This window comes from Triticum aestivum, chromosome 3D, assembly GCF_018294505.1.
Source record: "Triticum aestivum cultivar Chinese Spring chromosome 3D, IWGSC CS RefSeq v2.1, whole genome shotgun sequence".
NCBI classification, from domain to species: domain Eukaryota; kingdom Viridiplantae; phylum Streptophyta; class Magnoliopsida; order Poales; family Poaceae; genus Triticum; species Triticum aestivum.
This window is the reverse complement of record NC_057802.1, coordinates 603668320-603721063: the sequence shown is the minus strand read 5'-3', so window position 1 is coordinate 603721063 and position 52744 is coordinate 603668320. Positions and strand designations below refer to the sequence as shown.

At 46.0% G+C, this 52744-nt stretch overlaps 1 protein-coding gene, 1 long non-coding RNA gene and 2 pseudogenes across 2 annotated transcripts; 3 read left to right on the top strand and 1 right to left on the bottom strand.

The window, feature by feature from the left end:
* Positions 1–2075: 2075 nt before the first annotated feature.
* On the bottom strand, positions 2076–12597 carry LOC123080874 (disease resistance protein RGA2-like; annotated as a pseudogene).
* A 12539-nt stretch (positions 12598–25136) lies between these two features.
* Positions 25137–27891, top strand: LOC123076647 (peroxidase 1-like; annotated as a pseudogene).
* Positions 27892–32971: 5080 nt separating this feature from the next.
* Positions 32972–36299, top strand: LOC123080873 (syntaxin-61). The gene is made up of 6 exons (XM_044503817.1): positions 32972–33215; positions 34368–34481; positions 34632–34745; positions 35104–35258; positions 35738–35828; positions 35979–36299. Exons 1-6 carry the CDS (start codon positions 33162–33164, stop codon positions 36153–36155), a joined length of 705 nt encoding a protein of 234 aa, XP_044359752.1. The 5' UTR covers positions 32972–33161; the 3' UTR covers positions 36156–36299.
* A 5345-nt stretch (positions 36300–41644) lies between these two features.
* Positions 41645–44667, top strand: LOC123080872 (uncharacterized). The gene is made up of 2 exons (XR_006438561.1): positions 41645–42242; positions 42375–44667. It is a non-coding gene; the product is annotated as an uncharacterized lncRNA (long non-coding RNA).
* Positions 44668–52744: the final 8077 nt, after the last annotated feature.

The following is a 52744-nucleotide window of genomic DNA, read 5'->3' as shown; positions in this document are numbered from 1 at the left end:
TTTTTCTATTTTTCATAAATTCAAGAAAATGTTGGGGTTTTCAAATTGTTCCCATGTTCAAAACTGTTCGATAATTCAAAATAGTATTTTAAAACAAATGTTCCCAAATTTCAAAAATAATTCAAAAATGTTCCGAATTTCTAGTATGTGGTTTCAAAAAATGTATGGACTTTTTCTAAAAAAATCCATGCTTTTTTAAGCCGAATTAAAAAAATAATCACCATAGTAGCTATATGGGTCGGCTCAATCGGGGCTCTCCTTGTGCGGAAGGCCGACTGTTGTTTGCACAATGAGCCTCATATAGGAGCTCCCAATATAGAAGATCCCCTATGAGGGCACAGTTGTAAAAAAATAGTGCAAATGCATCCCCGGGTTGGCACGGGCTATACATTAGCATTGGGCTTTTTGTTCAAATTCCTTTTTTTAAGGACGAGCTACCCTGTTTAAAAATTCAAAAATGCTTTTCAATCTATTTTCTTTTAGTTCTACTATTTTCATAAATTCAAGAAAATGTTGGGGTTTTCAAAATGTTTTTGTTTTCAAGTTTTGTTCGGAGTTGCAAAAAAATGTTCCTGTTTAAAAAAATTGTTCGCAGATTCAAGAAAATAGGAATTTCAACACTCGCTTTGGAATTCCGAAAATTGTTCCCATTTTCAAAACTGTTCGATAATTCAAAAATAGTATTTTTAAAACAAATGTTCCCAAATTTAAAAAAATAATTCAAAAATGTTCCGAATTTCTAGTATGCGGTTTCAAAAAATGTATGGACTTTTTCTAAAAAATCCATGCTTTTTTAAGCCAAATTAAAAAAACTAATCGCCAAAGTAGCTATATGGGTCGGCTCAATCGGGGCTCTCCTTGTGCGGAAGGCCGACTACTGTTTGCACAATGAGCATCATATAGGAGCTCCCAATACAGATGGCCTTGCTTCGGTTGAATGCCAATATTTTGGCTAATATTTGCTTGGTTGCCAAAACAGGGACTAACTAGTCCACGGATACCCCCTTGGGGGCTTCCTAGCGGATGCGCTTCAATCGTCACGTATCGCGTGTTGGGGGCATCACGGAAACCCAGTTTTTTTTTCCTTCACGGTTTTGCCAAGGATTTTTTTTTTCACTGTTTTTTGGGGTTTCGGATTTCACTTAATTTTTCCTATGTTTTTCTAGGGAAACTGATTTTTTTAGTTTTTCTAGTTTTAATCGCATGAAGCACACCGTGTGAAAGAAACTATGCATCCCAAAATTGAAGAACACAGTTGTGTATCATGCGGAAAAAATTGTGCTTCCCACGTGAAGCAAAAAATGTGCTTCTTGAAAAATGAAAAAGCACAACCGTTCCACGTGAAGCACAAGTTGTGCTTTTCGGGAAATGAAAAGCACAGTTATGCTTCTGTGGGGTTTTATATATTCGCGAATGGACGCACTCCTGTGAGAAAACTGGGGGTTGTCGCGTGTGGTGTGGGAAACCAATATGAAACGTGATAGTAGTCATTAATTAGCGGTCTTTCTGGGGGATAAGTAGCTACGGCATTGGCATGGCGGAAGTGGCAACCGTATGAATGGAGTGCCATTGACTTGGATGTGCGCGGGAGGAACATGTTGGATTGAAACTTCCCTTTCCCGTGCTCCAAACCAACGCCCACAACCTTCAAATATGGAGGCTCGTGGGCTAGATATGGCATGAAGTCCAAAACTTATCAGATTGAGATGCATATGGCGACTTTGTTAGAGTGCCATTTTGGGCCCAGATCACCATATTGGTGGTTATTATGATGGTCGACTTGATACTGCGGCCCTTCTGAGTTCCTTGAGGGAAGACCTAACCTCCATGGCCACTGTTTCATGCAAGTTATAACCATCAACGATGCGAGCAAGCTGAAGACAAGAGAGGAAAGGGAAAGCACACCAACTACGTGGAAGTAAAAGAGCGATGAATGACCGCCATGGAGAGGTTGCCCCACCATAAGGGGGAACAAGGGGCCGGTTCGGGTCAACTGTATTTGAGGAGCAAAATTGACATTGCACGTAGACCCAACCTGTTAGAGGACAAAAATACCGGTTTGCCGAATAAGGTCATGTCCAATGAGGATCTTCAAATAAATCTCAAATGTTCGAATCAGACGGTTCAGACACTTTGAGCCGTTCAACGCGGATCACCAAATTGATCAGGACCTATCCGAACATTTGAATTTTCTAGCCTAGCCCCAATTCGGGGGGAAATCAGGGGGAGTCCATGTGTGAGCCACGTCGGACTCTGACACATTGGACCCACCCCGAAAGGCGTCTCCGGCTATAGAACCCCCCCGCATTCACACCATCTTCATCGGATAAATGCGTCGTCCGTTTGGGTCGGCCCGTTTGCCAATTTTCTGTACAGGATGGAGTGTACAAAATTGATATCTTCATGCTTACATTGAAAGCTTGGAACTATAATTGGATGCGGAGAGGATTACAAAAGGCCAGAAGAACGTACAAAATGAACAAGGGCCCTGCACTACACCAAAGATCAGGAGTGGCTTATTCATGTGAAATGGCAGCAGCTGCGACCAACTAAACAAGAAGAGAATAATCCCTTTGACTCCATACAAGGTTAGCATCACGTGCAAAACGAAGAAGAGCCCTGCACTACACAACAGATCAAAATGAGTTGCTTATTTAGGTGAAATGGTAACAACTGCAACCAACCCCCCAAAAAAAGAGAATAATCGCTCTGACTTATTATAAGGTTAGGAAAAGCAAGGGAAAATGGTGGCAAAACAAGGAAGTTTTGTTACCTTGGATTAGTCTTTCATTATTGGAAGGGTTCCTTTCAACTTGCGGCACTGCCTCATTAGCTCTTTGTTGTTGCCACCTCGGAGCTCTAATACTCGCAAGGAATTTGGGAGGCCATCATTGGGCAATGATTTCAGAGCAGGACAGCTCCAGATCGTTAATTTCTTCAGAGAACACGGGAGGCATCCTTGGGCAGCGATCTCAGGGCACCACAATCACTGACCCATAAGTCTTGCAGTGAACTTGGGAGACCGTCCTTGGGCAGCGATTCCAAGGAAGGGCAGCCCGTGATCCTTAAATCTTGCAGAGTATGCGTGAGGCTGTCATTGGGCAGTGATTTGAAGGCACGACAGTAGTAGATTACTAATTTTTGAAGAGAAGTTGGGAGGCCATCCTTGGGCAGCAATTGGAAGGCCTCACAGTGGTAAATCTGCAATGTCTTGAGGCTGGAAAGTCTGTGTAGCCCTACTGGGAGGCACTGCAGCTTGTCTAGGCCACTAAACGTGAGCACCTGGAGGGAGGTGAGGAGCTGAAGGGCATCCTTTTGCTCCATAGTGAAGCGCTCGACCTCATAATTGTTTTGAAAGTATAAGTTGGTGATGGAGGAAGAGAGGAGGCTACAGATGGGCACAACAAGGAGGCCCGTGAGGTCATCTGTTTCTAGCTTCTGAAGTTTGCAAGATGTGGGCTCTTTGTCATGCGCCCGTGGGGGCCGGAAACAGGCGAAGAATTCGGGGGTCTTAAAGATGTATAATTCTGTGAGGCAGCCATGAGCAAGGAGATGCCATATGCATGAAGAGGAAGAGAAGTTGGGGCAACCTTCTATGCGGAATGAGCGAAGGCCTTTGAGTGAACAGCCTAGAAGGCTCAACTTACAGCAATATAAGATTACCAATTTCTGTAGATGGGGAGACGAAAGCAAAAGTCCATATTCTCCTCCTGCTGTTATTTCCTCCTCTCCTCTTGTCGTCTGCGACTGCTCCACCACACTAACCATTGTTATATTTTCACAATGAGATAACCTCAACTCGCTCAGAACATGGAAATGAGAGAGCAACTGTGTCAATTCCTTCTCACCAGCACCAGAATATGCAATGTTGAGGCATTCAACTGGTAACTCGAATGTGACATCACTCTCTCTATCAGCTGGCAACAAGACATTGCTATTACTTGAATAATGTATACTGAGGGACTTCAGAGATGCTAACCTTTGGAGGTGATCCAGTGGGACAAGTGGGCAGTTCGTCATGTGCAGCTGGTTAAGATCAGCTAGATTAGAGAATGCCAACACATTCCAGAACATGCCATCTTGACCACCCCTCCCCGTAATCCACAAGCCATCTTGCCGCCCATGTTCTTTTGAGTAATGCAAGTATTCGAAACAAGATCCTACCCGGACTATCCTGGCAGAGCATGGAGCAGAAGTCCAAGGCATAGGAGGCAAAGACTCTAGTTTTGGGCAGTCCAGAATCTCGAGCTTCCATAATCTAGGAAACCAAGTCATGCTTGCAGCTTCGTGCTCTAATTGACAGCGTGTAAATGGCAATTCCATGAGTTCAGGGCAGTCTTTAACAGTGAGCTCTTCTAGCTGAGAGAACAAACCACAAGTGCTATTTTCAACCCATTTTCTCAACTTTTGTATCTTAACTAGTTCCAGCCTCTTCAGATTTTGAAAGCTTTGACTTGCGATACAACTTTGGTGCTCTTCACCAAGGAACCACAACTCTCCTAGAGGTGGAAATATTTTCCAACCTACATCATGCAGATGAAGAGATTCCAAATTTTTAACCGAGAGTTTCCCACCTAGCCATGATGGGCAAGAAGCACCTCTGTGCCCTCCAATGTGCAGATGTAAGAGATTGCTATGAGGTTTAAGATTTTCAAGAACATATTCTTGTATAGAATCCATATCGTCTCCATAAGTACCCCACTGTAATATTAGCTTCTCTAAGTGGTTTTTGTGTACCAAGTTTGCTTCGTTCGCTTCTTCCTTTTGTACGACATTCTCAATGTTATGGATTCTTAGTACCCCACCAAGATCGACTAACTTTCCTATTTGCCTTAACTCGAATCCACAGTCCTGGAAAATAAAATGGCGCAATTTTACAAGGTTGCTCATTTTTTGAACTGAAACTACAAGGTTGCTCTTTGCTCGAACATCACGGTGGTCATTGCAGTGTTGAACATCTAGGACCCTCAGGTGATATAACCTGGAGATGTTGCTGTTCAAACTCAATTTTGCTTCATATCCTGTAGTTATCCTTAGGTAGCGAAGATGGATAGAATTCGGAAGGCTATGGAACATATCCTCCAGAATGTAACTATAAGATACCTCGGACAAAAGAATAACACGAAGGGATTTTGCTTCTGCAAACAGATCACCAAAAGTCCTTGCAAAGCTTACATGGAATTTTCCAAATAGCATCACAGTTTGTAGATTTTCAACCTTCAACTTTGTTTGTAATGTACTCAATTCTCTCTTAAAATCATCAAAGGTCATTCGATCACTGACATCTCTCTCATCTACAATGATAGACAAGTGACGTACAGAGAGGGAAGATTGTACATGTCTCACATTGGAACTTGATATGCTAAGACACTCTGGTGATGAAACATTAACTGCCAAGTCATGTAGTAGGTCATGAACAACATAACAATGACTGCCGTCATCTTTTTTGTTCTTCTTGAGAAAACCGCTATTAACCAAGTCATTTAAATAGCACAACCCAACATCTTCAAGACTTTTCCTTTGATCATGTGAATCTAGAATATCGAGCCCCATCCATAAGTGAACCAACTCTTTGCTACCAAACTCATAATCTTCAGGGAACAAACCACAATAGGAAAAACACTGTTGTAGATGAAAAGGGAGATAATCATAGCTAAGTTTCAGAGCTGGCATAATGTCATAGTCGCCGGTTTGAAACTCCCATTCTCTGCTTTCCAGAACTCTTGTCCAATGGTCCAATGTAAGTTGGCTTCTTAGTGATCTACCTACAGTTTTTGCCGCAAGAGGGGAACCTTTCAATTTGACCACTATTTGTTTTCCAACATCAAGCAATTCACGATGGTCTTCCAATGACTTTTGTTGATCAAATACACATGCTTCAAATAAATGCAAGAAATCTTCATCTCGTAAGCTATTCAGGTCAATCGAATAGTCAACAGTTTTAGACATTGTAGCTGTCTCTGGAAGCCGAGTAGTGACAATAACCATATTACCTCTCGTCTCTCCTTTTTTGAAGGGAGCTAACAGTTTTTTCCACTCATACTCGTGATATGTCCACACATCATCCAAAACCAGCAAGAACCTCTTATGTTTTAATCTTTGTTCGATAAGCTCTTCTGCAGTACCATGTTTTGTTTCACCATCTACCTCAGGGATGTTTTTCACAATCTCTTGTAGCATCCTATTTGCATCAAAACTCATAGACACACAGACCCAAAGCATTACATCAAAAGAGCTCTTCACTTCTTGATATACATGTTGTGTGAAAGTCGTTTTCCCAATACCCCCTAGGCCAACAATTGGAAGCACGGTGAGTCCACCGGCACAATATTTTCCATGGGTAATGCCATCTACAATGTCCATTTTCTCAGCATCCCTTCCAAATAACTTTGTCTCTATTATTGTTGGGGTGGTTTTGAGTCTGTTCCCAACAATGCTGCCTTGGGTAGGTTTGCCGGGCTCCAGATCAAGGATGTCCTTCACCTCAGAACACAATGGATCCAACTGTTGTACAATTTCTGCCATCTTTTTAGACATTTCTACACGATTAAACTCCATTTTTTGACCATCTTCTATGGGTGCCTGGGAAGATTCTGAAATGCTAGTGAGACCATCATCTTGGATGGATGGAAAAGAGCAGCATGTGAATATTTTAGCATCAGCATGGGTAGCACCACGAGCACTACTGGAGGCTCCCTTCGGAAAGGATTCCCTGCCAACAACATGCCACCCGCCACATGTGCGGACAAATGATAGGCATCCTTGTTTTGCATCACCTTCTTGGTCGTCAAGATTGCCACCACGAGCATCATGCAAGCTTGAGGATAGCTTGAATTTATTGGCAAAAACAGCTCGAGTGGTGTGCCGCACATTGATACCTAGGCTGTGAATGCAGCCCCCGGGATGATTATCAGCGGCATCATAGGTGCTGTTGAGCTTATCCTGGATGCGGAAGTAGTCCAGCACATCAAGCACGTCATTCGCCTCATCTGCTAGCTGCCGCAGCATGTGAAGCTGATCCTTGAGCGCAGGGTTGGTGATGTCCCTGCCGTGCGCAGTGTACAGTATCCCCTGCGCATGAAGCAACTTCCTCTTGAGGGTGCTGATATTGGGGCCGAGATTGTCGCAGGCCGCCCAGTTCTCCAGTAAGCCATCCGAAACAAGGGCCAGCGCCTTGCCTACCACCCAAACTGCGGCACTGATGGCTGTGTCCATCCTCAACTCCTCACGTGCGTTGCTGATAAATGTGCTCGAGATAGATGCTGCACACAGGAAGAGGAATGTGCTTGCAGTCAGTCGATAGAAACTAATTCTCCCCCAAAAAAGGAAAAATAAGAGCCCATGGGAGATGAAAGTTCACTTACACTAGTTGTTGAAGATCTCCAACACTAGGTGTTGAGGCTTGAGATCTTGCACAAGGATGCCAGAGAGATGGGATTGCAGTCAATCAGAGATGGTGGAATTAATCCAGCAGACGAGTGCATAGACAGAGAATTCGGTGTCCAGGACCTGCAAAACCCATTGACACCTGCAGGAGGCAGAACAACCAAGTTCAGTACACTCACACTTTTCGATCCACATACTACTAGGTGATCAATACGTACCTGCCGCTATTACTCGAAGAAGATTGGTGCTTGGCGTCGGCGGAGGAGAGCAGGCGAGCTGAGCAGAATGGCCAAGGGATTCTGACCAAAGGGAAAAAGGATTCTCCTTGCAGTTAGTCACTAGCAAGTAGCAGTTCAACAACTGGAGCAATTACTGAGAGCACTTGCCATCTGATCCCAGAGGAAAAGAAAGGTTCTTCACTTAGAGTAGTTGTTGAGACTTGAGATCTTGGTGCAGAGAGGTGTTTCTAGCTAGGAGATGCAAAACCCATTGGCATCTGCAGGAGGCAGCAGAGCAACCAAGTTCAGTACACTAACACTTTTTGATCGAGATATTACTATCCACGCAGAGTGTACGTACCTGCTGCTCCTATCCGAAGTTGAGTGGCGCAGATGTGTGGCAGATGGTGGAGAGCAGCGGCAGTGAGGAAGAAGAGAATAGGCGGAGCTGACCAGGTTGTGTGAAACAAACTCTGAAAGGATGGGGGGGTGGGCAATGGCAATGGGGGTTAGGAGTATGCAGTACACTCCGTGTGAGATGTTGACACTCACATGTCATGTTGTGTGCACTGCAGGCCACCGAGGACTGGACCGCCGTAGTTATTGCGCTGAATGATTGCTTCCAATAATTCAGAAGAGGACACCGGCCTGTGATATCTCAGCAGCTGCTGTTTTATCCTCAAGGCATAGTAGTATCTCGCAAGAGGTGAATAATTCAGATGAGAGAAACCTAAAACTGTAGTCCAGAGTGTAAAAAAGATAAACATATATACTGAATAGTATCTCGCAAGTAGAAAGGAAATATATTACACTAAAATATATTGACAATTGAGTCTCAACACAAGAAGTGAATAGATCATCTCAACCCTTTACTTGTGCTTGAGTGATTAAAACTTTATGAGGTGTGTAGAAGAATTTGCTTCAAAACTAGCTTGCGACCGAACGAAACCACACCACACCACACCACAGCATTAATAAGTAGTAAAACACAGGGAGGAAGATAGTGTGGTTGTTATTAGCACACACCCTACCAAACCAAACCCAACCCAACCCAAACCTTGTCTCGATACGGTTGGGTGTGAGCGTTGGAGACCCAACTGCCCATGTCCATGTCTCTGCAGCTGAACCTGAAGCCTCAAGAGAGAGAGAGAGAGATGACAGGTTTCATTCATTCACAGTGACAGGAACCTACCTACCAAGCGTGCAAAAGTGTTAAGAGTGAGTGATGATGATTTTAAATGATTCTAGAGGCATAATGTTGGTTAGGTTAGCATCTATAGCATTTGGTACTGTCAATTTAACTCCCAGAACTAAGTGGTTAATCTTGGATTTGTTCACTACTCACAGCAAAACCCTAGCATTTAAATGCTAGCCATGCACTTTTCCTGTTTGATTAGTATATATCCCGCACCTAATTCATGCTCGAGTCTTAGCATCTATCTAGACTTCCAATTAGTGTAATTCCAACCATTTTCAACTTTTAGAAAAGTTGGGATGCCAAAAAAATCTAAGTCTACGTCATGGCTATCCTAAGGATTATAAACTACAAACATACAGAAGAACAGATCACATCCTAATTAAATGCTAGCCAGTAGAACAGAAAATTGCTGCAAATACAACAACAACAAAGGCTAGAGGTGAAACCCATAAGATCTCGCGACCAACTCATGGTTCTTCCACGCACCCCAGTCCATGGCTAGTTCTTTGGTGACCAGCTCTGAATTTTATTTCACACAAATAAAGCATTAGAAACTACTGAAAATGGTAACTATGGTTACAAAGCAGGAGCCATCTCACATATAAATATATAAAAATGACACCATGATCTAGTAAAGGTAACAGCATGGGCACAACTGCAGACGTAACAATGGCTTAATTGACAAAGCCATCTACAAAAAAAAGAAAGGCAGGAAATGGCATCCAAGAAGCCACAATGACTTACCTTGGTACATGAAGGATGACACTAGATCACAAAGTTACATCACCGAATGGCATCCAAAACTAGCCACTTCGTTCGTAAGAAAAATGAAAAGACAATCAAACATATCAGGGAAGATCAAATGTGGACTTGAGTAACCACAATGAGCCTTGCAAAGATTTAAAAAAAGAAAATAATTGTGTGCACACATAATAAGTAAAGCTATATTTGAAATCAGAATGTTAACAAGTTACTAGGCAAATTTTCTAAAGACCTCATTCGATTGCACATAGCCAGATTAGATCAATGGTCAGCTTCAGTAATAGTATGTCAGCAGAATTTTAACTTGCCTAAAATAAAATCCACTGCATGGTGAGAAAATTTAGCAAACGAAGCCTAAAGCCGATTAAACATTTACTACAGCACATGGACTTCAAATCGTAACTACATAATTACCAGGCTTCGTTAACAATTTGGCAGAACATGAGAAAATGTCAAGACAAGGATCACCATTTTCAGAAAATATAAACAGTGAGCATACTACAGAAGTCACAAGTAATGTAAAGTTGTAAACAGTGAGCATGCAGCTAGCTATGCTAGGATAATTACTAATGTTTACATTCACTTCCATGTCAATCACTTAACTGGAGATAAACTGAAAACTTCCTTACTATAACAACCACAGTATGTTAACAAAAATTGAGCGATGCAGCACTCAAATCCATCAACGCGCATACATTTATCAGATTTCGACACAATGTATATGTATCCCAAGTGAGTGAGTTACATGTGTCGATGTGCTTCCATACAGCCAGAATCAAGATATCCCCATGTTCATTAAGCAAGACTGGACTTGCACGAGAGTTGAATACGAAAGATATCCTCATGAAAATATCTCTCACGGCCTGCAGCGAGGAAATAGTTGCTTCATTTGCAAATCCTATTCCATTCTAGCCGGTGCATGTAGAGTCAAATTCTAACTAATTGTACCATATTTTAAGACCTGTAACCTCCTCTAACTGCACATAAAACAACAAGTTCAGATATATATATTAGAACACAAGGGATATGCATTGCTCACAGTTAACACTAGCATTGCTCACATACGATTATATGGACAAGAGAAAGTATTTGATAAGCATTGCTCATAGCAGAATGTAAAATTTATAAGATCTAAACAGATAGCCCCAGCATTGCACATTTAATCTTGTGTAATAACATATCACAGATAGAACGGGAAACTTGGTAAACTCAGTTAGTAGCCCTTTTCATTGCTTACTTGGCACTAGTTATTTCGAAAGCAAGCTGAAGAAATATGTGTAAACATCCACTAAATCAATTAGGAAACATGTGACTGATGGCATATAACACAAACAGGTTAATAAAATACTATTAGTTTAAAGTCCACTAGGAAACACATGCAACAAAGAAATACAGAAACGCATGTCATCTCGTAGAGAACTCAACCACAGAAATTTCCAGTCTTCTGTAAAGTACTTCCGCAATCAAATACAGAAAATGGAAGCTCAGTTTACCTACTTAAAATCAGTAGATATGGGAGGAAACTTTTCTATAAAGTAATCTTGCGAAATAAGCTCAAGCAGCCAATACTCCATCATGACTTGGATGGTTTTCCGAATCCAGAATTAATGGATTCTAAAGCATCTGAAATGGTAGAATATACAGCTGAATTAGTTCACTCTTACCCACGTCATCAACACATATTAGAAAGGAAGACGGCAAAATCTAAACGAGAATGGAGAAACTAATTACCAACAGGGAAAAAGAAGAAATATTCCATGGATAGGCAAAATCTCTGTCGATCATACATGTATGACAAACAGAAGTAACAGCTACATGTTGCTGGTTGAATCCACCGTCAGCGTAAATAAAGATACACAAGATATGCAGAATAGTTTCAATGCTATGTTTGTCATGAGGTTTCTAACTACAATTGACAAACATAAACAGAGGATGAGCACCAATGAATTTTTCCTGAGTTGCGTAGAAAACTGGCCTTTAAAGATAATAATGGAGAGAGTATCATTACATAACTGATTTATATTCCAGTTTTTCCTCTCCAACTAGGCAGCTTGGCCATAAACTGCGGAATTAACAAAATAAATGAAAAGATGTACTTTATATAGTTTGGAACCAGAACCTAACGAAATGACCAATTCACAGAGCAAGGGTGTTTACAAGAGCAAGTACATTATTAACAAAATTAATTCATCTCTACTCTCTAGAATACAGTACTTTCGGCTTCACTAACACGTTATTCTAAATTAAGAGCAATGCCTGGAAAGAGAGTACTAAACACAGGAGCATCAAAATTGACCAGGTATGCAATACTGCCAGATCCTTCACATATTCTACAGGAACCTGGTTGCGATCATGCGGTTCGTTGTTTATGGCAGTGACTACAATCACATTATGATGCATACCCTACTCCTAAATCCTAATATCTCTCGGCCGCTCGTTTCTTGTTAATGTTCAAATATATTTGTTGTGTGTTTAGCCATACAAATGAGGAAAGTATGCTAGAACAGAGCATGCACACACGGCAATTCAGGAGCAAATTCGCCATAAATCGTCCGGAAAACCAGATCGAAGCAGGTACGGTTTGACGTTAGGGTGGGGCCGAGCCTCACCTGCTTGAACGACGGAGACGACGGCGGCCAGCTCCGGCGTCCTGCCGAAGGACGGGGACCTCGAGACGCGGGGCACCAAGCACGGATGCCCGAACCCTGGGTCCCGGCGACGGCGGCGGCGACGAGAGAGCTGCCGCGGGCGCACGCGACGCCGACACGGCCACCAGAGCTCGGGCGCGGCTGGGATAGGGTTTCGGGGGAGGCGGCGAACACATGGCGGAGCTAGTGTTCCAGGGAGGCGCCGACTCCAGTGAGGGGATGAGCAGAGTCAGTGGGCTGTCAAAGACTCCGAGACTGGAGGGAGCATAGGAGTGGCCGGCGGCGTCAACCCCGGTGGCGGCGCCGGCGGCGAGTGGGAAGGCCGAAGGCGTCGTCGGGGCTCGGGAAGGAGAAGAGGCAACGCACAGGGACGAAGTAAATGGGCCGGCCCATTTGCGCGACGAGAAATCCACCGGGCGAATAGTACCGTACCGGAAGTTTAATCAATATGTGATCAGTTTATTAGGCCGAATTCTGCCTAGTGCATCGCCAACACGGGGATCATGCACGGCTGTCAGCTGCGAAAAGATGCCAAAGCGCACAAATAAAAGAGGCCGCTGAGCCCAACCCGTGACCCAGCACCGAAAAGTGCACACGGACGAAAAGATGGTCTCCGAGCCCATCCGTGACCCAGCACCGATAAGTGCGCACGGATCAAAACAAATGCAGTGAAAAGATCCCCTATGAGGGCACAGTCATAAGAAAAAATAGCGCAACTGCACCCCCGGGTTGGCACGTGCTATACATTAGCACTGGGCTTTTTGTTCAAATTCCTTTTTTAAGGCTGTTTAAATGTTCAAAAATGCTTTTCTATCTTTTTTCTTTTAGTTTTTCTATTTTCATAAATTCAAGAAAATGTTGGGGTTTTCAAATTGTTCCCATTTTCAAAACTGTTCGATAATTCAAAAATAGTATTTTTAAAACAAATGTTCCCAAATTTCAAAAATAATTCAAAAATGTTCTGAATTTCTAGTATGTGGTTTCAAAAATGTATGGACTTTTTAATAAAAAATCCATGCTTTTTTAAGCCGAATTAAAAAACTAATCACCACAGTAGCTATATGGGTCGGCTCAATCGGGGCTCTCCTTGTGCGGAAGGCCGACTACTGTTTGCACAATGAGCCTCATATAAGAGCTCCCAATATAGAAGATCCCCTATAAGGGCACAGTTGTAAAAACAATTCGTGCAAATGCATCCCCCGGGTTGGCAAGGGCTATACATTAGCATTGGGCTTTTTGTTCAAATTCCTTTTTTTAAGGACGAGCTACCCTGTTTAAAAATTCAAAAATGCTTTTCGATCTATTTTCTTTTAGTTCTACTATTTTCATAAATTCAAGAAAATGTTGGGATTTTCAAAATGTTTTTGTTTTCAAGTTTTGTTCGGAGTTGCAAAAAAATGTTCCTGTTTAAAAAAATTGTTCGCAGATTCAAGAAAATAGGAATTTCAACAAAATTCATGCTTCCAAATTTGCTTTGGAATTCCGAAAATTGTTCCCGTTTTCAAAACTGTTCGATAATTCAAAATTAGTATTTTTAAAACAAATGTTCCCAAATTTAAAAAATAATTCAAAAATGTTCCAAATTTCTAGTATGCGGTTTCAAAAAATGTATGGACTTTTTCTGAAAAATCCATGCTTTTTTAAGCCGAATTAAAAAAAACTAATCGCCAAAGTAGCTATATGGGTCGGCTCAATCGGGGCTCTCCTTGTGCGGAAGGCCGACTACTGTTTGCACAATTAGCATCATATAGGAGCTCCCAATACAGATGGCCTTGCTTCGGTTGAATGCCAATATTTTGGCTAATATTTGCTTGGTTGCCAAAACAAGGACTAACTAGTCCACGGATACCCCCTCGGGGGCTTCCTAGCGGACGCGCACGAGCGCTTCAATCGCCACGTATCGCGTGTTGGGGGCATCACGGAAACCCAGTTTTTGTCCTGCACGGTTTTGCCAAGGATTTTTTTCCACTGTTTTTTGGGGTTTCGGATTTCACTTAATTTTTCCTATGTTTTTCTAGGGAAACTGATTTTTTTTTTGTTTTTCTAGTTTTAATCGCATGAAGCACACCATGTGAAAGAAACTATGCATCCCAAAATTGAAGAACACAGTTGTGTATCATGCGGAAAAAATTGTGCTTCCCACGTGAAGCAAAAAATGTGCTTCTCGAAAAATGAAAAAGCACAGCTGTTCCACGTGAAGCACAAGTTGTGCTTCTCGGGAAATGAAAAGCACAGTTATCCTTCTGTAGGGGTTTATATATTCGCGAATGGACGCACTCCTGTGAGAAAACTGGGGGTTGTCGCGTGTGGTGTGGGACACCAGTGTGAAACGTGATAGTAGTCATTAATTAGCGGTCTTTCTGGGGGATAAGCAGCTACGGCATTGGCATGGCGGAAGTGGCTACCGTATGAATGGAGTGCCATTGACTTGGATGTGCACGGGAGGAACATGTTGGATTGAAACTTCCCTTTCCCGTGCTCCAAACCAACGCCCACAGCCTTCAAATATGGAGGCTCGTGGGCTAGATACACTAGTAGGAAAAGGGGCTTTTACCCCGGTTTATAAGGGCCTTTAGTCCCGGTTCAGGAACCGGGACTAAAGGGTCGTTACTAATGCCCTAGCCCTTTAGTCCCGGTTCTTACACGAACCGGGACTAAAGGCCGTCCACGTGGCCGGTGCGGGGAGCCCAGGCAGGAGGTCCTTTGTTCCCGGTTGGTGCCACCAACCGGGACCAATAGGCATCCACGCGTCAGCACCTGGCAGGAGCTGAGGTTTTTGTTTTTTTTAAAGGGGGGGGGGTTGGGGGTTTTGGGGGGTTAATTTAGGTTGTTATTAGGTAGCTATTAGAGAGAAGTGTCCTCTCTTATATCTCCGTGCTTGGTTTACCAACGCTACGTACTGCTATGCCTAAACATGGCTTAGATTGAAGTGAAGGCAACATGTGGTGCATGTCGAAAGTAATACTAATCCGGACTTGATCAAGTTTGGATTTTACTACTTTCGACACGCACCACATGCATGTTGCCTTCACTTCAATCCAATCCATGTTCATTTCACCCGCTGATATATAATAACTCTTCATGCACGCATCATGCATCATCATATATAATAACAAGTCCTACTAATCATCATCATACAACTTCTACTCGTTATTAATAACAAGTCATACGATCATCATCCTCACAGTCATCGAACCAACCCTACTTAATTGTTCTTAGCACATGATCATCAGTATTAGGTAGGACCGAAATACCCTCTTTAAGGTAAAATAGCATAAAACAATATAGACCCTGACTCTCCATTATGGAGAATGGAGATCATCCTGTCTCCAATTCTTGCGCCTCGCTTCCTTTTGCTTCCAAGAAGCTCCTTGCGACTGTCCATACATTTTTTCCATTCTTTGATTTGCATGTCTCCACTTCTTTTAGAAATCCGGTATGGACAGTTGAGATTCGTAGGATGACCTGGTTGTATATTCAAAACATCAAGCCTACCATTCTGATACATCAAATGAGGCACACAATCCTCTGGGATTATCTGTTGAAAAACATAGTAATAACTTCATAGTTAGCAATGATAATGCACTAGTTTTAGAACTATGCAAAATATGCACGGATGTCGTAATAGTAAGAAATCTTACCAGGGTATCTCCATAGTAGTTACCGTAGTTCAACACGTGCACTAGTGGCACGTATGGAGGACCATAATGATGAGGAGTTTGATTGTAGATATTGTAATTCTCAATATCAGTACAAAATCCGACCAGATGAGTTTTCTCCTTATAAGTTAACTCAGAGCCATCGGTGTAGTAGGTTCTGTCTACCATGTTCCGCACATTGTTTGAACAATCAAAATAAGCTGTCAATGAAAATAAGCTGTCAACTATTTTGAAATGAACAATATAAATTAGCTAATAACTATGTTTGAGAAACTCACATAGCGGTAGAATTGGAGGCGTATCAACAAGGACCCAAATGTCCATATTGTCTTGCTCGATGTCAGGATCACCAAGATCCATGGTGACAAGCATACCCTCATCAAAACCATACATCTTGCAAAATGCTTCCCAATTTTTGCAACCAAAATGGGTTACGCTCTCAGAATTATACAGCTTTACTTCAAAATCTATATCATGATGGGTCCTTAGGTGAATTTTCTTTGTTTCCATACTTTCATGGTCTTCAAAACCCATCCTCTCCAAGACGTAGCGTCTTGCATGGCATGGGATAAGCTAGCCGAATTGTAAAAGATGAAAAGTACACGTTGAAATAGTTGAAGTCGTGCTTAATTACGAAAAAATAACACTTGTCGTCGTTGCGTACCGTTTCAACATCGAACGTCTCCTCCAGCTTAATACTGAAGCGCCGATCTTCGTCCAGGTGAGGCCTGTCGCACTGACCTCGGTCGTCGTGGCACCAGTCGCACTCCCCCGGGAGACTTTCGTCGTCCGAGTACGACATTTCCTATGTTCATATATAATTCAAATATTAAACATCTACAATTAAATATATGTACTAAAAAACCTAAGTTAGATCATTATTATTCATCACGGGTTGACTATCGGTTTGTCGAGTCTTTTCTTGAAAACTCTCAGCTCACGTGGTGTATACATTCGACCGTTGGTGATGGTCGCTCCTCCCTTTGTCCCCGTGTGCATTACACCAAAATGTCTAGCTAGCACACGGGAACAAAGGAGAAGCGACCCCCACGACAACAGTCGGGATTCTTCGTCCTCTCATATATATATGGTGGAACTCTCCCTCACTGATTCCTCTCTGACATTTGCGACCGTCGGTGATGGTAGCTCCTCCTTTCGTTCTCGAGTGCATTACACCAAATTGTCTAGCACACGGGAACGAAGGAGAAGCTACCCCCACGACAACAGTCGGGATTCTTCGTCCTCTCATATATGGTGGAGACTCGACAGACTTACAGTCAACCCGAAATATCGTTTAATTATCTTTCTAAAAGAGGATTTGGCTGGTCTCACCTCGATGTCGGAGGGGGCGGTGACGGGGACGACGGCGGGGATGATGGAGGGGCCGGGGGGGCTCCTAGATTTCTGCGAAAACAAAAACCCTATAAGCTATCAACTAATCATAGTGCTCTCCAATTTTAGCATTCAAAGTAGGATCGGAGTAGTTTTCCACTTTGAGCATTCAATAAGCAAAATCAAATCACAAAATAAAGTAGTATTCAAATTAGGATGCATTCAATTATAAGCAAAACTACATCATCTCCATGCGTCCGTACATCGCCGAATATTATCACTAATACACCTCGAATACTATCATACATATAGCATCGCTAGTACAGCTAGAACAGTAGCGCCCGACGGGTATCGGCGCGGGCGGTGGACACCCAAAGGGACGGAACCATCACAGGATCATAGCTCCAGTGAGATCCCTGAAGAACCTGCCAGGTATTGTCGAACCTGCCCTCCAACGCAACCATGTAGCGACGGACGTGCTGGTCCTCCTCGCTGACACGGTGACGTACCACCTCCGCGGTGTCCGGAAGCCTCGGCACCGTCACTGGCCCACGCGAGCGCCACCAAACAAGGATCGGGTCAACGACGGGCTGGTTCCTCACCAACCTACGCCCACCGGAAGGTAGCACCTCCCAAAACCAGCCCGGCGGAGCCCAGTCCCGGACATGGCCCCTCTGATCAAGCCGGCCTCCTCCGCCGAGTCGACGACGAGGATGCGGGATAGGCATCGTCGACGTCGATGCGGGAATAATTGCTTTAACTAAAAAAACAAACTAGTTCTATTAATTTCCTTACTATAAATAGAATAAAGTAGTACTTACTACAAATAAACTAGCTAGTTTAACTAGTTCTATTATTTTTCTAACTAATTCTATTAAACACTTTCTAAGTAGTACTTACTAAAAGTTATCGGGGAGGGGGGTACATATATCGACAACGACATACCCGATAAAAAATAAGAAGAGGAAGAAGACGAAAAAAAGAGGAGAAGAAGAAAGGAATAGAGGAGGAGATCGAAGAAAAAAAAGAAAAAAAGAGGAGAAGAAGAAGGAATAGAGGAGAAGAAGAAAAAATAGAATAATATATTATTCTATTTCTTCTTCTCCTCTATTTCTTCTTCTACTCTTTTTTCTTCTTTTTCATCTTCTTATTTATTTCTCCTCTACTTCCTCTCCTCTTCTTCTTATTCTTCTTCTTCTTCTCCTTCTTCCTCTTCTTATTTTCCTTTTTTCTCTCCTTCTTTTTCTTCTAAATATGAACATACATAAATGACTTCTAAATATGAAAAATCTAAACTACACATCTAAATTAATACATCTAAATTACAACAACTAAATTAACTACACATCTAACTACACATCCAAATTAATACAACTAAATTACAAATCTAAATTAAACTACGTACAGTACTATAGCTAGGGGGCGCGGCGGCAGCGGCGGCGGCCATTACAGGGAGGAGGAGGAGGGGATCGGGGCGGCGCTCACAGGGTGGCGGAGGGCGACGGCGACCGCGGCGGGCCGGGGCGGAGGGCGGCGACGGTGACGTATACGGGGCGACGGCTCGGGGGCGCGCGGCGGAGGCCGACGGCGACGGCGGCGGGGGGGCGGAGGACGACGGCGACGGGCGATGGCGTGGGCTCGGGGGCACGGGCGACGGCGACGACGACGGGGCAGCCTGGCGGCGTAGATCGAGCTCGCGGCGTCGTCGGGCGGGGGGACACTGGCGATGGAAATCAGAAAATTTCCAAAGTGCTACTTATATAGCAAAGGCTTTGGTCCCGGTTGGTGGCTCCAACCGGAACCAATACCCACCCTTTGGTCCCGGTTGGTGCCACCAACCGGGACTAAAGGCCTCTTTTCACCAGCGCAAAGGGCGGGAAGCAGAGGGCTTTGGTCCCGGTTGGTGGCACCAACCGGGACCAAAGGGGAGCATTGGTTCCGGTTGGAGCCACCAACCGGGACTAATGTGCTGGCGCGGTGCGGTGGGAAGTTTAGTCCCACCTCGCTAGCTGAGAGAGCTCAGCACCTGTTTATAAGCTGCGCTGCAGCTCAGGTGCTGAGCTCCTCTCTAATATGCAGGCATTATACATGCCTACCTTTGTCATTGCCATGTTGGGCCTATTGGGCCTGCGGGCCTGCATCCTGGCCCATGTGCAGATGGGTTTCTAGTCGTATGCAGGCTGTGTGGCCCATTAGGCGGCATTTTTCTATTTTTTCCAGTATTTTTTTGTTTTTTGAATTATTTATTTTCTTTTGATTTTTGCTTTATTTTTTTATTCTTTTTGCTTTTAGCTCAGAATAATTATAAACTTTCTGTTAATCCATTAGTTTCCAAATTTGAATAGTTTAAATTTCATCCGGAAACTCGTGTGTTACAAAGGGATTTCATTTTTAAACCTAATTTGAACTCCTGACTTTTTGTGTGTTCAAAATGCACCATTCAAAGCCACATCATCATTTTTCAATCCTTTCTGACTTCATTTGTTATTTTTCATGCATTTACTAATTATTTTGAACTATAAGACCCTAAAATTGAAAAGCATTTCAAATGAACTCTGAAAAGGTTGAAAGTTGGCATGATATCATCATTTCATCCACATAGCATGTGCAAGAAAGTTGAGAGGGTTACGGCAAAAACTGGATGCACTTCGTGTACAAAACGGACAATCTCTTTCAAAGTATCAGGATTTCATCCGGAAACTCGTCTGTTACAAAGGGATTTCATTTTTTAAACCTTATTTGAACTCCTGACTTTTTGTGTGTTCAAAATGCACCATTCAAAGCCACATCATCATTTTTCAATCCTTTCTGACTTCATTTGTTATTTTTCATGCATTTACTAATTATTTTGAGCTATAAGACCCTAAAATTGAAAAGCATTTCAAATGAACTCTGAAAAGGTTGAAAGTTGGCATGATATCATCATTTCATCCACATAGCATGTGCAAGAAAGTTGAGAGGGTTACGGCAAAAACTGGATGCACTTCGTGTACAAAACGGACAATCTCTTTCAAAGTATCAGGATTTCATCCGGAAACTCGTCTGTTACAAAGGGATTTCATTTTTTAAACCTTATTTGAACTCCTGACTTTTTGTGTGTTCAAAATGCACCATTCAAAGCCACATCATCATTTTTCAATCCTTTCTGACTTCATTTGTTATTTTTCATGCATTTACTAATTATTTTGAGCTATAAGACCCTAAAATTGAAAAGCATTTCAAATGAACTCTGAAAAGGTTGAAAGTTGGCATGATATCATCATTTCATCCACATAGCATGTGCAAGAAAGTTGAGAGGGTTACGGCAAAAACTGGATGCACTTCGTGTACAAAACGGACAATCTCTTTCAAAGTATCAGGATTTCATCCGGAAACTCGTCTGTTACAAAGGGATTTCATTTTTTAAACTTATTTGAACTCCTGACTTTTTGTGTGTTCAAAATGCACCATTCAAAGCCACATCATCATTTTTCAATCCTTTCTGACTTCATTTGTTATTTCTCATGCATTTACTAATTATTTTGAGCTATAAGACCCTAAAATTGAAAAGCATTTCAAATGAACTCTGAAAAGGTTGAAAGTTGGCATGATATCATCATTTCATCCACATAGCATGTGCAAGAAAGTTGAGAGGGTTACGGCAAAAACTGGATGCACTTCGTGTACAAAACGGACAATCTCTTTCAAAGTATCAGGATTTCATCCGGAAACTCGTCTGTTACAAAGGGATTTCATTTTTTAAACCTTATTTGAACTCCTGACTTTTTGTGTGTTCAAAATGCACCATTCAAAGCCACATCATCATTTTTCAATCCTTTCTGACTTCATTTGTTATTTCTCATGCATTTACTAATTATTTTGAGCTATAAGACCCTAAAATTGAAAAGCATTTCAAATGAACTCTGAAAAGGTTGAAAGTTGGCATGATATCATCATTTCATCCACATAGCATGTGCAAGAAAGTTGAGAGGGTTACGGCAAAAACTGGATGCACTTCGTGTACAAAACGGACAATCTCTTTCAAAGTATCAGGATTTCATCCGGAAACTCGTCTGTTACAAAGGGATTTCATTTTTTAAACTTATTTGAACTCCTGACTTTTTGTGTGTTCAAAATGCACCATTCAAAGCCACATCATCATTTTTCAATCCTTTCTGACTTCATTTGTTATTTCTCATGCATTTACTAATTATTTTGAGCTATAAGACCCTAAAATTGAAAAGCATTTCAAATGAACTCTGAAAAGGTTGAAAGTTGGCATGATATCATCATTTCATCCACATAGCATGTGCAAGAAAGTTGAGAGGGTTACGGCAAAAACTGGATGCACTTCGTGTACAAAACGGACAATCTCTTTCAAAGTATCAGGATTTCATCCGGAAACTCGTCTGTTACAAAGGGATTTCATTTTTTAAAACTTATTTGAACTCCTGACTTTTTGTGTGTTCAAAATGCACCATTCAAAGCCACATCATCATTTGTCAATCCTTTCTGACTTCATTTGTTATTTTTCATGCATTTACTAATTATTTTGAGCTATAAGACCCTAAAATTGAAAAGCATTTCAAATGAACTCTGAAAAGGTTTTCTTTCTACTTACAACAAAAAACTTATTTATTTTATTTCTAATTACTTATGTCTTTTACTTTAATTATTTTATTTTTATTTATTTTACTGCTGCTATTTTTATTTATTTTACTTGCTGCTATTTTTACTTAATTAATTAAGGTTTATTTATTGTAGTTACTATAGTTTATTTTATTTTATTTTATTAAGGTTTATTTAGTTTTATTTATTTATTAAGGTTTATTTATTTTATAAATATAAAAAATGAACATAGATGCACTTATAGAGAAAATTCAACCTAAATTCATACTAAATTTCTATGAAATTTACTATGAATTTAAGTCAAATTTCCTGTATAAGGGCATCTATTTTCACTTTAATAGAAGCTCAACAAGGCATAGAGGGACGGGCTTATAAACTGGTGTGAGCGCCCTTCGGTTGGCGAGGTGGGACTAAACACTGGCCGCAACTAGGACCAGCCCTTTAGTCCCGGTTTGTGGTATGAACCGGGACTAAAGGGTGGTGGGCCAGGAGCGTGGCCCATTGATCCCGGTTTGTACCACCAACCGGGACCAAAGGGTCCATACGAACCGGGACCAATGCCCACGAGGCCCCGGCCGGCCCCCTGGGCTCACGAACCGGGACCAATGCTCACATTAGTCCCGGTTCGTGACTGAACCGGGGCTAATGTGAAAACTGCCCTGTGACCTAAGCCCTGTTTTCTACTAGTGATATGGCATGAAGTCCAAAACTTATGTCAGATTGAGATGCATATGGCGACTCTGTTAGAGTGCCATTTTGGGTCCAGATCACCATATTGGTGGTTATTATGACGGTCGACTTGATACTGCGGCCCTTCTGAGTTCCTTGAGGGAAGACCTAACCTCCATGGCCACTGTTTCATGCAAGTCATAACCATCAACGATGCGAGCAAGCTGAAGACGAGAGAGGAAAGGGAAAGCACACCAACTACGTGGAAGTAAAAGAGCGATGAATGACCGCCATGGAGAGGTTGCCCCACCATAAGGGGGAACAAGGGGCCGGTTCAGGTCAACTGTATTTGAGGAGCAAAATTGACATTGCACGTAGACCCAACCTGTTAGAGGACAAAAATACCGGTTTGCCGAATAAGGTCATGTCCAATGAGATCTTCAAATAAATCTCAAATGTTCGAATTAGACGGTTCAGACACTTTGAGCCGTTCAACGCGGATCACCAAATTGATCAGGACCTATCCGAACATTTGAATTTTCTAGCCTAGCCCCAATTCGGGGGGAAATCGGGGGAGTCCATGTGTGAGACACGTCTGACTCTGACACATTGGACCCACCCCGAAAGGCATCTCCGGCTATAGAACCCCCCGCATTCACACCATCTTCATCGGACGTCCGCCTATCTACAGTCATGTCGGCACGCCACCCTAAAAGCCTACCTCAGTTGCCCACATTGAACCTTCGCCACTTCGCCTGCCCCATCTATTGAAAAGTCGGTCAGTCACCCACCAAAACCCTACCTTTTAGTCCATCTCCCCACCCCTCCGCCATCGTCCAAACCCCCCTAGTTCGCATCTACCATTGCCATTGTCCATACCAAGATCACATGGGACAAGATGTTGACTCCGGAGCGCAGCACCGAAATCGCAGCAAAGGTCCACGCAGCAGAAGCCCGACGTCAGGCCCACGTTGATGCGGACCAACCTTCCAGCTCTCTAGAGTAGAGCTCGGAGGAGGAAGAGATGGTGGACGAGGAGGAAAGCGATCCCATGGCCATGGTGGAGGTCACGGGAGGAGGAGACACCCGTGGCAAAGGAGGATATTATGGTCGCCGATGTCGCCGGTGGCGCGGCGGACGACATCTTCACCATGCAACAGGCGGAGGAGCATTTCAAGCGGACACTCTTGTAGGAGCTCCACGCTACGGTGTCTCAACTGCAGGCGGAGCGCGCGGATTATGCAGCCGCAGCAAAGATCCTTGTGTACCCGGATGTCGTCGACAAGAACACGGAACGGTGTAGAGCACCCGTATGATTGACCACGAGCGCGGCCAGCTCCGCACCAACAACACGCTATGAGAGTAACTTTTCGAGAAGCTCGAGGCTAAGGATGATGAGGCGCCGCATTAGCACGACAACGATGCGAAAGAGGCACATGGCTCCGACCGCCAACGAGAACGAGGCCGATGGCTCCTGTGCGGGGGTCATCAACCTCACCTCCAACCGGGAGTAGAGTAGTTTCTTTTAGTTGTTTTCAGAGATCTTTTGTATTATTGTAAAAACTAATCTAAAATTATATTACGGAAAATCGATATCCACCTTATTCGAGGGACATGTTTGGATGGTCTTAGTCCAGTCGGATGTGTGCAGGCACGTCTGGACATGTCCATGGATATTTGATGAGATCCGTTTGGCGAGCTGCTTTGGAGGCGCCCTGGGAAGAATGGGGTAGATATAAAACATCAAAAATCCCTCGTATCGTATGGATGAAGATTTTAGACAAATCTGCGGCGGTGTTGCACGCCTCCGGCCTCCGGTCCGTAGATGACATCATCCTCGTACAAGTGAGACAGGCAGAATAGGCAGGCTTGCTTGCTTGCCGACTAGTCAGGCCGAATTGATCGAATGCTTGAGACAAATGAAACCGAGCAGGCAAAGACTAGTCAGACCAGCACTTGATGAGTAAAGCGCTCGCTCCTTTTGCCCTTCTTCTTCCTCCCGCCTCGCCTCTCCCTCTGAAGCGACGACCGGAATGCGAGTGCTGACCTTGCTGGCTTGCGTCCGAGGTATGCAAGTCCGGTGGCCATAGCTAGGAGCTTCGTAACATGCATGCCACCGGTCCCAAGCTAGGAGCTTCGTACCAAACTTCATGCATGCATGCATGCCATCGGTCCCAAGCTAGAAGCTTCGTACCAACTGCACCAGCCGGCCGAAAGCTGACCTTCAGCTACGAGATGCGAGGTGCCTCGTCGTCTCCATCTAGGCGCATCGCCATTCGAACTCAAGAGTTGGTGTGTCAATTTCATATACGAGGAGGTCTCCCTGTCACCGCGCAGCTACACGTCCAAATCCAAGTCGAGTCGCTGGCACCTACAACATGATCCATCAGTCCGGCAGGGTCCCTGCGCCTGCAGCACCTCTCCTCACCTTGACTTTAGCAGCCATGGTGGCGACGAACTCAAGATCGAGGCAGAGGTCCAGCCCCACGTCGCCTCGGCTAGGTACTATTCCTTTTCCATCTCGCGTCGACGTAGCGTGTCTAGCACTGCACGACTTGTCAAACGAATGCAATCGGTCAACACTCGAACCCCTGGCTGACTAGCTCGCTCTATAAATACTCTACTGCTAAAGCCTGACCAGCCAGGACGTACGATAATGGCAAGCAGCAGCAGCAGCATGGTGGCGCTGGTCACCGCCGTGCTGTGCCTGACGGCGAGCCGCGCGCAGGGGCAGCTGCAGGTAGGGTTTTACAGCACCACCTGCCCCAACGCCGAGGCCATCGTCCGGGGTGCCGTCACGGCGGCCTTCGCCAACGACTCCGGCGTCGCGGCCGGGCTCATCCGGCTCCACTTCCACGACTGCTTCGTCGAGGTATGCACGTGTCGCATAGGATCAGGAGCAGCTGCAGCTATATATACACTTCCGCATGGGTTCATGCTAAGCAAGTAAATTAACAGCGGTCTCGGAAGATAACAAGTTGGACTTTGAGTCACATGCAGATGCCTTCGTAGTTAATGGAATGTTTTCTCTCAATCTCCCACTAAAGCACATCGCCGGAAGGTCTAGAATAAATCCAGAAAAATACGAGCACCAATGTCTAAAGACTTGAACTCTGATGGGTAGGGATATCGCTGAACTCCTAACCACCCAACAAAAGGTAGTTCACGCATGATGCTGTAACTAAGCATGATACTGTAGTTAACTTCGTTTATTACGTAGGGACTAATAATGTCCGATTTGTCAGCGTGTCACCATTGTTTGAACTTTGAAGTATAGGAGCCTCAGCATTCTACACCAGTTCTATGTAAACCCACTAGCGCATGTACTTATACATGACACTGAAGCCGGGAAGGTTTTGAATTCAAGACCCTAATACTTACTTTAAATACAAAACATACACGTTATTTTGGTCTAGCATGAGGAAGCCACACGTATGTGAGAGAAAAAAGCATTGCAAAACTTGCACTTTACCCGCTTTTCTTCATTTGGTTGAGTTTTTTTTCTTCGGTACAGTTGGTGCATATAATTCCACATCAAATTAATTATGATCTTATCCACTAAATTTTATTACACCACTAGGGTTGTGATGCGTCGGTGCTCCTATCTGTCAACCCCGGCGGTGGTAAAACGGAGCGAGATGCACCGCCGAACAACCCTAGCCTACATGGCTTTGAGGTCGTCGATGCAGCCAGGGCCGCACTAGAACAGAGCTGCCCGCGCACCGTGTCATGCGCCGACATCCTTGCCTTCGCCGCCCGGGACAGCGTCAACCTCACCGGCGGCAATGCATTGTACCAGGTCCCCGCTGGCCGCCGCGACGGGAACATCTCGACTGCGGATAGCGCGTTTGGCCTCCCTAGTCCAAACTTGACAGCGGATGGGCTCATACAAAGTTTTAAGGACAAGACCCTAACCGCCGAGGAGATGGTGATACTATCCGGCGCCCACACCTTGGGCCGCTCGCATTGTGACTCCTTCATCTTCAGGAACCGTGAGAGGCTGGCGAGCGGCACCATCAGCCCGACATACCAGGCGCTGCTGGAGTCGCTGTGCCCGACGAATACGGTCCAGTTCAGGAACGTGACGACGATGATCGACCTCAGCACGCCGACAGTGCTGGACAACAACTACTACAAGCTCTTGCACCTCAACCTCGGCCTGCACTTCTCCGACGACCAGCTCGTCCGCAACGCCACGCTCAAGGCCTCCGTCGATGCCTTCGCCGCCAATGAGACGCTATGGAAGGAGAAGTTCGTCGCCGCCATGATCAAGATGGGCAAGATCGAGCCCAAGAGACCGGTGCCCAGGGGGAGATCCGCCTCAATTGCAGCGTCGTCAACCTGCCACCATCATCGTCTTCTGCCTCCGTAAGGGCGATCGAACTGCTCCGCCCGGGCTCCGATGATAATGCCCCCGATGGCAACGATGAGGTCGCCACGAGTTGATGCATATCATGTACACCGAGTACAAAAAATTAATAATGAGCATGCACACTCACTCGCGTTCTTACGTTAGAGTGGGTGTAAGCATGTACCGTGAGGGAATCTATAACGTGTACAAGTTTGATGTGCACGAAGGTGTGGAGAAATGGTGAATCCAGCCTCGGTCATTGCTTGTAAGTTCGTGCTGCTGTTTTTTGGTTTTGTCGATGTTTATCTTTGTTGAGTATGATATTCGTGCATGTATATTGTCTTTTGTATATTCGCAAAAAAAATATATTGTCTTTTGTACATTAGGCCCACCTCTCTAGTTTGTTGTATAGATTGAGGTAGAGGCCCCACCTTGTACTTATATATACCGTGCACATTACATCAAATCAATATATCGTGCAATTCATACATCCTCATGGTATCAGTTTTTAGGTTCTAAACCCTAGCTTCCGCGGCCGCCGCCGCCGCCCGTGCGCCTCTCCCGCGCCGGCCGCCGCCGCTCCTCCCTGCCGCTGCGCCTCTCCTCCTCTCTCGTGCCGCCGCACCCAACTCCCTCGCGTCCCGACTCCATCCCGCTGCTGCTACCCGCCAAGTCTCCACGCGCGCTGCTACCCGCCAAAGCGTATCGCCAGCCGCCTCCACGCGCGCTGCTACCCGCCAAGCGTATCGCCAGCCGCCACACGCGCGCATTGCCAGCCGCCCGCTCCGCCCGCTCGCGTAGTTGCACCAGCCGCCGCTCGTGCTATTCACCAGCCGCCGCTCGTGCTATTCACCAGCCGCCGCTCGCGCACATCGCCAGCTTTGCGTCAGCCGCCAACCGAGCCAGCAGTCGCCCGCCCGAGCCGATCCTCGTCGTCATGTCGTCCGTCACGTCATCCGCGTTCACCAACTCCAACCCGTTCGCCGACGCCAACCCTCCCGACGTCAACGAGCTCCGCAAGATCAACATCCTCGAGCGGGTGCCGGTTCGTCTCTCGTAGGCGGACTCCTCCTACCACACGTGGAAGACGTATTTCTCCCTCGTGTTTCGGGAGTATCATCTCATGGACCACGTGGACGGCACCGTCGACTCCAGCCTCGTCCCCGAGTTTCATGACTGGTCCACCATCGACACTATGATCATCCGCTGGTTTTTCCTCACCATCATGCCCGACCTCTTCCAGACGGTCGTGACGGACGGTGATGATGCCTGCGCCGTGTGGACCAAGCTGAACGGGCTCTTCACCGACAACAAACTCCAGCGTCGTGTTTTTCTGCAGCTAGAGTTCTTTGGGTGTCATCAGGACAACACCTCCATTGACGACTATTGTCGCCGCCTTAAGACTCTCGCTGACGAGCTTCGTGACATCGGTGCCAAGGTCAATGATGACCTCCTCCTCAGCACGCTCACCGCCGGGCTCAATGAGGACTTCGGCAACGCCGCGGGGAACCTCAGTCTCATCCCCAACCCGTCCTTCGCCAAGTTCGTTGCGTACCTCCGCTTGGAGGAGCGGCGGATGAAGCAGGTGAAGGCGCGGGCCATCCACACCGCTCTCGCCGCCGGCACCACCCGCGGCGTCTCCGCGGCACCACCAGCCGCCCCGGCCGCGCCCCCTCCGCAGCGCCACCCGGCACCGTACCCGGCCACCCAGCAGCCGGGGCTGCTCCCGCTACCCTATGGGTCGCCTGCCCCTCCCACCGAACGGCGCCACGGGGGTCGGCGCGGTGGGGCCGGCCGCAGCGGTCAGCAGCAGCAGCAGCCGCAGGGCGCCGGCCAGCCCCGTCAGCAGCAGCAGCAGTTCCAGGCGCCCCCTCCGTTGGCCTCCGGTTACAACCCGTGGACCGGTATCGTTCATGCCTACACTATGCCGGTTCCACGGGCGCCTGCACCGACCCTTCCCGTGCCGCACCCGATGGCGCATCAGGCGTACTACGCGGCTCCGCAGCCGTATGGAGGATACCCACTGCCGCAGCTGAGCGGCGCCTACGGTCTCCCTGCGGTCCCGCCACCGCCCTCGCCGGCCCTACCGCCGGCACCTTGGGATCCAGTGCTCCTCGCCGCGCTGCACACCGCGCCTACGCCGAACAACTACACTGGAGGCGGCGATTGGTACATGGACACCGGGGCTACGGCTCACATGTTTGCTCATCCTGGTAATCTTGCCTCCTTCACTCCCGTCACCATCGACCGCCGCATCATTGTCGGCGACGGTTCCACCCTCCCTATCACACATGTCGGGCACACTTCTTTTCCTTCTAATTCCATGCCTATTACTTTGTCTAACATACTTGTGTCACCTCATCTTATTAAGAATCTTGTTTCCGTTCGTTGTTTAACCCGTGAAAATCATGTTACTGTTGAATTTGACGGACTTGGTTTTTGTGTTAAGGACGCTCGAACCAGGATGGTACTTCACCGATGTGACAGCCTCGACGAGCTCTATCCGGTGCATCCGTCGTCTACCTCCACCACTGCACCCGTTGCTCTCTCCGCCGGCGTCGATCTCTGGCACGCTCGTTTGGGTCATCCCAACCCCGTCACACTTCGTCATATTCTTAGGAGTTTCAGTTTCAGTTGTAATAAGATAGAGGATCACACCTGTCATGCCTGTCGTGCCGGCAAACATGTTCGCCTCCCGGTTAATAACTCCACCACCATAGCTTCTTTTCCTTTTCAGTTGATTCATAGCGATGTGTGGACCTCTCCGGTTCCTAGTAATTCGGACTATTTATATTATCTAGTTATCCTTGATGATTATTCTCACTATGTGTGGACGTTTCCTTTACGACGAAAGTCGGATGCACTCTCCACTTTGACGGCTTTTTACTCCTATGTTAGCACGCAGTTTGGGCATCCCATCCTTGCTCTTCAGACTGACAATGGAAAAGAGTTTGACAACCTTGCTTTCCGCACTTTTCTGTCGCACCACAGCACAGTTTTTCGTTTCACATGCCCGTATACTTCACAGCAAAACGGTCGAGCCGAACGCGTCCTTCGCACTCTGAACGACTGCGTTCGCACGCTCCTGTTCCATGCTAATGTGCCGCCTCGCTTCTGGCCGGACGCACTCGCTACTGCTTCCCTTCTCCTTAACCTTCGCCCTTGCCGTCCACGGTGGAACTATGCACCTCACCATCTTCTGGCATCGACTTCACCGACACCTTCACTCCGGTCGTCAAGCCCGGCACGATACGCACGGTTCTCCACCTTGCGGTCTCCCGTTCTTGGCCGGTGCACCAGATGGACGTCTCCAACGCCTTTCTCCATGGTCATCTCAAGGAGCAGGTCTTCTGTCAGCAGCCCACCGGGTTTGTTGACCCGGCACTTCCCGACCACGTGTGCCTGCTTTCGCGGTCCTTGTACGGACTCAAGCAGGCTCCGCGCGCTTGGTACCAGCGCATCGTGGCGTTTCTCCACCAGCTTGGGTTTCGCTCTACCCGCTCGGACGCCTTGCTCTTCGTCTATCATTAGGGCTCTGACACAGCTTACTTGCTGCTCTATGTCGACGACATCATCCTGACGGCTTGTACGGCTGGTCTTCTCAGTCAGCTCACGGCTCGTCTTCGCGCTGAGTTTGCCATCAAGGACTTGGGTCCTTTGCACTACTTCCTCGGTGTTGAGGTGGTGCGCAGTTCGGATGGCTTCTTTCTTCATCAGCGGAAGTACGCTCATGAGCTCCTGGAGCGCGCTGGCATGCTTCACTGCAAGCCCGCCGCCACGCCTGTTGATACGAAGGCCAAGCTCTCTGCCACGGATGGTTCTCCTGCTTCGGATGCTGCTTTCTATCGGTCTATCGTCGGTGCTCTCCAGTACCTCACCTTGACTCGACCAGAGATTCAGTATGCCGTGCAGCAGGTGTGTCTTCATATGCATGCTCCTCGGGATGTTCACTGGGCTGCTGTCAAGCGGATTCTCCGCTATGTCTGCGGCACTATGGATCTTGGAGTTACGCTTCACGCCTCCGCTGACACCGCCCTCACTGCCTACTCGGATGCAGACTGGGCGGGCTGACCTGACACACGTCGCTCCACCTCGGGCTATTGTGTCTACCTTGGACCCTCACTTATCTCGTGGTTGTCCAAGCGGCAGCCCACGGTCTCTCCCTCCAGTGCTAAGGCTGAGTATCGTGCGGTGGCCAACGCCGTCGCCGAGTGTTCGTGGCTTCGTCAGCTGCTTCAGGAGCTATCTTATCCTGTTGACCATGCCATGGTGGTCTACTGCGACAACGTCTCGGCGGTCTACCTTTCCGCTAACCCGGTGCATCATCGACGGACCAAGCATATTGAGTTGGATATTCATTTTGTTCGGGAACAGGTGGCTCTCTTTGCGTCAGCGGAGGTGCCGCTTCGACTGCGTGGGGGGGGGGGGGTGTTGAGTATGATATTCATGCATGTATATTGTCTTTTGTACATTAGGCCCACCTCTCTAGTTTGTTGTATAGATTGAGCTAGAGGCCCCACCTTGTACTTATATATACCGTGCACATTGCACCAAATCAATACATCATGCAATTCATACATCCTCAATCTTAACTTGCTCCAAAGTACTACACCCTCTGCTTTTAAATGTAAGACATTCTGGGAGTTCAAGTGCTCCGTCGGTTTGTTTTTCTTGTTGTTTCAAAGTATTATGCTTGCAATATTTATGATCCCATTCATCGAAACAGATTTTCGTCCTTTTTTTGTAATAATGCACCGGCCTGGTTTATATAATACCAAACACATGTTTGAAAGAAGGTGTAGTCACAAACATATCAAAAAGTAAAAGAAAAAAAAACACATACCCGATCCCTGTGGTTGATTGACCGACACAGGATTTTTTGGACCAACCAAGACGCTAACTCTAACAAGAACGAGAACGGGGTCCCTCCCGCTGACGGGGGTCTGAGATCCTCCGCACCTCCATGGTCTAGAGGCCAACGGAGATGGGACGGACCGGCGGCAGCGCTGACGGGAGGAGAAGAGCTTTTCTTGTGGAGGAGGAAAGAAATAGAGAGACGGGATTTGGTGTGTTCAAAAGAAGGTGTAGTCCCAAACATACCAAAAAGTGGAAGGAAAAGACATATCCGGTCCCTGTGGTCGATTAACTGACTGTATAGGATTTTTTGGACCGATTGTATAGGAGTTTTTTAGATGTCATATATAGGCCAAAAAACAAACCCCAAACAGACACCATCCATCGACTTAAGATGAGTTGTAATAATGAATAAACTTGTAAAAATACTCCCTCCGTTCTTTTTTACTCCGCATAGAACGTGTGTAAGCATGTACTGTGGTAGAATCTGTAACGTGTACAAGTTTGATGTGCACGAGGATGTGGAGAAATGGTGAATCCAGCCTCGGTCGTTGCTTGTAAAATTCGAGCTGCTGTTTTTGGTTTTGTCGGTGCTTGTAATATTCATGATCCGGTCCATGTGGTTGATTAACCGATTGTACATGATTTTTTGGACCGATTGTATAGGATTTATTTAGATGTTATATACAGGCAAAAAAAACACCTCAAACAGACACCATCTATCGACTTACGATGGGTTGTAATAATAAATAAACTTGTAAAACTACTCCCTCCATTCCTTTTTACTCCGCATATAAGATTTGTCTGAAGTCAAATTTGATAAACCGTAACGAAATTGATATTAAAAAAATATATCAAAATTATGTAATAGGAAATTCAGTTCCATGATGCATCTAATAATATTAATTTGGTACTGTGAATGTTGATTTACAAAATTAAAATTATGCAATAGGAAAATTAATTCCATGATGATGCATCAATCTAATACTAATATTAACTTGGTACTGTGAATGTTGATAAATTTTTCCTATAAACATGGCCAAACTTTACCAAGTCTCACTTTAGAGAAATCTTGTGTGTGAAGTTTTAAGTTTGACTTTTTTTTTTTGAGGGAAAGTTTTAAGTTTGACTTAACAGAGGGAGAGTACAATACAATTCAAATCAGCACGCATGATTGTGAGGGAAGTACGGGGGCCGAGGCTACGCAGGCGTTGGTTCTCCGTGGACCAGGCCTACGGTCCGGACCCACGGGCGAGCGCCCCACAGGCACCACCCACCACACCCGGTGGGCCAGCAGCAGTCCACGCGACCAACCGCCGAACCGGAGCAGCAACACCAACACCAACGACATGGATCTCCTCCGCACCGCGCCCAAATCCTAGCCTCCTAGGTTCCTTCGCCGCCGGGAGAGGACGGACGGCCGGTCGAATCCCAGCCTTCCCCCACCCCACCCCACCCGCGGATCCGGCCTCCGCCATGAGCTCCGCGCAGGACCCCTTCTACATCGTCCGAGAGGAGATCCAGGGCTCGGTAATCCCCCCACCCCCTCTGCGCCCCTTTCTCTTCCTCTAGTTGCGAGATTTCGTATGCTGCCGCTGTTTATTTGGCTGCGCCGTGGTGTAGTGGCTGCTGGAAACCGCTTCTGTATTTTCTAGTATAAGGGATTCTCCGGTACTGTATGGCTGAGGCAGTCACCAACCTTGTAGGTATCTGAGAAGATTGATGGTGCTGGCTGGAAGCAAAAAAATTATATGCATATAGATGCTGTACTAGTTCTGAGTTCTGTTGTTGTATGGGGATAGATGCATAGATATGTATTAACATGTGGGTTCATAGCATGCTTCCGAGAGAGAGAAAAATTATATCCGATTTAAACACCGCACACCTGCCGTGCTTGTGGAATGGGGGTTACTCGAGGGAATAAGAGTGTGCAGGGCAGGTTATCAAGTGCATGGTTGTTAGTTTGCTTAGTAGCTCTGTTCTATGGGGATATGTATATAAATATGTATATTGGATTTTAAGCATGGTTTCTGTATATCTGATGAGTGCATACCTCTGTAACTGCCCCTCGTTGCCTGGTGTTATATGGCCATTAGACTGGATGCTTGAAAAGATGAGTCGCTGCGGTAAATGTTCTGCTAAGTCTCCTGTGGTTTCAGAACACATGCATTTATCTGTCATGCTCTGTTTTTCCTGAGGATAAAGCTCCTCTGTATTTCTTAAAACTCTCCCATAGTTTCACGAACATATTGGATCATCAGCCTGCATTTATCATCTGTATTCCTCTCTTGGTCCCGAGGATAAGGACCTTTCTTTTCTCCCCTGGGTTAAAAGAATGGGAGTTTGTAAGGGAGGTTCTCTCTTTTTTTTTATGACATGAGGGAAGAGCTACTGATTTTTAACCATGCTTCCTGAATACCTGATACAGAGCTCTGTAACTGGTATTCTTTATCTGATAATCCATGGCCTCTTTGACAAGATAGTTGAAAATTTGAATAGCTAGTGCTGCCAAGTCTCTTCTAGTTTCAGAAACACATGAATTTATCTGTCCTGTTATGTTAATCCTGAAGATAAAACTCGTATGCATATGTTGCTTAACTCTCCCATAACTTTAGAAACACATTGCATCATCAAACTGCATGTATCTTGGTCCTGAGGATAAATATCATCTTCATTTTGCAGATTGGTAAGCTGCAGACTACTTTCCATCGGTGGGAGCAAGTTTCTTCAAACACTGGAGAATATGTTCATCTAACAAAAGAGCTTCTCACCAGCTGTGAAAGCATTGAGTGGCAGGTATAACAACTCAGCAAAACAGCACCCATAGTCACTTTGATCTCCATTCGGTACTAATCTATACGGCAGGATATGCATCTGATTTATCTATTCTAAACTTTTTATTGCCATATATTTATTCTCGCCTGACTAGTTTTTGCTTATGTTTAGGTGGATGAGTTGGAAAAGACAATTTCAGTTGCATCAAGGGATCCAGCGTATTATGGACTCGATGAAGTTGAACTCTCCAGACGACGGAACTGGACTGGCTCTGCTCGTAATCAGGTATTTCTTTATGTGTTCCATCATTCATTTACATACTTCCTCTGCCTTTATTATAATAACTGGACTGGCTTGAGGATTGTTCCTGAACAAGTTATACTACAGATTTCCTTCATTGTTTTTCTTCTAGCTATATCATAGGATTACCAATGAGGCACATGTACTCTCTCCCTTTTTAGAACAAAAATGGGGTACTCTTGAGCATGCATGGATGGCACTATTACAGCTGAATATGATGACATCCTTTAGCATGTAAAGAGGAGACAGATGGGAATGACATTTATGTTAGTGTGCTTTTATCTTTACGATTGGCAAAGTGAAGTCTATTTATTTTGGATTCGTATCTTTGGACAACCACCAGATTGGTACTGTAAAAAGGGCTGTTGAAAAGGGGAAGAGCAATCCTGCAATGGCAAGACATCAGGACAATGGTACAAGCAGAACTAACTACTATTCTTCCCAAGACAATGATGACTATATTGCTTCAGAATCAGATAGACAGCTTCTACTCATGAGGTGAGTTTGCTCACTCTTACTTTTACTGCTCATATACTGTTCAAATATGTTGGTTAGAAACATGTGCTCTAAAAAAAGAAACTTATTATCTGTTCAATATGAGTAGGATTACTCAAGATTCCCCTTGTATGTAAGTAGGCGGTGTTTAATTTAAAGTTATGGTGTTCTATGCATTGCTAAAAAACTCTGTTACCGCCAAAAAAACTGTTACCTCTGCCTTTTTTATTCCATGGTTTTAGTCCAGCATGAGCATCCTAACCATTTTTACTAAGGTTTTTTCTTTTGACACACCCTAATTAGTAGAAATATCATGTTTACATTCTATTTAGTGTCTTTGTTGCTCCTCCTGGATAATACAGCCTTTTCATGAACTGAATCATCTTATCTGTACGTGCTCATTCTCATGCCGCCCTTGAGAGACCTGTATGAGTATGCTCTTGGTTATCGTTAACTAACTCTTTTTACCGAATTTCTTTTAGGCAGCAGGATGATGAACTTGATGAGCTCAGTGCGAGCGTTCAGAGGATTGGAGGTGTAGGGCTTACCATACACGAAGAACTATCTGGACAGGTAGTTGCTACTGACTGGCAAGCAGGCTTCTAGGTTGCTGCATGGGCGTGCAGTTGTTTTTCCGTTATGAGTGTAGCGGCATAAAAAGTGTGCATGTTAGCATGTTACTGGCAGAGGAAGTAATTGGAGTACATGCTACTGTTTTTACAGGAAAGGATCCTGAACAACCTAAGCCTGGAGATGGAAACTACTTCCAACAGACTCGACTTTGTGCAGAAACGAGTGGCGATGGTGATGAAGAAGGCCGGCATCAAGGGGCAGATCATGCTCATCCTCTTCCTGGTGGTCTTATTCATCATACTCTTCGTTCTAGTGTTCTTGACATAGCAACATACTACTCGTATAGCATATAGTGTAAGTACGTACATGTACCTGCTTACTGTAAGTTGTGTTCCACATTAAGCATTCAACCTGGCGGCTATGTTCCACGTTTGAAAGAAAAATCTCTTGCACTTGTGCCTGTTCTATCAAGCTTGATGTTATCTATTTAGCATTGCTTAGAGACGATAGAAGTATTGACAGTTGGGAAACATAGATCGTCTAGTCAACCCACAAAATAGATAAGGCTGTACTGTAGTAAGCACCTATCTGCACGCTCAATCGGCATCTTAGGATGGCTTGAGAATCAAATGAACCAAAATTATTACTCTCTGACGAGAACATACAAGTACTGAAATTGCTTCTGAATTTCGATTTGTGCGGATTGACTTTAGATTACAATTTGATTTCAGGATTTGTATGAAACATCTGTGTATGACTGAATATCTGTAAAACTGATGTGAAAATTCACCGACACTATGCTGCAACGAATAAAATTGTGAAAGTTGGTTTAGTGCCCCTGGAATGATTCCAAAACTAATGAAATAGTTTGTATTTCATAAAACGTTGGTAAACTCTGAATCAAATATTTTAAATAAGTTATCTAGTAATTCCGTGCAAAACTTTTGTGAAAATATATGTTGAAATGGAACTGGAGCACATTCTTGCAGAAAATACAAGAATGGCAAGAATGAAAACTCCGATTGGTAAACTTCACTAATCATAACTTCATAATCGCCTCAGTGAGATCTGGGCAGAAACTGAAACACGTTCAGCACGTGCGTGGTGCCTTGATTCTCGCGCGTGAGCGTAACCCTTCACGCCAAACATAAATCATGGTCAAAAGTAGGCTCCAGTAAAATCCAACACAGCCCTCGCGTTGCCTCTCTGGCGACACCGGCGGAGCCACCTCCTACCGCAGCCGCCCCCCTTCCCTCCGTCGCCGGAGTCTCTTCGGCTCGTTCCATCCTTGGATATGGTTATTCGGGCGAAATCCTAGACCCGTCTGGGTCGGGCAACGACATCATCCCTACGACAGTTGCTCCTTCGGAGTGTTGCTTTGAAGATCGGTGGTTGCTTGGAGCTTCCTTTCGGATGGACGTGCACGACATCATGGTTGGTTGGTGCCCAACCGGTGATGCGAGTGGTTGGCGTTGCGATTCGTGTGGCGACGGCGCTGGTGGCATGCGGAGCTTGGTCATGGCTAGTCCTTCTGATGTCGGTGGTCCGGTTCGCTAAGGAGGCGACGTGGAGTCTCGAGAGGTGGGGGAAGTCTCGTGTCCATATGATGGTTGTGTCCATATATAATGGCCTATTGGCGGTCTCCCTTCCGGCTCCATTAGAGGTCAAACTATATACTTGAGTTTCGGTACCCATGAGAGGTACAAAACCAGAGGGCTACCATCTTCAAGACAGAAACATCACATTTGCCATGCTGCTTTCTTTACGTACATGCTTTCTTGAGTTGAATTTCGATACAGATAGGCACAACCCGGAGGCACATATTTTGATTTTAAGCATATAGCCATATACTTGTCGGTGCGGCTGAATAGTCTAGCCGCGGGAAGTCATAGTTTCTTGTTAGTGATAGTTGTGGATGTTGTGCTAAACATTCGGGTAATCAAATCTATGGCTTTGGTTAAAAGCAAAACAAATAATGCTCTGCCTTCTGTATGTGGCTTTGAAACCCCAAAAGTCATTTTCTCAGTCGTGCTCAGTTTCCACTTGCTCTGGAATAAGCAAGCGAGTGATGGATGTTGCTCAGGTTCAGCGACTAGCTAGCAACAGTACCCCTAATGTTTGTTGTATGACAGGTGATGCTTGCAGAGGAGGCTGTTTAGAAAAAAGAAGAAAGAATAGGGACGAAAAAACAAAGATGAGTTAGGGGCAAAGGTGATTTATGTGACCACTGGTTGTGCTTCCTAGTGATCTTATATTACACGACAAGGGTGGTTAATTGTTGACTGTTGTGTCATGTATGTAGAAGCATCGTTTAGTTTGTTGGTTGCAAAACCATGTGAGCTATGGTTACCGATGAAGTAGTTTAAACTTGATTAGAAAGTGTAAACCCAGTCTGGATTCTCGAGTAGGATTCATGCTCTCACAGAATTCAATTTAAGACTTGAGGTTCATGCCTTGACACATATTCGCAAACCTCCTTCGACCAAGTGAACAAGAGCATGACAAGTAATTAACAGGAAATCAACCAAAATACAAGCCTGTGTTTGCCATTGCCAAATTTATCAAGGCACATAACTTCTTGGTGAGATGAACTTGGAAACACGCCCAGTGACATAATTAGAAGTGTTGACGCTCAAAAGTTGCTTAAAACTATGTCAAGATTAATTCAAACTTATGATTGGAAGTCACCATGGGATGACTCTCTTCAAGAAGGTCAAGATGGATATGAAGATGGTCTAAAACGGAGCTCGGTTGCAATAATTATGACAAGTTCGGAGATGCTCATGTTGACACCAGATTAAAGAATGGCATGATACTCAGTTAAGATGGCCTCTAATGGAAAATGTTTCAACACAAAAGTTGTGCGTCTCGTCGAAACGGTTGATTTTGATATAAAAATCGTCTTAATCCGAGGTCGTATGCAACCTGTGGAGGCAAAACAAGGTCAGAAACAGAAGCTGTAGAGTCATTTCGGACCGATCGAGTTGATTTGATCGGTGAGACCGAGTTGGTCCGGAAAATTACGAGAGAGTTAGCAATGTTCACTCGGTGGGACCGAAGCAAACCAATCGATGAGACCGAGTTGATCTGGGAAATTATAGGAAGTTACAGAGAGTTGGCCACGTTCACTCGGTGGGACCGAAGCAAACCAATCGGTGAGACCGAGTTGATCCGGAAAATTGCCAAAGATTCCTGTCCGAGTTAGGTTAGGGTTTTTGATGCTTTGGACGGAATTTTTAGTCCTTTTCTTGTACGGGAAGTCCAGCCGCCTCATAAATAGATGAGAGGTGACGGCCAATTGGACAACACACAATCGAACAAATCATCTACCACTTTTTACCTTTACCTTTATCTCTCTCCCTTGTTCTTCTTCTTTCTCGTTCTTCGTCTGTTCTTCTTGTTGCAGGGCGGCGTACCTCGAGGCCCTAAGGGCGATCAGGTCGACCTAGGGCAGCTCATAGCCGCCGCGCGCCCTGACGGGGTCCCTCTCAGGCGTGTGGGCTTTTGATAACCCACAAGTATAGGGGTTCGCAACAGTTTTCGAGGGTAAAATATTCAACCCAAATTTATAGATTCGACACAAGGGGAGCCAAAGAATATTTGAAGGTATTAGCAGCTGAGTTGTCAATTCAACCACACCTGGAGATTAATCATCTGCAGGAAAGTGATCAGTAGCAAAGTAGTTTGATAGTTTTGATAGTAGTAACAGTAGCAACGGTAACAGTAACGACAATAGCAGTATTTTGTAGCAAGTGTAACAGTGACGATAGCAGTAGTAACTTAGCAGAAACAATGCAAGATAAATCTGTAGGCATTGGATCGGTGACTTGTTGGATGATATTCATCATGTGACAGTTATAACCTAGGGCGATACGACACTAGCTTCAGTTCATCGATATAATGTAGGCATGTATTCCGTAAATAGTCATACGTGCTTATGGAAAGAACTTGCATGACATATTTTGTCCTACCCTCCCGTGGCAGCGGGGTCCTATTGAAAACTAAGGGATATTAAGGCCTCCTTTTAATAGAGAACCGGGACAAAGCATTAACACATAGTGAATACATGAACTCCTTAAACTACGGTCATCACCGGGGTGGGCCTGGTTGTTGTCACTACGGGGTTGCCGGATCATAACACGTAGTAGGTGACTATAACTTGCAAGATCAGATCTAGAACATGGATACATAAACGGTTCAGATCTGAGTTCATGGCACTCGGGCCCAAAGTGACAAGCATTAAGCATAGCAAAGTCAATATCAATCTAAGAACATAGTGGATACTAGGGATCATGCCCTAACAAAACTAACTCGATTACATGATGAATCTCATCCAACTCCTCACCGACCAGCGAGCCTACGAAGGAATTACTCACTCCCGGTGGGGAGCATCATGGAATTGACGATGGAAAAGGGTTGGTGATGACGAACAACGAAGATCCCCCTCTCCGGAGCCCCAAACGAACTCCAGATCTGGCCTCCCGATGAAGAACAGGAGGTGGCGGCGGCTCCGTCTCGTGGAACGCGATAATTCTTTCTCCTTGATTTTTTTCTGGAAAAATATGATTTTATATCGTCGGTTTCAGGGTCCGCGGGGCCACCAGGTGGGGACAACCCACCTGGGCGCGCCAAGAGAGGGGGGCATGCCCTGGTGGGTTGTGCCCTCACAGGGGCCCCTCTCCGGTAGGTCTTGACTCCAGAAATTCTGATTTATTATATAAAAATTCTTGCAAAGTTTCGTTCCATTCCGAGAACTTTTATTTCTGCAAAAAAACAACACCATGGTATTTCTGCTGAAAACAGCGTCAGTCCGGGGTTAGTTTCATTCAAATCATGCAAATTAGAGTCCAAAACAAGAGGAGAAGTGTAAGAAAAAGCATTGCTTTATCCACAGGCCCTTGCATGTGCACATCCTCCAGTGTGTTGTTGTCTAACCCTAGCCCTAGACTGCCCTAGCTGCTGCCTCTCTCTCTGTGTGGCTCAAATCAGCGAAGAAGAAGAAGGAAGAAGGAGGAAACAGAAGGCACAGGTAGTTTTACCGGGCGCTCGAACACCCGCCGCCGCACGTACGGCCTTGTTATGTATTTCCCTGAGCACGAACTCAAAACACAACGCTGCATAACAATTCCGAGAGCATCCAGTTTTGTAGCCAACGACAACGCAATCCCTACGCTTTCGCTGGGCAACACGCACGACCCGCATGCCCAACGACGCGCGCACCGCGGCTGCTTCCCATGCGTCGCTAACCACATAGCTCTCACGTACTCCAAGCCCCGCGCTCCACAGTTTCCGCGTCCGCCGCGCACGTACGCAACGGCACGCCACCGGGTCCAGCGCCCGGCGCGGCCACACCCCCGCACAGCTGACTAAGCAACCTACACACGCGCGCACACACACACGCACGACGCGCCCCGGACGCCGCGGCTTATTCGTCTAACATTGTGGTCCTATTCAGCGTCTCGAACAGCAATCCATTGACATGCTTTTACTACTGGTGAGAATATGCTTTCTCTACCGACCAGCAAGCCCGGTTAGCAATCTCATACTTTGAATTTGATATATGCAATCATATTTCACAGAATATGCTTTCTCTGCGTCACTAGGAGTACATGTAGATTTCTAGAATGCAAACACGCATGCTTTCTGGTGATAGTTGAAAAATTAGTAGTAGGCCTTGCCTTCGTATTGCCTTACAGGCCGGACAGCCCGAAGTGGAGGGAAAAGGCCGAGTTCCTCTGACCGTTCATAGGGAAAACAATAATGGCGCCCAACGATGTAGTTGTGGCCTCGCAGCGCCTCGATAGTCATCTTTATAAACTGCTCTTCATGGGGCTCTCAGGGCATCACACCACCATATCACTTGTTGGGCAATAGGCCACGGCGGGTTCGAGTGCGTGCGCGTGTGTGTGCATGCGCTGGGCGCGTCGGGTCCAGCCCGTGGCGGGCTCGGGTGCGTGTGTGCGTGTCCGAGGGTGTGTGCGTGAGTTAGTTGGCGCAACGTGCGGGTGGAGTGACCGCGTCGGGCGTGAGTTGCGGCCGGGGTGATCGCGTACATGCGCGAGGGGCGCGCGCGTGGCGTGTGGGTGAGTGGGTGCGTATGGGCGCGGGCTGGCATGTCTGTGCAGGCAGTTATAAAGCCCCCACCCCACCTGTGCACTGTGTTGCGCTGATCGAGTTCGAGCTCGAGGAGAAAACAGAAAAACGCCGTTCATGCGGCAGGTGTTTGTGCGCCACCATATTCTCTGTGTCCATCTTCTTCCTCTCCGGCCGTGTCTCCGGTGATCCCCGTCGAGTGATAGGGCTAGCTGCGCCAACATCATTCTGCTCCCTGGCTTCTCTGCGCTCCTCTCTCGTCTCTCCGGCCGGCAAGAACCGAAGCAGCAGCAGCCAGCAGGAGTCCTAAGTCAGTGGACCGTGAGTTGCTCTCTCTCATCTCGTATTCTTGTTTCAAATCCCAATCCCCTCATTCAAGAGTGAAAACTGAACCATCTCACGTCTCCTCTCCTTTTGTGGGTTTGTATCTGCCGTATCAAATTGGACCGGCAGATCGAGGTGATCTACGGCCGCAACATCATCGTCCTAAGCTGTCCTGGCCGGTCCGCTGCTGAATCAAGGTGAGCTCTCATAGTTCTCATATGTAGCTAGTCATGCCAACCGTTGGCGAGTGTGTGTGTGTGTGTGGGTGGGTGGGTGGGGTGGGCCGGAGGCTACCACTCCCAGCCCGATTATGACTGTATCAGGTCAGCTGGGGGAGGGGCGCGGGCTGGAGGTCCGCCCTACTTTCTCACCGCGGGGCAGTTCTGGACAGCTTGGTTCGGTGCACAGGCACGAGGCCAGCACTGTTCCCTCGCCGACGTCGTCTCCGTGCTCCTTCATCGGTTTTGGGGGGGAGAGGGACTATGGAGCAGGTGGCTCCACGGTCAGTTTCTCCCACCATTTCGGCTGGAGTGGCTCGCAAAGCCGCGCCTATCCCTTCCTCACTGGCATCTAGGGATGGGCGTCTTTGTGGGGAGCACTCACCTAGGGAGAGGACTACAGAGGAGCTCATTTCCTTTGGCGGGATCCCGGATCCGGTAGCGTCTGGCAGGCGTGTCAGCAACCGGATCCAGGAACAACCTGATGCTGATGACCTGCAGTTAGCGCGTGCCAAGAGGACGGCCATGCTTCGAGATGTCGAGGCAACTACAGGTCATCTTCAGAGCTACTGTTTGGATCCGTACGTGGTCCTTACCCACTCCTATGGAATCCAGGGAGCTGTTGGTTACTTGATGCAACCATTGGGAGATGGTAGCACGGGCTTTATTCAACCGGTTCGAATGGCGGTCGCATAACAGGATAGGAGTCTAGGGAGCTTATCCTTCTTTTTGCCATTCCGGTTATGTTTGTCGGCATGAACTTTGTTTCTGTTCTTTTTTCGCTCCACTTGCGAGCTGTAATACTTTGACGACTTTGTGTTACTTTGCGAACTTTTAATAAGATGGCTGCATGCATCATTATGATGCAGAGGCCGGGGGTATACCACCATTTCCAAAAAAGAAAAATGCCAACATGTGGGTAAGAAATGATGGTTCTTCGCCTTGGGCCGTTCTTCTTTCCTTGTCCTCTTTCATTTTTGCTTTTGGCTATGTGAAAAGATACTCTTCCGGATTATGTAGCAGCCTGGAAGCCATGAATTACCAGACGTTAATGTTTGCTACACTAGCTTACAGAACCCAGCTCTTAACTACCGCACCCAGCCTGGACCATGATGCACGATTATGGCGTACTCCGTAGCTGGGTTGAGCACTTAATCCATATGTTTAGATCAAGTATGCCAGTTCTTAACTAGGTCCATAGATATTAGTTCGGTATGTTAACACAGAACTCTAGGATAGTAACAGGCTATTTTTAGCTTGAATGGGAACCTGCTTACTGATGAAGCGTGAAAAATAATAAATCGACATACTTCTTAATTAGTAAGCCTCGTATCACCTTAACGCTCGACAAAATGACCGAGTTGTCTTTTTATCATTAATTTTAGCCACTGAATTATCTGCTCCATGACTATCCGTACATGATTGTGTATGACCACGCACAAATTGTGAATGTGGCCTTGATTTCCCGCAAACCGGATGTTTCACTATGCCATGCTTTACCATGTAATTGAACACTTAGTCCGTATGTCCAAAGATCAGCTCAATTTTTAATTTTTTATTCTCTTGTATCTCCAAATGCTAAGGTTTGTTGCACTTGCAGAATGGACTGTACCAAGCGCGTCAACACGCTGTTGATTCTTGCTCTTATCGTATGCCTTGCTATTCAAGGGCAGTGTAACTGATGCTATCACCGATTGCAACATATTGTTCTTGTCGTGTCCTTCCTTCCTTTGGTTCTTCACGTGTGTTTTTCTCACTGCCACTTAGTCTTGAATATTAATGGCATATATCAATAATATTACAGGTGATCATCCTGGGTGCTACAGGAGTAGCACTTTCCCACCGTGCAACCCCGACAAAAACACGTTTTACTGCTGTTTTTATAACTGGACTTGTTACAAGTCATTTGCGGAATGCGGACCTGCTTGCCATCCTCCCCCCTCTTCCTCCTCTGTAGATCCATAGAACTAGATTCTTGTAGCCAATTGGAAAGATGGATGAATAAGAGAATAAATTGTTAAGAAAATTGTGTTCATGTGCTATGTATTGTGTTGTGTCTGTCCTCCCTCTACTAGATTATAGAATCTGAGCATGCGGCTTGTGCATGCCTCCCATCATGGAGATGGTTAGTCCACTCCTCCTTATTTGTACAACACTGTAACATCCTCGCATAATGTGAACAATAGTATTCAGCTTGGTGATCAGAGCCTGAGCCTCCATGGGCGTCCCCGCGCCTAGCTCCCCGTCGGCCGGCCTCCCTACCAGCGCCTGTCTCTAGCTAGCTCCGCTAAGAACAGTCATTTTCTGCTCGTTTTTTTTCATTTTTCATTCTTTCTTTTCCTTTATATAATTTTTATTTTCTCTTTTGGTTCCCTTTTTAAATTTTTTAAAATTCGGATCTTTTTTTGTAAATAGGTATTTGTTTTTATACTCTTGACAACCTTTTTTGAATTCATGATTTTTTATTTTAAGAAACTATTTCTGAAGTTTGCAAAAAATTTGAATTCATAAAGATCTTTTGAATTCATGAACATTTTTCAAGTTTCCAGAACATTTTTTGAAATTCACGAATGCTAGTGAATATGTTTTGATTTCATGAACATGTTTTGGATTCATGAATATCTTTTGAAAATTCATGATTTTTTTGAATTCACGGACATTATTCAAATTTTCAAATTTTTAATTCACAAGCATTTGTTTGAAATTTTTTAACCTTTTTTGAATTCATGAATATTCTTCTATTTAATAAAAAACCGATTCAAAACCAGTCAAGTATTTTTTTAACGAAATTAAAAAAACTAGTTTTGTAGTAGGAAAATACAACAACCGGGTAAGTGGGCCTGCCCAATACCGTGCACTAGCCTGTGCGTTTCCTCGTTGTCCAGCGCCCCATGTGCAAAATAAATAGGAGGCCTGTTCGTTTTTCCCAGATTTCCGTGGTGTTGCGTGCGTTGCCGTTGGGTTTGAGCACGTTGGTTCGCCTGCCTCGTTTCTCAATCATCTTCTGCCCTCTGCCGCACATGTGCTCGTCTCTCATCTACACCGCCGGCCCCGCTCTTTCTGCCACCGGCGCAGGGCCCTGCCAAGAGGAGGCGTGCGATACGAGGAAAAGACGCCATCGGCTCGGTTGAATCGGGCATGCCCAACGGTTGCCTCGATGGGTGCACCGGGGCGGATCCAGCGTGGGGTCGTGTAGGGGCGGCCGCCCCGGGTAAATTTTGGGAAGCTAGGGTACCCCCAGACTGCTTTGGCCAGTCCTGGTCACCATGACCTGGAGACGACTGGAGCTTCGTGTACGCAGGCTACAAGAAGAAGAAGGGAAACTCTTCGAGCAGGATTATGAGACGAGAAGAAAAACGCTTCGATTAGGAGATGGGCCAGTGAGTAAGGCCCAATATGAGAGGACCCATTCTTTTCCTTTACGCAGCCCATTTCACTTCTGTACGCTGCCTTTGATGTCCCCAATCCCTATCGATCGAAACCGATCAGCCACCATCACGCCGTCGCCCTGCCTCGCCGCCTCGCGATGCCCTCCATGCCGCCTTGCTGCATCCCTTCCCAGGTTCTTCCAACCAAAGGTGTTCATAAGTTCATTGAAGGAGAAGGAAGTCCACCTTGTTTCTGGGGCCGTCCACGCAGGAGGCAGCCTCCCACCGCCACGGCCACACATCCCGCTCAAAACTGCAAGCGAGCACGCAACAGAGGTAGCAATGATGAGCAGGTTCTTTTGATCTTCCCTTATTTTCTACTCTTCACGCTCTATCATTTTTAATTGTTGTCATTCTATAATTGTTGTCACGTTGACATAATTCTTGAAAGCTGAGTACTGAAATTAATTACGAATACGATAGAAGTTAGATTTTACACGATTTTTTGTGTTATATAATTTTTGTTTAGTCCTTGAGAATGAAACTTTTTTAAATATTTCATTATGTTGATCGTCTTGCCTGAATGCATACTATTGGCCAATTCATGTTTTGATTGTCCTATTTGATTGCATCGTCTATCCAGGCTTCGATTTTTTGTTGCCTATAAAAGTTCGCCCCGGGTAACTTCAAATCCTGGATCCGCCACCTCTCCTCCGTCAGCCTCCAAGGGCCGCGACGACGAGTATTTCACTTTTGCAATGAGCAGTACAGAACATCAAGAAACCATCACATGAAAAATGAAATTGCTGCCAAATGGATTGTGATCCTCCAAACCTTAACGAAACATCTGTATGCGGAATCAAGAACACGATAGTCGACTAGTCCGGAGCGACCCAAGAGTGCGATCACCCTCCTTTAATAGACGTACCATGTGATAACTCTATATGTTGAAAGTGTAGGGGCAGAGGCGGTGAGCAGCTGAATGATGTTGAGAGGATTGCGAGCAAAAGGATCACCCATATTGCCGTATACGGCGTGCACCCGCCTGTCGGGCACCATCTTCAATTCTTCATGTCCGCACAGGGGCAATGGCAACTGGGGCACGCTAGGAAGTGGCCAATGGAAGCGCCGGTGGCAGGAATGAAGACATGAACGCATGAGCACGTAGCCACCTACAAAAAGGATTCCATGGATTCCACTTGTCGATCGCTCAACGGTGAGACGTCTCTCGTCGTCGTTACAGTGAAATGAACAGTGAGGGCCTTCCGCCTCAAGTAACAGGAGTGTACGTATCGACTGAAACGGTGGGGAAAGGCTAGCTAGCGTCTGGCGTGGTTGCTTGCTTCCACTAGCTAGATTGACGTACGACGGGAATCTGAGCGGTGCATGCATGCCAGCGCATCAAATAAAATCACTTTGTACCACTGGCTAGTTTCTCGTTTATTTCACCGGTAAATTTATTAGCAAATCCTTATCTTTACTTAATATTAAAGGATGAAGGCTTTCATAGTTCTTCATAAATCATCCTTTTATATCCGTTGATTCTATGTTAATAATAATTGACGGCCGAGATTTAGATCTATTTTTTTATTCACTGTTTCATTAGGATAGACTAGAAAAATTGTGGAGACCGCATCGCTCCTGGCAGTAACATGGGCTTGGCCGTTCGTGCTTGTCCCGTTTGTGTCCTTTACGGACTACAATGTTGACCAGCCCAAGATCCTATATTTACCACCGTTCTGGAGGCGGAAAGGAGTTGCGGCAGGTCAGGTAGATGGCGGCTCAGCGTCGACGTTGTTGCCCTCCCCTGCCTCTCCAGCCGCGGCAAACTCGGCAAACAACCAAGAGTGCAGCCTCCCCATCGACGGTGAGGTCTGATTAGATTCTAGCCGAGGCCGTCGCGCGGTCGCCGGCCTGCTAGACGACGTACACGGTGGCTTCCACAGGAGTCGAGGTTTTAAGTTTGATCGGATCCGCAACGACGCTTCGTCTTTAGCTGCATGGACTAGCTCCACTTCGGGCAGCAGCCTAGCCGTGCCTTCCTGTTGAGCCGCTTCTTGCCGACGGCGGTGAGGACTAGCGGGATCCACACGAGCCGCAGCGGCGCGTCGTATTCCGCCGCCTCGACCGACGCAGCAGCCGCATCGAGGATTGCCGAAGAGGTAGGTCCAGAAGCCAACGAATCGTTCGGGATGGTGGAGACGCTGGGCTCGAGGTTGCAGTGGTCGCCGGTGCGGGACTCCTGGAAGGCATGGCAGAACGGTCGACGTGTGTAGCTACTACCCTCAGATGTCCGGGTGTCCCAGCAATACCCGTCGCCGTTGACTCGCCGCTTCGACATGGTGCTGGCTTGGCACATGTTCAACGACTGCTGCATCAGAGTTCATCTGCGACGCCGTCTGGGATATTAAGGCACTGATCCACCTGGATTTTATTTGATTGGGGATTATATAGAACATGCAGTAAGGATGCAGACAAACTCGTTGTGTATGCTGCAACTCTGCGTAACGTGCCCCATATCATCTGGCTGGGACATGCACCTGAATTTCTACGTGGGCTCCCATGCAGCGTTCTCTGTGAGCTTGTTCAGTAATGACGGTCTTTTTGGGGAAAAAAACTGCGGCATTTATGCAGTCGACCAGCAGATATTGACCGTCATATCTTCAGGTTAATTTGAGAAACTACTCATGTATGCACAATGGCATTGATGGAGAATACTGATCGTACAGTGTTTTTGCCGGAGTGTGGTGTTTTGCATGTTGATGGCGTAGGAGATCACGTGCAGGTTTGGTTTCGTTCTAGCAAAGGAACCGGGGAGGGGCAGCTCCGCCCAAAACGTATTTTCCCTCAACTTGCCCGTTGTGTTTTTATGCTTGCCGATTGTTATAGCTCTTGCACATGAATTAAAAAAACCAGCAGAATACTTATCATATTATGCTCAAATTTTAGAAATTTTATATGTATGCAATTCATCTGATTTAGAACGTAGGCTGCAATTAGAATTCTCACTGAAAGAGTTTGTTCCCCTCTTTTTCGTCCATCGAGCGAGCCGTCGATCCAGTTGAGGTTGCCGTCCAGTATGGATAATACTATGAAAATTTGTTACACAAATTAGCTTGACACTACACCATAGTTTTAAATAGCCAGCCAGCTATAGCTCCGCTATAGCCCGCTATAGCCGTTTCAGCAGGGTGCCGTTAAATGGTCGCCTTTATAAATAGCCCGCTTTAGCCCACTATAGCCCTCTTTCAGTTAAATGATTTGGAGGTCTGCCGCTATTTTCCATAGCCCGCTATTTAAAACATTGCACTACACTGACATGGTGGGGTGTATGTTAATTATTTGAATATGTGATGTACAGTAACTATAGTACTGTAATAAATCTATTACTTCGCTTAAAGTGGAGACCAAGAGTCTAGGGGGACACCCAAAATCACTAACAAAACATAAAAAAGTCAGATTTTATAAATGGAACATCTAAATTAAATTTGAATTGCACCATTGTGTTTGCTAAAATAAAATCCATAAAAAAATGGGTGTGTCTAGAACTCAGTCGACTGAGACTTAACGAAGTCTCAGTCGAATGACGTCAGCGTGGTTTTTTTGCTACAAACGGCATGGCTAGATGCTACAAACGGCGGCGAAAAATGTTGCGACGGCATTGCAAGCAACAACAATAAATGCTACAGCCGTTTTAACTGAAATGCTACAACCGTCAATGAAGATGTTACAACCGTTGAGAAGACGTGCTACAACCGATGAGGGACGACATGCTACAACCATTCAAGACAGATGTTACAACCGGTAGGAAAAAATGTTGCAAACGATGGCATAAAATGTTGCATGGTCGACTGAGACTTGGTTAAATCTCAGTCGACTGATTTTTAGCAGGACCGAAAAAAATAGGCCAATGCTTGCCGGTCGATCGGCCCTAGCTCTGGCCGGTCGCCTCCTATCCGTCCGTTCACGCAGTCACAGCCGTTTGATCTTTTTTCCTTTCCAACATGCACACGCACAACTCCTTCCTTCACGCACGCACGGTCGACGTCCCACTGCCCACGGCCACCGTCCTTGCCGTAAGTCGCAGCTCGCCATCCTTCGCTACAGCTTCCTGCCCTTCTCTGTTGCCACTGTTGCACCGTCGCCGGCCCACCGCAGCCCTCGCACCGTCTTCGCATTGCGCCATGCTGGTCGCAGCTTTTATAAAGTTAGGATATGTATTTGTTAAGCAGGATAATGTTCCGCAAAAAATGGTTTTTAGTTATGGATAAAATTGTTATAGCTTTTATAGAACATTGTTCCATGTCCACGAGAAAAATGTTCTAGATTTAGTAAAAAAAATTATCCATATTTTTGATTCTTGGTTAATGAGCCGGTCGTAATAATTAACCCAATATAAACCCTCAGTCCTTCTATCTCTTAGATTACAAATTTCTCACATTTACATCATGGGTGCAGCACCTGAAACAATGGAGGTGAGAATAAACTAGAAAATCTACAAACTGGACAATGCTTATATTTGTTAACCGTTTTGCAAAGATGGTATGGCTAAAAGCACAATTGTCATATGTCTTTTAAACCATGCCTATTGGGCTAGAGGGTGACATAAACTTTCTCCCGTTGCAACGCACGGACATTTTTGCTAGTCAATCAAACAGAGCACTGTTTGCAAAAGAGATGTTGCCGGTACGCCCACCCGGGATGCATGATCAATCTCACACTCTCGACACAGCACACTCTTCCATGTGCCATCGCTCATGTCATGCTATGCAAGTAGAGTAGCACGTATCCTTTCCTTTTTCAAACAGTCACAACTTACATGCTACTTGCATTATCTCTATTTTTTTTCATGTTCTTATCCTTTGTTCTCTTTCGGAGATCTGCAACTTTTCACAAAAAGGATTCCATGCATTTGCATGCTACCTGACGATCTCTCAACGGTGAGCTAGCCCTTGGCCGGCCATCCGTTTCCAGTAAGCATCGATCCATCCATCGGTTGCCCAGGCCGGCAAAAGCTAGCTAGTGTCTGGCGTGCGTGCGTGCTTGCTTTCGTGCTTGCACTTACCCTAGCCGGCGAGCTAGACGTAGGATGGAATCTGAGCAGTGGGCGGCAGCGCATCAACGCACAAGCACAAATGCATGCACTTTGTACACGACGTACGTCTCCTTATCACTAGCTAGTTTCTCGTTTCTTTTTTCGGTAAATTTGTTCGCAAAATCGAACAAACGGGCGCACCGTGTGCAAAAGAGATTTTGCCAGTATTCCACCCGGATGCCTGCCTGCCCTGTTGCATCATAATGAATCTCACATCCGCAGAGCGTGCTGATCGACCTTCGCCGTGTCCAGGACCAGGAGTCACCTCCTCTCTTCTTTGAGGCTTAGGCCACGCTTTGTTCGTACATGCACAGACCAATGGGGGTGATTTTCACTTTGACGACGTCAACCAGCCAACAACGTTAACAGGCCAGCAACTACGCGGTTGCTCCCAGATGTAGGCGCTGAGCAATGGCAACAGCAATGCCAACTATGGTGCCATCCCCAATCTGACCATGTGGTGCCTCGTCGAGTATGCATGCATGCACAACAAGAGCATGTGCCAGCCAGATTTCATGGGCCATGCAGGAGCTAATGTTCCGAGACGATAGTGTACAGGCCCGGTCTAGACTACATGTCGTCAGTTCTAGTCAGCTGATCTGCGTCGTGATCATGCCCGTGTCAAGCAAGAGGAACCGACCACGTTTCTTTCCGATCCCATCGTGCATGCATCTTTCTCTCCCTTGCCACATGCACAGCCCTTGCGGAGCAACAGCCCGAAGTGGAGGGAAAATTCGGGGTTCCTCTGATCGCTCACAGGAAAAGAAAAATGGCGCGTACATGAGTATCTTTCTCACCTTTCTCTCTTTTCTCTTCTCACGTACAATTGGACCAAGGCTCACTGTATCTCTACATTGCTCATGTGAAAGGTAAACGTTTTACGCCAGCGCACCGGCCGAAACATTCGCCCAGTCGCATCGCGCGCGTTTGATCCACATGGATCCAGCCTGTCTCGTGCGTCCCAGTTTTTTTCCTTTTACCTTATCTTCTTCTTCCTTCCACCACACAACCTCCCTCCAACTTTCATCCCCCCCCCCTCCGCGACCTCAGGCGCTGCCGCCGAGCACCGTGGCTTCTCCGGCGAGGCCACCACCGGCAGACCCCTTATCTTCTTCCTTCTACCACTCAACCTCCCTCCACCTTTCATCCCCCCCCCCTCTGTGACCTCAGGCGCTGCCGCCGAGCGCCGCGGCTTCTCCGGCGAGGCCACCACCGGCGGACCCCATTAGGTTGCTGCACGAGAGACCTGCCGACGATGGTGTCGCGAATGCTACAACCACGTACCACAAAGCTACAATCAGCTTGCAAAGATGCTACAACGTGTGCACAACGGAGCTACAATCGGCAACGTGTGTCGTCAAATGCTACAACCGTTCAACAAAAAAGCTACAACCGCGTTCGTCAGAGCTGCAACCGGAGTTCGCCGGAGTTTGTAGCCACTATGATCCAGCGATATTTGCTACAACTAGTGTCGATTTTTGCTACAACCGGTGTCTCATTTTGTGGCATTGCCATAGCCGGCGTCGGGAATTTTTGCTACAATGCTGTCACGCCGTGCTACAACCAGCACTTCAATTTGCTACAACTGGCACACGAGAATGCTACCACCGCTGACAAAAATGCTCCAACCAGATATACATGGAAACTGAGGCGGGGCACCATGGAAGTTGCAATCGGCACCTGAGAAGGTACAACTGTTGATGGGAAAAGCTCCAACCGGCAAACAAAAATGCATCATCTGGAGGTGACAGAAGCTATGGTCGGAGGACGAAAGCTGCAACCGGCTATGGCAAAGGTACCACCAGCGTTTGCAGTAGC

Coding starts and splice junctions, on each gene's coding strand:
- LOC123080873 (XM_044503817.1), top strand. CDS start 33,162: ATGAGCTCCGCGCAGGACCCCTTCTACATCGTCCGAGAGGAGATCCAG. Junction 34,482..34,631: donor GTGAAAGCATTGAGTGGCAG/GTATAACAACTC, acceptor GCTTATGTTTAG/GTGGATGAGTTGGAAAAGAC. Junction 34,746..35,103: donor CTGGCTCTGCTCGTAATCAG/GTATTTCTTTAT, acceptor GACAACCACCAG/ATTGGTACTGTAAAAAGGGC.